At 45.3% G+C, this 72,089-nt stretch overlaps 1 protein-coding gene, 1 long non-coding RNA gene and 1 pseudogene across 2 annotated transcripts in view; 1 reads left to right on the top strand and 2 right to left on the bottom strand.

The window, feature by feature from the left end:
* The window catches only part of LOC137348060 (myosin light chain kinase, smooth muscle-like), a 128,888-nt gene extending 116,978 nt beyond the window's left edge, over nt 1-11,910 (bottom strand). The window contains 1 exon segment of the mRNA XM_068013186.1: nt 11,191-11,910. Within this exon segment, the coding sequence (XP_067869287.1) occupies nt 11,191-11,335 (145 nt within the window). The 5' untranslated portion in view covers nt 11,336-11,910.
* A 2,776-nt stretch (nt 11,911-14,686) lies between these two features.
* On the top strand, nt 14,687-14,833 carry LOC137348280 (U2 spliceosomal RNA; annotated as a pseudogene).
* Nucleotides 14,834-32,477: 17,644 nt separating this feature from the next.
* LOC137347895 (uncharacterized) lies at nt 32,478-69,550 on the bottom strand. The gene is made up of 3 exons (XR_010969041.1): nt 69,424-69,550; nt 67,970-68,048; nt 32,478-32,830 (listed from the first exon to the last, which is right to left on the bottom strand). It is a non-coding gene; the product is annotated as an uncharacterized lncRNA (long non-coding RNA).
* Nucleotides 69,551-72,089: the final 2,539 nt, after the last annotated feature.

Here is a 72,089-nt window from a genome sequence, read left to right as displayed (position 1 = left end):
CCTCAACTATTTACTATCTATATTAATGACTTGGAGGAAGGGACAGAGTGTAGTGTATCCAAATTTGCTGACGATATAAAAATAGGTGGGAAGGCATGTTGTGATGAGGACACAAAGAATCTGTGAAGGGATATAGACAGGTTAAGTGAGTGGGCAAAAACATGGCAGATGGAGTTCAATGTGGGAAAGTGTGAGGTCATCCACTTTGGTAGGAAGAATAAAAAAGGCTGATTATTTAGATGGAGAAAAACTACAAAATACTGCAGTACAGAGGGATCTGGGTGTTCTTGTACATGAAACACAAAAGGTTGGCATGCAGGTGCAGCAAGTAATTAGGAAGGCAAATGGAATTTTGGCCTTTATTGCTAGGGGGTTGGAGTTTAAAAATAGGGAAGTCCTGTTACAACTGTACAGGGTGTTGGTGAGGCCACACCTGGAGTACTGTGTACAGTTTTGATCCCCGTATTTAAAAGGAGGATATACTAGCATTGGAAGCAGTTCAGAAAAGGTTCACTAGGCTGATTCCTGGGATGAAGGGGCTGTCTCATCAAGAACAGCTAAACAAGTTATGTCTTTATTCATTGGAGTTTAGAAGAATGAGAGGTGATCTTATCAAAACATTAGATTTTAAAGGGGATCGACAGGGTAGATGTTGAGATGATGTTTCCACTAGCGAGAGAGTCTCAAACTAGGGGACATAGTTACAGAATAAAGGCGCACACATTTAAAACTGAGTTGCGAAGGAATTTCTTCTCTCAGAGGGTGGTGAATCTCTGGAATTCTCTGCCTCAGAGAGTTGTGGAGGCTAGATCACTAAACGTATTTAAGGAGGAGGTAGATAGATTTTTGAAATCTCGGGGAGTCGGCCCGAAAGAGGAGTTGAGGCCTAGGACAGATCAGCCATGATCTTATTGAATGGCGGGGTAGGCTTGAGGGGCAGAATGGCCTACTCCTATTTCTTATGTACTTTTCATCTACATGCTGCCCCTTAGTGGCATCATTCTAAAACACAATTAGTTTTCACATGTACACTGACTACACCCAGCTTTACCTTACCACCAGCTCTCTTGACTTCTTCACTGTTGCTTCACAGAGAATCGCAGCAGGTGGCGGGGTTGCGGCGGGTTGGAGGGCCCGTCGCCAGCGATCGTCCCAGGGGCGAGACAGGTCTTATGTGATTGAGGGCCAATTAAAGGCCTCTTCCTGCCACAGCTGGGATCTTAGCAGTGGGGATGGGCCTCCCCAACGTGGGGAGGATGCCTACGTGGGCAATTTGTGGCCCATGGAGGACCTCCACTGGGAACCACTTCACTTCCCGGGACCCTCTTCCCCCTAGACCCCAAGACCACCCCCACACCCCGGGGCCTTCTGGACTGGCCCCAACAACCCCGCCTCACCTACCTTATTTCCGGGGTTCCAAAACTGGGCCTGGGTCTGAGGCCTCTGCAGTACTGGCAGTGGCCACCGCTCTTTAAAGGGACAGGAATCCTGCCTCCTAAAAATCTTTCATTAAAAAAAGACTGGAGGATTGCTATGAAAGGGAGAAGACAGAGATGGAGCTACCCCACGTTTTTGGCCCAGCACCAGGAACTCCACCTCCAGCACAAAACACAACCCATTAAAAGGTGCTGTTTAAAAGAAGTCGTTGTTGCTGTTGTTTTTATGGCTGATCTGCCTCGATTAGAATTACTCACCTTTGTTCCACATCCCTTGATAATCTTGCCTAACAAAAATCTATCATATCAGTCTTGAAGTTTAAGTTCAAAGCTCACCAACATAGGGACAATAAAATAACTAAAGAATTCTCTTTCATTTTCACTTGGAGGTCAAACAGCTCTTTAAGAGAGGAAGAAATGAGACACTTGATAACACCTTTTATAGCCTTTAGACGTCCCAGAGCACTTCCCAACCAATGAAGTACATTTGAAATGTAATCATTATTTAATGTGGGGTTTTTAATGCACACAGATAGGAGTTTAAATAAATATGAAAACCTAGCCACATTATCATTATCCTTTTTGTTTTAGTTTGAAATTATTAACTGGATTCCAATTTCCACAAACCTTGGGTAAAGTTCACAGCTCACCAACTATGCCCAGTTCAGAAGTAGACAGGGCAGAAAAGAGCAGGGTGGTTTGGACACGGCTGAGATCATGGCTTTGTGTTAGGTTGTTCACTTGCTATCAAAGAAATCCTTCAGAATCTGTAGCAATATACATAAGTGTGGAGCTTATTCAAGGAGCAGCTAATGCGTGTCCTTGATAAGTATGTACCTGTCAGGCAGGGAGGAAGTTGTCGAGCGAGGGAGCCGTGGTTTACTCAAGAAGTTGAAGCGCTTGTCAAGAGGAAGAGGGCGGCTTATGTTAGGATGAGACGTGAAGGCTCAGTTAGGGCGCTTGAGAGTTACAAGCTAGCCAGGAAGGATCTAAAGGGAGGGCTAAGAAGAGCAAGGAGAGGACACGAGAAGTCATTGGCGGATAGGATCAAAGAAAACCCTAAGGCTTTCTATAGGTATATCAGGAATAAAAGAATGACTAGAGTTAGATTAGGGCCAATCAAGGATTGTAGTGGGAAGTTGTGTGTGGAATCAGAGGAGATAGGGGAAGTGTTAAATGAATATTTTGCGTCAGTATTTACAGTAGAGAAAGAAAATGTTGTCGAGGAGATTACTGAGATACAGCCTACTAGGCTAGATGGGATTGAGATTCACAAGGAGGAGGTGTTAGCAATTTTGGAAAGAGTGAAAATAGATAAGTCCCCTGGGCCAGATGGGATTTATCCTAGGATTCTCTGGGAAGCCAAGGAGGAGATTGCAGAGCCGTTGTTGTTGATCTTTATGTCGTCATTGTCGACAGGAGTAGTGCCGGAAGACTGGAGGATAGCAAATGTTGTCCCCTTGTTCAAGAAGGGGAGTAGAGACAGCCCTGGTAATTATAGACCTGTGAGCCTTACTTCGGTTGTGGGTAAAATGTTGGAAAAGGTTATAAGAGATAGGATTTATAATCATCTTGAAAAGAATAAGTTCATTTGCGATAGTCAGCACGGTTTTGTGAAAGGTAGGTCGTGCCTCACAAACCTTATTGAGTTTTTCGAGAAGGTGACCAAACAGGTGGATGAGGGTAAAGCCGTGGATGTGGTGTATATGGATTTCAGTAAGGCGTTTGATAAGGTTCCCCACGGTAGGCTATTGCAGAAAATACGGAAGTATGGGGTTGAAGGTGAGTTAGAGCTTTGGATCAGAAATTGGCTAGCTGATGGTGGTGGTTGATGGCAAATGTTCATCCTGGAGTTTAGTTACTAGTGGTGTACCGCAAGGTTCTGTTTTGGGGCCACTGCTGTTTGTCATTTTTATAAATGACCTGGATGAGGGTGCAGAAGGGTGGGTTAGTAAATTTGCGGATGACACGAAGGTCGGTGGAGTTGTGGATAGTGTCGAAGGGTGTTGTAGGGTACAGAGGGACATAGATAGGCTGCAGAGCTGGGCTGAGAGATGGCAAATGGAGTTTAATGCAGAGAAGTGTGAGGTGATTCACTTTGGAAGGAGTAACAGCAATGCAGAGTACTGGGCTAATGGGAAGATTCTTGGTAGTGTAGATGAGCAGAGAGATCTTGGTGTCCAGGTACATAAATCCCTGAAAGTTGCTACCCAGGTTAATAGGGCTGTTAAGAAGGCATATGGTGTGTTAGCTTTTATTAGTAGGGGGATCGAGTTTCGGAGCCACGAGGTCATGATGCAGCTGTACAAAACTCTGGTGAGGCCGCACCTTGAGTATTGCGTGCAGTTCTGGTCACCGCATTATAGGAAGGATGTGGAAGCTTTGGAAAGGGTGCAGAGGAGATTTACTAGGATGTTGCCTGGTATGGAGGGAAGGTCTTACGAGGAAAGGCTGAGGGACTTGAGGTTGTTTTCGTTAGAGAGGAGGAGGAGGAGAGGTGACTTAATAGAGACATACAAGATAATCAGAGGGTTAGATAGGGTGGATAGTGAGAGTCTTTTTCCTCGGATGATGATGGCAAACACGAGGGGACATAGCTTTAAGTTGAGGGGTGAAAGATATAGGACCGATGTCAGAGGTAGTTTCTTTACGCAGAGAGTAGTAGGGGCGTGGAACGCCCTGCCTGCAACAGTAGTAGACTTGCCAACTTTAAGGGCATTTAAGTGGTCATTGGATAGACATATGGATGAAAATGGAATAGTGTAGGTCAGATGGTTTCACAGGTCGGCGCAACATCGAGGGCCGAAGGGCCTGTACTGCGCTGTAATGTTCTAATTCTAATAAGTACCATATACAAGGAACTGGAGAAAATGGACTACTATTTTAAAGAATCAGACTTTTGTCTTGTGTGGTTTTCATTTCAGCAACACCTGGGTAATAATGTTTAACAAGTGTACTGTTGAACTCAAAACTGAATGAAGACCCAGTCCATCACTGACCTTCTCCAACTCTCGTCAATGTTCCCTAAATTAATTAAACTAGCATCCTCCATTTCTCAGGAGACTGAAAGTTCAAGTTCTACTCCAGGACTTGAGCAGAAGAATGAAGGCTGACACTCCAGTGCAGTACTGAGGGAGTGCTGCACTTTCGGAGGAGACATTAAACCAAGGCCCTGTCTGCCCTCTAAGGTAGACATAAAAGAACCCATGGCAGGATTTTGATGAGCAGGGGGATAATACCCAGTGTTCTGGCCAATATTTATCCCTCAATCAACATCACAAAAACAGATTATCTGATCATCACATTGATGTTTGTGGGACCTTGCAGTGCACAAAATAGCTGTCATGTTTCCTACATTACAACAGTGACTACAGTTCAGAGTACTTCATTGGCTGGACAAGCTTCGAGACATTCTGGAGGTCATAGAAGATGCTACATAAATTGGTTACATTTTTAGGTGCATCACCACACAGACTGCGATGGTTCAAAAAAGCCAACCAGCACTTTCTGAAGGGTAATAGGGATGGGCAATAAATGTCAGCCTTGCCAGCGATGCTCAGATCCCACAAATGATACTCATTCCAATGATGAAACTGGGATGGTTTGAGGCATCAGACAAAGTAAATAAGGTAAAAGCAAAATACTGCGGATGCTGGAAATCTGAAACAAAAACAAGAAATGCTGGAACCACTCAGCAGGTCTGGCAGCATCTGTGGAAAGAGAAGCAGAGTTAACGTTTCGGGTCAGTGACCCTTCTTCGGAACTGACAAATATTAGAAAAGTCACAGATTATAAACAAGTGAGGTGGGGGTTGGGCAAGAGATAACAAAGGAGAAGGTGCAGATTGGACCAGGCCACATAGCTGACCAAAAGGTCACGGAGCAAAGGCAAACAATATGTTAATGGTGTGTTGAAAGACAAAGCATTAGTACAGATTAGGTGTGAATACACTGAATATTGAACAGCAGCAAGTGCAAACCTGAAGAAAAACAACCTGAAAAAAACAGTGGGTAAGCAAACTGAACAAACTATGAAATGAAATAAATGCAAAAAAAGATTGTAAAAAGTGTAAAAAGGAATGTAAAAAAAAAACTAAAAATGACTAAAAATGAAAGTAAAGTGGGGGGCTGTCATGCTCTGAAATTATTGAACTCAATGTTCAGTCCGGCAGGCTGTAGTGTGCCTAATCGGTAGATGAGATGCTGTTCCTCGAGCTTGCGTTGATGTTCACTGGAACACTGCAGCAATCCCAGGACAGAGATGTGAGCATGAGAGCAGGGGGGAGTGTTGAAATGGCAATGTAAATAAGGTGATCTTTCACCTTTTGTTGCAGATTGTTGTTGATCTCAGCTCAGCACTCCAAAGGAGGATCCTTTAACAGAATCAACATGCTTCCGAAAGAGTAGCTCCCAGAATTGGCCACAACCTTCCAGCTGGGGTCTAACCAGTGTTTTATAAAGAATTAGCATAACCTGCTTGCTTTGTACTCAATGCATCTACATACAAAGCCAAGGATCGCACATACCTTTACAATAACAGTATACAGTAAATGGAAAAGTCCTGGGGAAAATTGATGTCCAGAGAGATTTGGGTGTTCAGGTCCATTGTTCCCTGAAGGTGGCAACGCAGGTAAATAGAGTGGTCAAGAAGGCATACGGCATGCTTTCCTTCATCGGATGGAGTATTGAGTACAAGAGTTGGCAGGTCATGTTACAGTCGTATAGGACTTTGGTTCGGCCACATTTGGAATACTGCGTGCAGTTCTGGTCACCACATTACCAGAAGGATGTGGATGCTTTGGAGAGGGTGCAGAGGAGGTTCACCAGGTTGTTGCCTGGTATGGAGGGCGCTAGCTATGAAGAGAGGTTGAGTAGATTAGGATTATTTTCATTAGAAAGGCGGAGGTTGAGGGGGGACCTGATTGAGGTGTACAAAATCATGAGAGGTATAGACAGGGTGGATAGCAAGAAGCTTTTTCCCCCCCAGAGTGGGGGATTCAAATACTAGGGGTCACAAGTTCAAAGTGAGAGGGGAAAAATTTAGGGGGGATATGCGTGGAAAGTTCTTTACGCAGAGGGTGGTGGGTGCCTGGAACGCGTTGCCAGCGGAGGTGGTAGATGCGAACACGATAGCGTCTTTTAAGATGTATCTAGACAGATACATGAAGGGGCAGGAAGTAAAGAGATACAGACCCTTAGAAAATAGGCGACATGTTTAGCTAGAGGATCTGGATCGGCGCAGGCTTGGAGGGCCGAAGGGCCTGTTCCTGTGCTGTAATTTTCTTTGTTCTTTATAACCTTTTCAACCAGTCCTGCCGACTTCCAAGACTTGTGTATATACATCCCCAGGTCACTGTTCCTACAGCCATTTAAAATTGTACCATTTACTTTATATTGCAACTCCTCATTCCTCCTACAAAAATGTATCTCTTCACTCTTCCCTGCATTAAATGGCATCTACCATGGGTCTACTCAAGTCACCAGTCTATGTCATTGAGGTTTGTTACTATCATGCTCACTATTTTATTACCTTTCTCAGTTCAACATCAACTGCAAACTTTGATACTATGCCCTGTTTACCCAAGTCCAGGTCATTGATTATATTAACAGAACATAAGAACATAAGAAACAGGATCAGGAGTAGGCCATAAGGCCGCTCAAGCCTGCTCCATCATTCAATAAGATCAAAGCTGATCTTGGTCTCAACTCCAATTTCCTGCCTGCCCTGCCTAACACCCGACTCCCTTATAGTTCAGGAACCTGTCTATCTCAGCCTTTTATATATTTAAATACTCATCGCTTTGGGGTAGAGAATTCCAAAGATTAATGACCCTCGGAAAAGAAATTCATAAGAACTAGGAGGAGTAGGCAATTCAGCCCCTTGAGCCTACGCTGCCATTCAATATGATCATGGTTGATCTCATCTCAGCCTCAACTCCACTTTCCTGCCCATTCTCCATAACCCTTCAACCCATTACTAATTAAAAATCGGTCTATCTGCTCCTTAAATTTACTCAATGTCCCAGCATCCATTGCACTCTGGGGTAGTGAATTCCACAGACTCACAACCCTTTGAGAGAAGTAATTTCTCCTCATCTCCGTTTTAAATCTGCTACCCCTTATAGTAAAACTAGACCTCTCGTTCCAGATTGCCCCACCAGAGGGAACATCCTTTCTACATCTACTTTCTCAATCCCCTTAATTATCATCTTGTATACCTCCTCTCATTCTTCTAAACTCTAGAGAGTAAAGGCCTAAACCGATCAATCTCTCTTCCTCATTTGTCATAAATGGGTGACCCCTTATTTTCAAACTACGCCCAATCTCTCTCGATGCCCCCACGAGGGGAAACATCCTCTCAGTGTCTACCCTGTCAAGGTCCACCAGAATCTTATATGTTTCAACAAGATGAGTTCTTTTTCTTCTAAACTTCAATGAGTATAGGCCCAACCTGCTCATCCATTCCTCATAAGACTTTTCCTTCAACCCAGCAATCAACCTAGTGAACCTTCTCTGAACCATCTCCAATGCAAGTATAGCCCTCCCTATATAAAAAGGAGGCCAAAACTGTATGCAGTACTCTAGGTGTGGTCTTACCAATGCCCTGTACAGTTGTAGCAAGTCTTCCCTACTTGTATATTCCATTCCCCTTGCAATAAAGGCTTCCTAATTAATTGCTGTATCCACGATACCTTTTTGTGTTTCATGTGTGAGGACACCCAGATCCCTCTGTACCGCAGCACTCTGTCGGCTCTCTCCATTTAAGTATTTCGCCGACCAAAGTGGATAACTTCATATTTTCCCACATTATAGTCCATCCACCAAATTTTTGCCCACTCACTTCGCAGACACGTTGTGCCCTCCTTACAACTTGCTTTCCCACCTATCTTTGTATTGTCAGCAAATCTGGCAATTATACGCTCGGTCCCTTCATCCAAAGCATTAATAGACACTAAGTAGTTGAGGCCTCAGCACAGATCCCTGCCGCACCCCATGAGCTAGTTTGCCAACCTGAAAATGACCCATTTATCATGATTCTCTGGGTGGAATTTTGTGCTGGCGGTGGGGGTCTCGACGTCAGAGGAAACCGATGCGGAGATCCCCGCGGCCGCTCTAACTTTTTTTATTCGTTCATGGGATGCGGGCGTTGCTGGCCAGGCCAGCATTTATTGCCCATCCCTAATTGCCCTTGAGAAGGTGGTGGTGAGCTGCCTTCTTGAACTGCTGCAGTCTACGTGGGGTAAGCACACCTACAGTGCTGTAGGAAGCGAGTTCCAAGATTTTGACTGAGTGACAGTGAAGGAACGGCGATATAGTGCTAAGTCAGGGGAGGGGAACTTGCAGGTGGTGGTGTTCCCATGCATCTGCTGCCCTGGTCCTTCTCTGTGGTAGAAGTCATGCATTTGGAAGGTGCTGTCTAAGGAGCCTTGGTGCGTTGCTGCAGTGCATCTTGTGTTTGGTACACACTGCTGCCACTGTGTGCCTTACACAGAAAGCCCGCTGAATTTAGCGTGAATCAGGCATTAAACTGGACAACAGTGGGCCTTCCATATGATTTAGAACCCAGCCACTGGAAGTCCTGGCTTTGCAGAGCTGCCGGCCAAAGGCCGACAGCTACAGCGCCACTGCGAAGGTGGTAGCTGCTGCTGTAGCTGCAGTTGCCAGACACTGAGCAGCGATATTGGAAATAAAGGCCTGCTCAGGTCAGGAAAAAGAGCCCGACCCAGCCCAAGTCCCTCCAATTTTGCCCGAACCCAACCATCCCTTTAGTTACCTTCCTGACACCGAACCTGCAGGAAGCTGCAGCGCATGCGTGATGATGTCATAGTGACGTCACTCGCTCACTGCGCAGACTTAGTTTCGTCCCAGACTCACAGCTCAGGTAAGTTTTTTAAATTTCAATACTTACCAGCAGAGCACTTACCATGTGTGTCCAGCCCAACCCGACCAGAGTCCCAAAAGCCAGACCCGGAAGTGGGGCTCGACCCGACCCGAATCAGAGACACGTCGGTCGTTGGGTCCCATTGGGTTCGGGTCGGGTAGCAGAACCAGGCTCAAAGAAGGTCAGGGCAGGAGGGATCTCGGTAGCAAGGGAGGGGGGAGGGCGGGAGGCCCTCAGTGGGCTACCCATGCGGCAAAAGGGCCACCCATCACACAGGTAATTGCAGCTGCGGCGGGAAGGGACCCTTAATTGCAGGTTAACTAACCAGTTAAGGGCCTCAATTGGCTGCGGGGTGGGAATGCCGTTCACAGGCCTTCCTGCCTGGACTAAATTTCGGTGGAGACGGGACATTAGTGGGGTCCCCTCCGCCACCATCCAACCTGATTTTATGCTCTCCCAGCCTCCAAACTCACCACAGCGGAAAGCATAAAATTCCACTTTCTCTTTCCTGTCAGCCAAACCTCTATCTATGTTAATAGATTACCAACACCATAAGCTCTTATCTTTTGCAATAGCCTTTTATGTAGCCCCTTATTGAATGCCTTTTGGAAATCTAAATATACTACATCCCCTTTATCCACCCTGCTTGTTACATCCTCAAAGAACTCTAATAAATTTAACATAATTTCCCTTTCATAAAACCATGTTGACTCTGCTTGAGCGCATTATGGTTTTCTAAATGCCCTGCTACTACTTTCTTAATAATGGATTCCAGCATTTTCCCAATGACAGCTATTATGACTTAGTCGGTCTGTTATACAGGACAGTTAGCTGAAGAGTTATTTAATGTATAGGAGGCTGCCATTCAGCCCATCGAGTCCATGCCAGCTCTCTGCAGAGCAATCCATTCAGTCCCACTCAATCCACATCGCCCTTGGGCAATACTCAGCGACTCTGAAATCAGCTTTTAACACCAGTTAAATAAACACCTTATTTCACAGAAAGTGCACAAAATCCCAAATTTTTTTTTTAGAAAACTCAAAACGATGGAAATTTGAAGTTAAAACTGAAAATGATGAAAATGCAAAGCAGGGTGATCAGTTCCCAAAAAAAGACAGATACCAACTCCGAGTGTGGCCTTATGATCAGAACAAATGTTTTTGGTTTGCCTTTTCATTTTTATTTTGGTACTTTTAAAATGAAAAATAAATTTATTGCTAGAAATAGCAGTTGCCCATTAAGAAAAAACCATGCCTAGACATCAGTTTTAAAAGTAATACTTTTTCTGATGAATGCATTTCTAGCATTTACTGTTTTCAATTCAAAGAAATATATGGGAATATAAATAAAGCATTCCGCAATATTTGTAAAAATAAAAATTTGCACAAAAACTGATAAAAATTTTAAAACAGTGAACCATTACAAAATACTGTGACCCCAAATATTCACACTGGACATGCTCCCTAGTTATAAATGTACGGATTAAATTTGCAATGCATACACAGTATACAGACAAATAATATACAGTATGAATTCACAAAGTATATGGGATATATATATATATATATATATATATAGCCTGCTCCTTTTAATTCAAAGTTCCTTAATTCTAATCATTTGAAAATGAAAATTGTTAGTATTAAATTCCGACTTTGCTGTGCGGTTTCACATTGGTTATCTCAAAATCGGGCTTTGAGTTATTTGTAGTTGAATGTAGATATTAAGATATACAAACAGATGTAAGATTAATCGAAGTTTCTTTAACAACTTTTATTGTGTAGATAACTATATATGATATACCCGCAGACGTCTCAATTAATACATGCACCGAATAAAGATCCATCTATTATAAAACATACAGAGAGCTTCTAACCTGTACGGATACATGCAGTATCCGGTCTCTGAGTTCCAGTTCCAAGCTTTGCTGGCGACACAGCTTTGTGTGCTCTCTCCTGTCTATTGTCCGGTTGCTGGCAGGATTTCTGCAGTCTGATGCGAAGGGTAGAAACGTAACTCATGTTTTTTTTTTCTTCCCACTGTCACAGGTTCACCATTGCTTTTCATTCATCAACTGTTCACTGGTTGTATTGCAAGCGTCGGCTTCTCGAAGCTTACTCCCTCAGCCGCTCACACATTTAGACATTCCTCCTCCTCCACTTTACAGGAAATGTGATGGCATTCGGTCGATCTGCTCATATATTTATAAACACTAGAACTCGCCTGTTACTAACAACGCTGGCCCCGGTCCAGCAGAGTCACTGCGATCGAGGACAGGACAAAATGCAAAGCAAACAATACAAAATACAAACGCCAAGCTGATTAAATAGTTCCAATTCACAATGCAGAGCTCTCTCGATAGCAAAAACCTACAAAAAAAAACCCTGTCTAAAAGGCCAGCGATTAAATACTACGGTCCCGTCTTTTTGTGTATTAACAAGGCAGAGGGATGGGTTAAGACAAGACTTCCCAATAGCCTGTGAACATGCCCCATTTCTCATGAATCAGGTGCAAGGAATGTAGAATGCAATGTTCGTGTAGGCTACAAAACATTCAGTACTGAGAATGACACCTGATACGTATAAAAGATACACAACTACAAGGACAGTATGAAAACACCAGTAGATTGTTCCTTTCTCGCCTCTAGACTGACCAACTTGTCAGGTGTGGATCTAACTAGTTGCTTAATTGCAACATTGCTACCGCACTTACTGCTTTTGAGGGAATGTCTCTAAATTCCCAGGTTCAGACTCACATTCATTACATGGAGGATGTTCCCTTTTGTCCAGGCCAATTGGCAGGCATCAGGCAAGTTCGGCATCATTGGTAAACTCTTCTTTAGACAAAGAGTGATCAAAGTATAAAATAAACTTCTAGGATAATAGTGGAAGCCAAAAATCCTCAAATCTTTTAAGAAACAACTGGATGTTGAAGGGGGCAATGGGGAGCTAAAATGGAACTGAATCGTCTTTCTCATCCATGGAATCTTGTGACAGTCCAAGGAAAAGTAATTTCTGCTTAAAATATTCCTTCGCCTCTGTAAAAGAATCTGTGATTTGGGGGGGAAGGGGGTTGCATGTTTGCAGCAGTGTCTCCATGCATTCTAATGCAAGAATCCAACTTGGAGAAAAACTGCCAATTGCATGGGCTTGCTCCTGCCAATCAAAGCTGAAAGGCACACGAGGGAAACGAGGTTTGGGACATCAGTGCACAAACAGTACATTCCTCAAAATGACCTTTGCTTCAAAAATGTGGAGAGGGTGGAAAAACAGCATTTTTTTAAAGTTTGATTTCTTCAGCAAGAATACACTCTCAAGCTACATGCAGGTTGGATAGCGATGAATTAAGGGCAGTGAGGCATAAAGAAAATTACAAGCATTGGAATTCAAAAATAAAAAATAATGATGCTGGAAAAGTGGATAGATCAACATCTGAAAGAGAAAGGATAGGTTCTGGTCACTGAAAATATGTTAGCGTGGCTCAGTGGGAAACTCTCTTATCTGTGGGCAGGATTTTCCCTTGGGGGGTTGGAAACACAGGTTAGATTGCTTCCGGGTGCTGAACCTGCCTCCAGGGGGAAACACTAATTGGGATTTTCAAGGCTGCACCCCCTTAATTGGCCTCGAGACAGGTTCTCAGTCCAATTAAGAATGGTAAGTGGGCTCTTGAAACTGGAGGGCCAGTCAGAGGCCTGCCTGCTCAAGAGGAACAGCAGGCTGGAATGGAAGGTAAGTAAGAAAGAGGGTGCTTCAACATGGAGGCACGCTCCCTCACTTTTTAAAATCTTTAATTGAAAAAGACAGATTCAGCAGTGAGGCCACCATTGTGGGGGTGGGGGTGGGGTTGCCCCTCTACAAGGCAACCTGCGGCTGCATCTGTACCCAGACAGGCCTACCTGGAGCACTAGACCCCAGCCTGCCACCACGTGCCCACCTCCACCCATCTAAACTGGCCCCCGCCGGTGCAGGAACCTGGAGGCGGACTGGAAAATTCCAGCTGGCCTCCTTTAATTGGCCTCCATCAGGCTCTTAATGAGTCTGATCGATTACCCCCCACATGCATATGGGTAGCCCTGCTGGCCCATAATCCCACCTTCACAAAAATGGCCTAGAGGCAGGATGGAGCTGGGCACTGGCACACTGGCCAGCGGGCTATTTTTAGCTGCCACCCACCTCCGGTCCCAGCCCTGGTGGGGGCCAGAAATCCAGCACTGTGAATCAGAAAGGAGTGGGTTCAAGTCCCACTCCAGACACTGGAGCACATAATCCAGGTTAACACTCCAATGTAGTATGGAGGGACTGACAGAGGTGCTGTCTTTTGGATGGGACATTAAACCGAGGCCCTGTCTGCCCTCTCAGGTGGCCATAAAAGATCCCATGGCACTAATTCAAGGAAGAGCAGGGGAGTTTTCGCCAGTGTCCTGGTCAATATTTAATCCATCAATCAATATCACTAAAAAAACAGATTATCTGTTCATGATCACACTGCTGTTTGTGGGAGTTTGCTGTGCTTAAATTGGCTGTCACATTTCCTACATAACAACTGTAACTACATGTGTGAAAGTATTTCATTGTATGTAAAGTGCTTTGGCATAGCCTGAGGTCATGAAAGGTGCTAGATAAATACATGTCTTTTTTGTTTAAGTGATCTCATCAGAGCTCATTTCAATAAATGTCTATTGCTCTTACGTGTTACAGAAAAAAACCAAACTCGAATCAAGATTGTTGGTCACATGATTTTACTTTCAAAGTTGCTATGCAATTTGAACCCACTATTTTCACTTCAAGACTATCCATTAAGGTCACATTCACAATTTTGCTCCTTTCATTCTTCCCAAGCACCTCCCATCACTGGACAGCCAGGATAACGATTCATCCCGAGCAGCTCATTACACAGGACTCTGTGCTTCATGAGCTGCTCCAGGGACACACACCGAGACAAACATCAACTGCTGCTGGAGGGTCATCAACTTGGTGGGAGGTGCGTCATCAACTTGGTGGGAGGTGCTCTTTGGTCTGCCTGAAAGTTGCTGGTCTTCCAGTGCAAGGAGCTGTCCCTGACCGGGTGTTGCAGACTGGCCTTTTCCAAGGTCCAGGACCAGGTAATTAGGGACACACTAAAGCTTGGGGCAGCCATCGCAAAAGCTCAATGGGGAAAGTCCGCAGTCTAAGGCCCTCTCACCATAGCACACTGAGGGCTGGAACCTGTGTAAAACCCCTCAGGCTGTATGTTTGATGTGAAATGTTAATTGCAAATGTAACCTGTAATTGTAAGTGTAGTGAGGCACCTCAGCATGCCACACACTGTACTGAAAGTAATTGTACCGTATTGCACTTTATGTAATGTACTTTTACAAATTTTATGAATAATGTATATTTCTTGAAAAAAAATCTGTTCTTATCAGTTTAATATCTGAGATGTCATTTATCTGGGGACCATATATTAAATTGATTTTTGGAAAAGGGAAATGGAATAGGAACTTCATCCACTCCACGCATTGATCCATCATTGCAAAATTAAATAAATAAATGGTTTAAAGGTCTATCCACCTGTAGTGTATTCATAGCTCTGAAATAATGGAGCAATTAGGAAGTTGTATAGCCTGTTTCACTGATCAGCAATATTGATGTCTTGAATGAGAGGGTGCTCCAAAAACCAGGAAGAACGTTCGAGTTTATAAGAGAAGGCGGTCACTGACAACCTTGCACCATACTCAGGGAGTGACAACATGCTCCTGACTGGGCCAACCTAAGGTTAGCCACTAAGAGAACCTAGAAGCAAGATTGTAGTGGCAATTTTAGAATTACAGATAGAGTAGATCATGTGTGACATTTCTACTTAGGGAAGTGTGAGGGGATTCTGCCCAGACAGTTAGATTTACAACATTTTATTTATTGCATTTTCAAGCCCCTTTTATGTATGTACGTATGTTTAGTGATGTGTTTACTACTTCATCTGAAAGAATGACCTCACTGAACCCAGACAGAAAACAATGATGTTGAATCATGTACTTTACAGCAAACTATGCAAAATAATGCGAATATTTCTTGTTAATACTTTTGCAGTCTCAACAGGAATTGGATGTCCCTTATCCATATTTTGAAACAGGCAAATTGAAAGTCCAGCTTGTTCTTTTAAACATCTCCTAGATTTTTCTCTATTTTTCATCTTCATCATTATCATTTAGACTGTGTTCATCCACTGTAGGATTTAGCCCTCCTCATGCGATTTCCATTTATCTCTAACCCTTACTGGTCTCCCCATGTGGTTCCTGATAGGATATTATGTCATCTCTCCATCATCTCCCCCTTCTTTTTCCTGTTCTTGGCTGCCACTCCATTAACCTTTTTTGTCCACATGTTATCATTTCTTCAAGCAACATGCTCAGCCCACCTCCATTTTGTATCTTTTATCTTCTGAATGATGTCCTTACCTCTGGTTTTCTGGTGTAGTTCATTACACCTGATTTTATCATGAATGGAGATGTGTCTATCCATTGCTCTCTGAGCTGTACACAGTTTTTGTTCTATATATTTTGTAGTCGTCCATGATTCTGCTCCATATGTCATGATTGGTAGTGTACACTGATCATGTGTCCTCCTCCTTAAAGCCAGTGGCATTTTCTTATCTCACAGAATATCTCTGTATCTCCTGAAACAACTCCATCCTGTCCTAATCCTACTCAGTAACTCTTCATTTGTACAATCTCCATCTTTAATGGTTGGCCCAGATATGTGTATTCAGTCACTTTTTCAATTTCTTGGTCTTCAATTTGTATGGTATCTTCTGTCTTAAAGTTTGTCCTATACTTTGTTTTTCCTTTGTGCATTTGCAGTCCAATATTTTTACTCTCTTTATTTAAGTTATTTAGTTGTACTTGCAAGTCTTTAACAGATGAAGTAATTAGTGTAACATCATCTGCAAAGCATAAGTATGTTAGTTTTTCTTCATCAGTATTTAATCCTCTCTCCTCTAAGGGTATCTTCATGACTATGTCTTCCATTGCTGTGGTGAATATTTTTGGTGAGATTGTAATCCCTTGTCTCAGTCCTCTTTCAATATTTATCAACTATGTTATGTCTTTGTTGATGTGTATTCTGGCCATTGCATCTGTGTAAATGTCCTCTATGATCTTCACATATCCCTTGTTTATTACTGTTTTCCTTAAAGCTATAAATAAATCTCTGTATTCCACTGAATCGAATGCCTTCTCATAGTCAATAAATCCAATGCACGGGTTCAACTGATATCCTTCTCAAAGAGTTGCTTCATTGTATGTAGATGGTCTGTTGTAGAGTATCCTTTCCTAAACCCTACCTGTTCTCTTGATTGGTGTTGGTCTAATGTCTTTATCCTATTATCCAGAATAATTCTAGTGAGAATTTTGTACAAATGAGATAATAGACTGATGGGTTGGTAATACTAATGTCTGCTCTGTGTCCTTTTAATGAATAAGAATAATCTTTGCTTCTTTCCAACTTGTCGGTGGCTGGGATTTTATGGTGGTGATGGGGGTCTCGACATCCAGAAAAAGCGACACTGAGAACCCCGCACCGCCTCTTCTCCGGAAGGCCCTCCGAATCTAGTGCCAGTTAGGCAAATCAGTGGACAGCGGTAGGCCTTCCACAGGGTCAAGGACCCCATCGCTGGAAGTACGACCCTTGGGGAGCTGCCAGCCAATCAGAGGCCAGCAGCTCTTCCACAGAGCAGGACTACTGCAAAGGCGGTGGCTGCTCCTGGAGGAGCACTTACTGGAGGCCCAGGAGCGGTGCTGGACCCAGGCCACAGGTAGGTCAGGGTGAGAGGGGTCTCGCAGAGTAGGGGTCATGGGGGAGGGGAGGGGAGTGCAGGGGGTTGGTATCAAGGGCTCTCAGTGCCCCCCCCACCCCCGATGCCAGGTCCCTCATTCAGGGATTAAGTGCCTTTTAACCATGGACCCTCCCTCACCCACAGAGCCGGGGACAGCCCACACAGTTTTTCATGCCATGCTTCCCATGCTGTGACAGGGACACCAGCCTCGTGGCTATTTGTGGCAGCAGTAGCAAGATGAGGCCTTAACTGGGGATTAATTGGGGCCCAGTTAAGGACCACAATTGGCGGCAGTGTGGGAAGGCTGTTCACATAGCCTTCCAGCCCTGGACTAAATTTTTGCGAAGGTGGGATGGTGGCGGGAACCTCCCCCGCCCCATGCCACCACCCCACCTGATTTTATGCTCTCCCTGCCTCCAAACCTGCCTCGGGAAGAGCATAAAATTTCTCCCTGTATCTTTTCCTTGAATATTTGGTTATATAATATAATAGTAGAAGGGCATCTTTTTTTTAAACCTTTTTAATGCACAACTTGCATTATAAAAATGCAATTGGAGAAGCACAACCCTATCATTGTCCATATACTTTTTATTCCCAAGTCAGACAGCATTACACGGTAGATGTTAGGAGCTTTGCTCTTTTGAGTCCAACACACTCAGTAAAAAAAAGCAAGAGTTTCCAAAGAAATACATGAAATAATATGTATAACATGAAAGAAAAACAGCCAAAGGGCCTTCAACATTCGTTGCAAGACACAAAATGACTCTGTGTCATTTTCTACATTCTATTTTTAGAGCCAGAGATCGCTGTACTTCTTTGGAAGCCACAAGGGAAGAGGTGGGCCGTGCACATACCATATTTGGGAGAGAAAAGAAGTGCTTTTCTCAGGCCTGGAGCAATATAGTTCACAAGGCTTAGCCAGTCAGAAGTCCTGGGTTAGAAATCGTATGTGGCCCATTTGCAGGCACAGGGGTCACAATGCACAATTACCCACGTCGAGCTCAAGGTGATGCAGGTAACATGCAAACTTCATGCTGCCTGCTCGTCTCCATAATTGCAGTGTGTAGCGCAGTGCTAAACACACTGCTTCTTCTTCTTTGGCCTCCTTGTCTTGAGAGACAATGGGTTGCGCTTGGAGGTGGTCAGTGGTTTGTGCAGCAGCGCCTGGAGTGGCTATAAAGGCCAATTCTAGAGTGACAGACTCTTCTACAGGTGCTGCAGATAAAATTGGTTGACGGGGCTGTTACACAGTTGGCTCTCTCCTTGCACTTCTGTCTTTTTTTCTGCCAACAGCTAAGTCTCTTCGACTCGCCACGCTTTAGCCCTGCCTTTATGGCTGCCCGCACTGGCACCTGACGCCCACGACTTGTGATCAATGTCACAGGACTTCATGTCGCGTTTGCAGACGTCTTTAAAGTGGAGACATGGACGGCCGGTGGGGTCTGATATCAGTGACGAGCTCGCTGTACAATGCGTCCTTGGGGATCCTGCCATCTTCCATGCAGCTCACATGGCCAAGCCATCTCAAGCGCCGCAGGCTCAGTATGGTGTATATGCTGGAGATGTTGGCCACCTCGAGGACTTCTGCATTGGCGATACGGTCCTGCCACCTGATGCCAAGGATTCTCCGGAGGCAGAGAAGATGGAATGAATTGAGACGTCGTTCTTGGCTGACATACGTTGTCCAGGCCTCGCTGCCGTAGAGCAAGGTACTGAGGACACAGGCTTGATACACTCGGACTTTTGTATTCCATGTCAGTGCGCCATTTTCCCACACTCTCTTGGCCAGTCTGGACATAGCAGTGGAAGCCTTTCCCATGCGCTTGTTGATTTCTGCATCGAGAGACAGGTTACTGGTGATAGTTGAGCCTAGGTAGGTGAACTCTTGAACCACTTCCAGAGCGTGGTCGCCGATATTGATGGATGGAGCATTTCTGACGTCCTGTCCCATGATGTTCGTTTTCTTGAGGCTGATGGTTAGGCCAAATTCGTTGCAGGCAGCCGCAATCCTGTCGATGAGTCTCTGCAGACACACTTCTGTGTGGGATGTTAATGCAGCATCGTCGGCAAAGAGGAGTTCCCTGATGAGGACCTACTGTACTTTGCTCTTCGCTCTTAGACAGGCAAGGTTGAACAACCTGCCACCTGATCTTGTGTGGAGGAAAATTCCTTCTTCTGAAGACTTGAACGCTTGTGAGAGCAGCAGGGAGAAGAAGATCCCAAACAGTGTAGGTGCGAGAACACAGCCCTGTTTCACGCCACTCAGGGTAGGAAAGGGGTCTGATGAAGCACCGCTATGCTGAATTGTGCCTTTCATATTGTCATGGAATGAGGTGATGATACTTAGTAGCTTTGGTGGACATCCGATCTTTGCTAGTAGTCTGAAGAGACTACGTCTGCTGATGAGGTCAAAGGCTTTGGTGAGATCTATGAAGAGAGGGGCATCTATTGTTCGCGGCATTTCTCCTGTAGCTGGCGAAGGGAGAACAGCATGTCAATGGTGGTTCTCTCTGCTCGAAAGCCACACTGTGCCTCAGGGTAGACACGCTCAGCCAGCTTCTGGAGCCTGTTTAAAACGACTCGAGCGAAGACTTTCCCCATTATGCTGAGCAGGGAGATTCCACGGTAGTTGTTGCAGTCACCACAGTCACCCTTGTTCTGATAGAGGGTGATGATATTGGCATCGCGCATGTCCTGTGGTACTGCTCCCTCATCCCAGCACAGGCAAAGCAGTTCATGGAATGCTGAGAGTATAGCAGGCTTGGCACTCTTGATTATTTCAGGGGTAATGCCATCCTTCCCAGGAGCTTTTCCACTGGCTAGAGAATCAATGGCATCACTGAGTTCCGATTTTGTTGGCTGTTCGTCCAGCTCATCCATGACTGGCAGAGACTGGGCTGCATTGAGGGTGGTCTCAATGACAACTGTCTCCCTGGAGTACAGTTCTCGGTAGTGCTCCACCCAGCTTTAGCCAGTCAGAAGTCCTGGGTTACAAATCATATGTGGCCCATTTGCAGGCACAGGGGTCACAATGCACAATTACCCAAGTCGAGATCAAGGTGATGCAGGTAACATGCAAACTTCAAGCTGCCTGCTCATCTCCATAATTGCAGTGTGTAGCCCAGTGCTAAATACACTGCTACTGGCTGCACAATTAGCAGGGGGCCCAGGTTTGTGAAAGGCTAGCAGGAGTTAAAGCTAGCCTGTCCTTTTAAAGCCAGCCTGCAGCTCTTAAAGGGGAGGTGCACTCTGGCTGCAGCAGGTGTTGGAACTCTGTAAGTGTTTCTCACAAGGAAGAAAGAAAACTAATGGAGCAGCAGGCCAGAGGGAGCTCCCAGGTTCTCTGATGCAGCACAAGAGGCTTTAGAGCAGGAAGTGCAAAGGAGGAGAGACATCATGTTTCCACAGGAGGCCAGGAGGTCCTCCAGGCATACACTGTGAAAGGATTGGCCGCAAATAGCCACGGAGGTCAATGCAAGGAGACTGGCACCGAGGACCTGACTGCAGTGCTGAAAAAAGTTCAATGACCTCACACGAATGGTCATGTACTTCCTCAATGAATGCATCTATAAATGCCATCTACTACCCACCATACCACCAACCGCACACAGCACTCATTACACAACATCCCTTTTACTTACCAATCAGGAGTCTCTAGGAATCAGGACTCATGTCTAACATTTGTATGCTGCACCTCACCCTCACGCTGCTGCAAGCCTCACACCCACATTTCACAGTTTCCACATACCTCCAACTATTCAGCTATGACAGATACATCACCAAACACATTGCAATACACTCACTGACACTCTTCCCTCTCTCTTGCAGGACGAGGTGACTGATGAAGGGAGGGTTGCAGAGAACCGGTGAGGGACAGGCACGGCTGCATCTCCTGAGTCCCTTGGAGGAGACAGTGCTCTGAATTAATGACACGGCCATCACTGAGGCCATTACAGCTGGTACCAAAACCATCCTGGATGATAGTATGTTCCTCCCTCATGCACCTTCTCAAATTCCATTTAATCCTCATCCCCGCACTCTGACATGAACTCCAAGCTGCAGATGGTGTGACCGTGCACCTCTTGCTTTCTACCCACCCCCGCCCTTCCCTTATCCCACCCTCCCCATCTGTATTTATGCTTTCAGATACCCAAGAACTGCCATCTGGCCGGCCAGTGTTGTTTGATGATGAAGGACAAGAAGAAGAGCAGATGTCTGTTGAAGTAGATCTGACATTGCAGCACAGGCAGAAAGCACCCAACATTTGAGTGCTGCAGTGGAACATCAGACTGAAGTCATAAAATTCATTCTGATCCGTTCTGATGAAAGGTCTCTTACCTGAAACATTAACTCTGCTTCTCTCTCCACAGATGCTGCCAGACCTGCTGAGTATTTCCAGCACTTTCTGTTTTTATTTCTTAAAATCCATGCTTGTTGCCACACAAAGCCAGCTTGGTGTCGTGCAAGCTCAGACTGCTGCAGATACCGGTGCTCAAAAGGGCTTGTAGACTCTCACAGCAGTCTGGCAATCTGAGCTCCAGCAAATGACTAGGATTGCTGAGGTGCTGCCCTGGAGAGAGTGGCAGTGGCACCGTGAAGCATGAACCTGCTCTCCTTGCTCAGGATTCTAGCATTCATGCCCCCTCCATGCCACTTCATCTGTGCCTTGCTGATGCCTGTCAGCCAGCCAGCCCGGACTGCTGCTACCCATGCTGACGTGTTGCATTCCAAAGTCGGGCCCTCAAGATCCAGAGCTGCTCAAGAGGGTCCTGCAAGGCCATCTACAGTCTCCCCCACTGAAAGCCTTCCATCAGCCATGCTGCAGTCTCTGGGGTAGCACTGCATAGGAGCGCTAGGCAAGGCAAGGGCACCCCAAGACAGGGACTGAGGGAAGCACAATTGTGAATATATGTGTATGTATATGTATTTTTAGAAGTGTTGTTGGATAAATTTGTTATGGATTTTTTTTGTGGTACCTTTTATTTCAGCATTTTGGCCGAGGATGCTGTGATGGTCTGGAGCAGAGGGAGGGAAAGGTGGGGAATTGTGGAGCAACCCTGGTATGGGGATTTTTTTCAGGGGAGCAAGAGTCTGATAAGCCATTCATGGACCGCCTGTCTAGAACGATGATATCCTGGATGCCTCCTCCTTTTCTTCATCCTCTCCTTCCATCTGAGGTGCACATCAATGGCCTGGTGGCAATGGTTGCACCTTCATGATGGCAAGGTTGTGCAGAATGCAGCAGACCATCAGGAATTTGGAGACACACTCCTACCAGTATTGGAGGGCTACCCCGCCACCACCCCACCCACCCCATGCCCCCTGCGCTCCCCACCGCCCTCCGCGTGGTCAGGTAGCGGAACCATTGTTTGAGAATGCCAATGTTCCTGGTCACAGCATGTCTCTTGTTGTATGAGCACTGTCCACATGTGGTTGGGTAGCAGAAGGTAGTCATGAGCCATGTGTAGAGTGGGTAGCCCTTGTTGCCAAGCAACCACCCGCTGCTTCAACTTGGTAGCTCGAAGATGGCAGGAACAGTTGACTGGCACAGGATAAAAGCATTGAGGCTGCTGCCAGGAAAGCGGGCAGTCACCAACATGATGCTCTGAGCATCACCAACTGCAAGTTAAGGTAGTGGAATACTTTGCTGTTCCAATACAAGCACCCATTGAGATGTGGCGCCCACAGAGTCACATTGGTGCAGTTGATGGCTCCCTGCACCATTGAGAATCTAATACCCTGGCAAAGCCACATGCCTGTTCCTCCTGCTTCTCCCTACTTAGAGAGAAGACAATGAAGTCCCTTCTCCTTATGTACATGCCTCTGTGACCTCTCTGATACCAGTGATGCATGTTGAACTGAGAAATGTTGGTAGTGTCACCGGTTCCAGCCTGGAAGGATCCTGAGACTTTGGAATTGAAGGTGACAGTGATCTTCATGGCCACTGATAATGACATCCTCACCCTACTCTGTGACTGCAGGTCTGATGGGGGGACGTGGCACAGTTCAGTGACTACCTCCTTGGTGAACTATAGCCACCTCAGACACGAATCCTAGCTGAGGTGGAGGTAGGAGACGTGCACTCTGAATACCCTACATGGGTCTGGCCTTCTATTGAGAGCCCTCCTCCTCCCTCTACACACAACTTCTCATCTCTGCTGCCTCTGCTTCACTTTCCTGTCATGCCCAGGAAGGACTGCAACTGCAGCCCCCATGACTGAGAGCAAGCTTTTTACTCAGAGATCTTCAAAATCTACTTGACACCTTGCAAAGCTTCAGCACCACTCTCTTCTGACTCAGACAGAGCTCCTCCAACCACACAGTACACAGTGCTTCCACTAACGCTGCAACAGCAAAAGGAAGTCAAAAACACCTCATCTAAAAGTCGCATGCTGATGCCTTTAAATAGCATGTTCAGCTATGCATATTTAACAGGACCAACAAGGTCCAAAATGGCAGGTTGGGCACCAACACAGCGTTATCACTGACTGATGTCACGATCTGCCCACTCTGCATGCTTCCACTGCATGCATGGCACACCCGGGCTATTGCCCTTCCAAACATGGTGATCGATGCGGGCAGCACCGGAAGCAGAGCCCCCACTATTTTTATCCCCTCTGGTCTCCCATAGTGCCGAAACCAGCGCCTCCACAAAGCCCAATTTTGTTGCCCCCTATCTTTTAAGCTGCTTTGATGGCCCTATCTCAGGACAATAAGGTAATTAAGCAGTTCTCTCATATTTAGTTTTGTTAAATTTTATGATTTGTTCTCAGGATGTGGGCAATGCTGGCAAAGCCACATTTGTTGCCCATTCCTCATTCCCCAATGGTGATGAAGGTACATTAGAACACATTAAGCATCACCCACCTGGTTTGGGACCAGAGCCACGTGCAGAGTGGGCCATGTAAACAATATCAGATTGTGCCCTGGTGTCATCGAGTCATAAAGAGATACAGCACAGAAACAGGCCCTTCAGCCCACCAAGTCTGTGCCGACCATCAACCACCCATTTTATACTAATCCTACATTAATGCCATATTCCCTACCACATTCCCACCTTCCCTCGATTCTCCTACCACCTACCTACACTAGGGGCAATTTACAATGGCCAGTTTACCTATCAACCTGCAAGTCTTTGGCTGTGGGAGGAAACTGGAACACCCAGCGAAAACCCACACGGTCACAGGGAGAACTTGCAAACTCCGCACAGGCAGTACCCAGAGCCGAACCCAGGTTGCTGGAACTGTGAGGCTGCGGTGCTAACCACTGCACCACTGTGTCAGCTGACAAATTGTTAGATTTACTGAATTCAATTTCACAACCGTCTGTAGTAGGAACTGAATGTACAAACCACTAGATCATGGTTCAGTACCATAGTCACTAGACCATCACACTCAATGTACAACTGCTCTTTCAGATTCAGATGTGCTGCACAAGATGTTTTGTAAACACATCAGGGAGGTTTCAAATCAACGGGCTCTCTGAGCGTTTGAACATTTTGGAAACTTTAATTGAGGATGAAAATACTAAATATCCAGCGGGAGAGCAAATAATTATTAGAAACCAACACAGTTTTGGGAAAGGAAGGTTGTGCTTGCAAAAACTGATTGAGTTCTTTGAGGAGGTGACATACATGGTAGATGAGGGAAATCCAGTGGATGTGGTGTGCATGGTCGACCAGAAAGTCTTTGACAGGGTACCACACAAGAGATCATTGGAGTAAATTAAGGGATATGGAATTAGGGGAAAGGCAGCAGATTGCATTAAAAAACTGCATATAAACAACAACATCAACCTATATTTATATAGCGCCTTTAATGTAATAAACCATCCCAAGGTGCTTCACAGGAGCATTATAAAACCAAATATGACACTGAGCTACAAAAGGAGATATGAGATCAGTGCGGTAGGTTTTAAGGAGTATCCTAAAGGAGGAAAGTTAGGTGGAGAGACGGAGAGGTGTAGGGAGGGAATTCCAGAGCTTGGGGCCTGGACAAATGAAGGCGTGGCCACCAATGGTAGAGTGATTAAGATCAGGAATGCACAAGAGACCAGAATTAGAGGAGCGCAGATAACTCAGAGGATTGTGGGGCTTGAGGAGATTACAGAGATAGGAGGGGCGAAGCCATGGAGGGATTTGAAAACAAGGATGAGAATTTTAAAATAACGACTTTGTTTGACCGGGAGCCAATGTAAGTCAATGAGCACAGGTGTGATAGGGAAATGGGACTTGGTACGAATTAAGACACGGGCAGCAGAGTTTTGGATGACCTCAAGTTTACGGAGAGTAGAATGTGGGAGACCAGCCAAGGGTGCATTGAAATAGTCAAGTCTAGGGTAACGAAGGCATGATGAGGGTTCCAGTGGGAGATGAGCTGAGACAGGGCCGAAGTCGGGTGAGGTTACATAGGTGGAAATAGGCAGTCTTAGTGATGGCATGAATATGAGGTCAGAAGCTCTTCTCAGGGTCAAAAATGACTCCAGGGTTGCAAACAGACTGGCTTAATCTCAGACTGTTGCCAGGGAGAGGGATGGAGTTATGAGCTAGGGAACAGAGTTTGGAGCAGGGACCGGAAACAATAGCGTCAGTCTTCTCAATATTTACCTGGAGGAAATTTCTGCTCATCCAATACGGGATGTCGGATAAGCAATCTGATAAAGGGAGGAAATAGCACATTGGGATTGAGGGAAGTTTCTCAGAGTGTTTGGAAGAGGAAAATGTTGTCTCACGGGGTTCTGTTCTATGGCCACTTCTGTTCACTGTGTACATTAATGGTTTAGATATAAGACTAGAGGCAATGGTGTATAAATTTGGAGATGATACTTAAATAGGAGACATAATAAATGTGCGAGGGGATAGTGAACAGATGGTAGAATGGCCAAAAAAGTAGCAGATTCAGGGCTGAATTTTATGTTGCTACCACTGTAATTGGTGGCGGCCATAAAAAATGGCGGCCTGCACACGTGGGCTTTACTCCATGGAGCTGCCGTGATATTAAATGCAGCAGTTCATTTAAATGGTCAGGGCAGACCGCGCCCCCCAATGGCGTGGAGGGGGTGGGTGCTGCATCCCCAGCATCAGTGTCAGGCACCATTGCGCAGGTGCTGATGCCATTTTTAAAAGGCTTCGAGCCTTTAAATTTCATTTGCATTTGTAAAGAAATAGTGAGTTTGATTTTATTAAAAACGATTAAATAAATTCTCCCACCCTGCAATAACTAAACATTTCATTCCTTGCCCTCTCCCCTCCAAAATACTCACCTTGTGCACCTGACCTTCCCCTCCCCCAAAGTTCACAAACTTTCATCTTTAACCTTTCCCACCATCCACTCCACCAAACATTTAAGTTTGACCCCGTTCCCACCCTCCCGCACTGAAATACTTACCCGCTCCCCGCTCCCCACCAGTGTTACACCTTGGATCTCCGGACGGAGATCTGAAGGCGCGGGAGTGCTGGCCACCGGCGTGAATACCGCACCGGGACCAACGGTGTGAGTGGGTAAGTATTTAAATCATTAGTTCTAATAAATTTAAATACTTAAATTTTGATGCTGCCACCAAGTGGTAGGAGGGTCGACATGAGGCCTCGCTCCCTCCCCCCCCATCACCCCACCCCGGCGATATGGGGTTGGGCCTTCCCCGCGTCAAGATCCATGGCGGGCCTCTCCCGAAGGCATTTTCCAACCCTCCCCACCACGACCCCAAACGTCGGGGAATGGGTAAAGTTCGTCCCTCAGTCTCAGTAAATATTACACTTTGGTAAAAATATAAATACAATCATTATACTTTGATGAAGAGGCAGCTGGTTGAAATGGAAAAGCAGATGGATTTGAAGGTTAAGGTTCACAAGAAATTAAAAGACATGTCTTAAGTGGATGAGGCCATGAAAAAGGTTAATGAAATATTGGGTTGTATGGCAAGAGGTAAAAGATATAAAAATCAAGATATAATGTTGAACCGATATAAAATCTTAGTAAGACCACAGTTGAAGCACCAGGGGCAGTTTTGGGCTCCTCAATACTGGAAGGGTGTTGAGGCAATGGACAGTGTTCAGTGGAAATTCACTGGGCTGCTGCTCTTGTTCAAACAGGGGATTATGAAAGGATGACACAGAGTAGATAGACACTAACTGTTTCCCTTTGGCTGAGGGGTTTAGAGTGATGGGACATAGATAGAAGAATATTTAGGATAAGAAGCAGGACCTTTTTTTTATGTAGTTCTGAGGCTGTGTAATGCTCTACTAGATTTCTGAATATGAACGATGATGGGCAGGCAAAAATGCTCCAGACAACTGCGGTGCCTGCATCACAATATGTACACTCTCCATCCCAGCTGAAAGTCATGTGATCTCCTGGACAAGGTGAAAAAACAGATAGAAACCCATCCAATTATGGAAACAAAACCTAAGAAATTCCTCACTGTCCCCAATCTGGCAATCAAAACTGATCCAGGAGGTCACTCTAGCCTTGATTAATGTCATGTTTTGTATGAGGTGATCGCTGCCTCAGACAGGAACAGATCCAGCCCTTGCTTGAAAGAAATCAGTGAATCAGCATCCACCACATGAGCTGGCATCCTGTCTCGCAGGTATTCTATGGGGAAAGAAAACACCTTCCGACATCTAACCTAGTTCTTTACATAACTTAAGATTGTGAACCCTGTGCCTCCCTAACTAATAAGTTGAAATAATCTGTCTACACAACACAATCTATTCCACTCATCATCTGATTAACCTTGTTCAAATAAGTTAGCAATTAAAGCAAAGACCGTGTCATCTTTTAAGAATAGGAAAGATAGCTGGTTGAAGGTAAGTAGGAGTTAAGAGATAAGGGAAAAGAGAGGACACATGGGATTACGGCTGCTACTTATGTGGTGGGAGCATTCTTCTTCTTCTTCTTTGGCCTCCTTGTCTCGAGAGACAATGGGTAAGCGCCTGGAGGTGGGTGGTCAGTCGTTTGTGAAGCAGCGCCTGGAGTGGCTATAAAGGTAAATTCTAGAGTGACAGACTCTTCCACAGGTGCTGCAGATAAAATTGGTTGTCGGGGCTGTTACACAGTTGGCTCTCCCCTTGCGCTTCTGTTTTTTTTCCTGCCAACAGCTAAGTCTCTTCGACTCGCTACTCTTTAGCCCTGCCTTTATTGCTGTCCGCCAGCTCTGGCGATCACTGCCACCTGACTACCACGACTTGTGATCAATGTCACAGGACTTCATGTTGCGTTTGCAGACGTCTTTAAAGCGGAGACATACACGGCCGGTGGGTTTGATACCAGTGACAAACTTGCTGTACAATGTGTCCTTGGGGATCCTGCCATCTTCCATGCAGCTCACATGGCCAAGCCATCTCAGGCGCCGCTGGCTCAGTAGGGTGTATATGCTGGGGATGTTGGCCACCTCGAGGACTTCTGCGTTGGAGATACAGTCCTGCCGCCTGATGCCAAGGATTCTCCGGAGGCAGAGAAGATGGAATGAATTAAGACGTCGCTCTTGGCTAAAATACATTGTCCAGGCCTCGCTGCCGTAGAGCAAGGTACTGAGGGCACAGGCTTGAAACACTCGGACTTTTGTGTTCCGTGTCAGTGCGCCATTTTCCCACACTCTCTTGGCCTGTCTGGACATAGCAGCTGACGCCTTTCACATGCGCTTGTTGATTTCTGCATCCAGAGACAGGTTACTGGTGACAGTTGAGCCGAGGTAGGTGAACTCTTGAACCACTTCCAGAGCATGGTCGCTAATATTGATGGATGGAGCATTTCTGACATCTTATCCCATGATGTTTGTTTTCTTGAGGCTGATGGTTAGGCCAAATTTGTTGCAGGCAGCCGCAATCCTGTTGATGAGTCTCTGCAGACACTCTTCTGTGTGGGATGTTAATGCAGCATCGTCAGCAAAGAGGAGTTCCCTGATGAGGACCTTCCGTACTTATGTGGAGGGAGCATGAACACCAACAAACAGCCCATTTCCATGTTTGAGTTTCTATATGATTTTCTGACCTGATGGAACATTTCTACAGGCAGTAATATGAACACAATGGATTTCCCTACCACCGGAGCTAATATGATTCTTCTGCCAGTACTGTGTATTGCTTTATCCTCAGTCACCGAGTTACTGGAAAAACCCTTAATTTTGCAGCTCAAAAACTTACACATGAAATACATCAGGCTGGTTAAATAGATTCATGTTAAAAAATACAGAAATATTTTCAAATATGGCTTAGGACAGAGCACAATGTCTATCGCAGAAGGTCAAAAATATACACAGTGTAATCTTACGTCTTTTTAAGTGTGGTACATCACTGCTTGTTTTGTTCCTGCCAAATGTAAAGCCAGGCCCAACCTTACCTTGACCTTTGATCCCAGCTTGAAGCCTCTGCGCAGACCCATCCTTGCCAAGCTCACAACTGGACTTTAGCCCAGAGTTGTCATCCCTCCAGGATTGTCCTGGAGTCCGCAGGAATTAAAGATTAATAATCTCTAGAACACTGATGCAAACAACCTGGGGCAAAGCTCATAGGGGCGTTAAACAAAGAAGTGTGTTTTTCTTTTTATGTTCTTTGAATTCTTTTATTTATTACTGTTACAACCAGGTGAGAAAGAGGTCTAGGGATTCCCTTTCAGCCTTCACCTGATCTCACTGTAACAGGGTTTAATCTTATACAAACCGTGTTTTTAGCTCCCTCTTGGTGAACCCTTGTTCACCGCTTTCCAATTATAAGGCAAAGAGACCAGCACAAACAGACTTTGTTCGGTTTAAAGAAGAAAAGTTGAAATTTATTAAAGTTGAACTTAAACTCTAATTTGGTTGATGGCTACGGATACACGACGCATCCATGCTAGCATGCATATGCGATACTGCTTCTTCTTTGGCCTCCTTGTCTTGAGAGACAATGGGTAAGCGCCAGGAGGTGGTCAGTGGTTTGTGAAGCAGCGCCTGGTGTGGCTATAAAGGCCAATACTAGAGTGACAGACTCTTCCACAGGTGCTGCAGATAAAATTGGTTGTCGAGGCTGTTACACAGTTGGCTCTCCCCTTGCGCTTCTGTCTTTTTTCCTGCCAACTGCTAAGTCTCTTCGACACGCCACACTTTAGCCCCGCCTTTATGGGTGCCCGCCAGCTCTGGCGATCGCTGGCAACTGACTCACACAACTTGTGAACAATGTCACAAGACTTCATGTCGCGTTTGCAGACATCTTTAAAGCAGAGACATGGACGGCCGGTGGGTCTGATACCAGTGACGAGCTCGCTGTACAATGTGTCCTTGGGGATCCTGCCATCTTCCTTGCGGTTCACATGGCCAAGCCATCTCAAGCGCCACTGACTCAGTAGTGTGTATAAGCTGGGGATGTTGGCTGCCTCGAGAACTTCTGTGTTGGAGGTACGATCCTACCACCTGATGCCAAGGATTCTCTGGAGGCAGCGAAGATGGAATGAATTGAGACGTCGCTGTTGGCTGACATACGTTGTCCAGGTCTCGCTGCCGTAGAGCAAGGTACTGAGGACACAGGCTTGATACACTTGGACTTTTGTGTTCCATGTCAGTGTGCCATTTTCCCACACTCTCTTGGCCAGTCTGGACATAGCAGTGGAAGCCTTTCCCATGCGCTTATTGATTTCTGCATCGAGAGACAGGTTACTGGTGATAGTTGAGCCTAGGTAGGTGAACTCTTGAACCACTTCCAGAGCATGGTCGCTGATATTGATGGATGGAGCATTTCTGACGTCCTATCCCATGATGTTTGTTTTCTTGAGGCTGATGATTAGACCAAATGCGTTGCAGGCAGCCGCAAAGAGGAGATCCCTGATAAGGACCTTCCGTACTTTGGTCTTCGCTCTTAGACGGGCAAGGTTGAACAATCTGCCACCTGATCTTGTGTGGAGGAAAATTCCTTCTTCTGAAGACTTGAACGCATGTGAGAGCAGCAGTGAGAAGAAGATCCCAAACAGTGCAGGTGCGAGAACACAGCCCTGTTTCACTCCACTCAGGATAGGAAAGGGGTCTGATCAGGCGGCGCTATGCTGAATTGTGCCTTTCATATTGTCATGGAATGAGGTGATGAAACTTAGTAGCTTTGGTGGACATCTGATCTTTTCTAGTAGTCTGAAGAGGCCACTTCTGCTGACGAGGTCAAAGGCTTTGGTGAGATATGCGTATATGCATATGAGATACACACATGCAAATAGAGACAGAAAAGAGCAGAAGAAAAATAAAGTGGAAAAATTTGAGGCAATATCTGAAAAGTTTTTGTTATAGTTCTTCAAGTTCACTGTAGAGTCCTTGATTGGAGGTAGATCTTGCTTTTCGTTGGGGCCCAGTATTCTTCTTAAACGTTGTTCACTGTAGGAGATTTTTCTCTCTTGGGGTTCATGTATCTTCAGTGGATTCAGAGGCTTGAGAGAAACAGATGGGAGCAGACTGGAGAGATCTTCTCAGTCGAGGAGCAAACAGACACTCTGAGTTCAGATTGTTTGTACAATTCAGAAAAATCCAGATTGCCAAGCGGGTTAGTCATGTGACTAACTGGTCTGACCACATCTTGGATTGTATCACCTTAGGACTCTCTGGAATGCTCCTCTTACACACAATACCTAGTGATCAAGGTCCATTGTGGGTTGAATGTGTCAGGGAATGGTCCTTTGTCCTTCCAATCACTATCGGTTAATATGCAAATATCTTTTCCAGCCACGGCTGATCTGTTGAACAAGTCCTTTCTTCACTCCAGTTACAGTTTAAAATCAATGTTCATGACAAAATTAATGTGCCTCATTCTTGGCAGGTGGGGGCCTAGCATGACAATTACTTATAAAAACAGACAAACAGACTGCGTTTATAACATTGAATATTGGGGAAAAGGCTGTTTGACTGACAGTCAAGTATTAACAACAAATTGCATTTATATAGTACCTTTACTGTAATAAAACATCCCAAGATGCTTTACAAAATTTTATACCAAACCGCATAAGAAGACATAAGGCCAAATGACCAAAAGCTTGGGCACAAAGTCCTGATGAAAGGTCACAGACTGGAAATGTTAACTCTGTTTCTCTCTCCACGGATGCTGCCAGACCTGCTGAGTATTTCCAGCTTTTTCCATTTTTATGTCAGATTTATAGCATCTACAGTATTTTTCTTTTACCTTATTAAAATGTCTTATCTTTAATTTTATAAAAAATTAAGAAAGTGGTACAGTAATGTCTTGGCTACACTGCATCTGATACAATGCTACTTGGTGTAAGGCAAGGTGGAAATGCTATATACATTTCACTCCCCTTTAACAAGGATTTATTTTGGGTCAGAGACGGAATATAATCAGGATAAAACTCCATTGTTGCTTTTTAACAGTGTTGCTCATCTGTTTATTCACAAATATTTTTAAATTAAGCTTTTATCAGTACATTGCTCTAAGGTCAAAAATGAAATGCAGTTGCGTCAGTCTGGCATAATAGCACAATCTGTTCACTGGTATATGCAGTCAGTCTGACAATTGTCTATTAAAGTATCAGCCTTGGCTCAGTGGGTAGCACTCTTGCCTCTGAGTCAGAAGGTTGTCAGTTCATTGTCCTACTCCATAGACTTGAGCATGGAATTCAGGCTGACACTCCAGTGCATTTCTGAGGGATTGCTGCACTGTCAGAGGTGCTGTCTTTCAGATGCAGTGTTAAACTGAGGTCCTGTCTGCTCCCTCAAGTCGGTGTAAAAGATTCCATGACACGCTATTGAAGAAAAGCAGAGGAGTTATCCCCAGTGTCCTGGGGCCAATATTTATTCCACAGTCCACATCATTAAAGCAGATCATCTGATACATTATCACATTGATGTTTGCGGGAGCTTGCTGTGCACAAATTGACTGCCTTGCTTCCTGCATTTTAAAAGTACATCACTTGGATGTAAAGCAATACATTGGCGAAGTCCATGCCATGGAGATCACGAGATCTTTGTGGGCAATTTTCTTCATGGTCAGTGGTGAATGCCACCACTTTGCTGCTGACGGCAAAACCTGGGCCATTAGAAAACTTTGCCCTGAATTTCCATAAGGGTTCCATAGCAAGAGATCAGTGTAACACAACACCAAGAACTAGGAGCCCCCAGATAAATGCTGTAAAGGGCTAAAGAATTACAGTTTGCATCATTTCTCCAGGGCTTTCACCTGTCTTCTGCCAAAGTTATGGGACGAGATCAAGAGAATCCTGTGGAAATTCTCCTCCATTCGCTTTATGCAAAAAGTGCTAAACACTTGCAATAATCCACCAGTTTACGTATTAGGGGCAAAGATATTTTGGGAGTTCCAAATACAATCAGATAATGGGCTGGATACGTTACTGAAGTCTAGAGAGAGATAAGAGGGCAAAATGATCTTTTCCTGTCTGTAATCATTCCTGCGTTCCAAAAACCACATCTAGACAGATAGTAGTGCACACCCTGCTTTCTCCCCTACCCTGCTCACCCCTCATCCTGTTTCAGTGTCCCTCCTCCTGACTCCACAAAGTGCTGCAGTTCACCGGTGGCTCGTGCTCAACCTCCCCTGCGTTCCCCCACATCCCCCAACCAGGATTAATTCCTTGCCGCCCAACGCAACTTCCCAGATGGCTGAGCGTAGGAACCAGCCAATATTAGAACCTCCCACAAGCAGTGAGCTGCAGTCGGGTGTCTGTTTAGTGGCTGCAATCAACAAGGGAGCACTCAAATAAGGTGGAACCACCAAAAATGTTTCGGGCCTCCTGATATCGACTTTGAGTGGACATCGCAATCTCCCATATAAAATAAAAACAGAAAGTGCTGGAAATAGTCAACAAGTCAGGCAGCATCTGTGGAGAGAGAAGCAGAGTTAATGTTTCAGGTTTGTGACCTTTCATCAGAACAATCAGCGCAATCTCTCCGTTGACATCACTCCTTTTTTGAGGAGAAATCCTAAATCACCCCAAATGACATCTGTGGTTATAAACACACAGCAAAAAAGGAGAACAAACGATCAAAGAAATGATATCAAAACTTTTGCCAGGTTATCTCTCCTATGGGGAAGTTAGAGGGCAAATTCAGACTTGCCATCAGTTTTCTCTGCATAAATCAAGCTTAAGGACAATAGATGCCAAATAATATGAGTATGGCACTATTTTTGCTCTGCTTTAATGACATCATCTACCTGTTTATCTTAAACTTGTCGAAACCTTTGCTAAAATATCACATAAGATAATGTCACATGAATGTAAATGCTAATTTCGTACACAGTAAGCTTTCTAGTTTCATACACGTTTACTATAAAGCTCTGAAACTGTTGCAGATTTTAGCCTGTAGGAAGGTGACAATCTTTTATCGTGAATTTTGTTGCCCCTCATTTCTGGCTGATAAACACTCAAGTTGGTGTGGCAATGTAATAGCTGTGTTCATTTCAGCCTCTCTCGAATACTCAATGTAAGAGGAGACCCTGGAGTGTGTTTTCTACAGTATGCTTATCCCCATTAGGGAGACCTAAGGTGTTCAACTGCCAGTATACAAGTACGGCACATATCGATCACAAAGGTGTCCCTCAGTCCAAGATTCAGAACAGCCCTCTTATTGTACCAAAGGAGCCAAAGCATTTTTCTGCCTCTCTGAGTGATACTGCTCAGTTATGGAGAAAAATGTTGGATAGTTTGATAGATGGGCAAAATGTGGCTGAAGGTAGAGGAAGTTCCACTGCAAGCAATAGCCCATCATTCGCCTGTTTTCAATGTATTCTTCAAAATTCCTCCTTAATGGAGATTCCATGAGTAACTTCAATAGAACTCAGAACATTCCTGTTAAAAGGGAATTAAGATTACCTCCTGACAAACTTCTGAGCTTTTAAGTTCACACATTTCTATGTTTCTACTTGTACTTGAGCCAGTGTAATGAGCTCGCAGGAAACCATAAGGCAGTAATGATGGTGCAGACCTCTAAAAGGACACCATTAGTAGTACTCTCGCCAATCAGTCAGTAGGTTGTGGGTTGAATTCCCAATCCAGGGACTTGAGCCCATAATCTAGGCAGACAATCCAATGCAGTACCGAGGGAATGCTGCATTGACAGAGATGCCATCTTTTGGATTAGACATTAAAATGAGGTCCCACCTGCTCTCTCAGGTGGACGTAAAAGATCAAATGGCAATATTTTGAAGAAGAAAAGCAAAGATCTCAACCGGTATCCTGGCCAACATTTATCCCTCAACCAACGTCATTAAAATGAATTAGCCGGTTATTATCTCATTTCTGTTTGTGGAGCTTTGCTGTATGCAAATTGGCTGCCACGTTTCCAACATTACAACATGGATTGCACTTCAAAAAAAGGACCTTATTGTCTGTGAAGTGCTTTGGGATGTCCTGAGATTGTGAAAGATGCTATATAAATGCAAGTTCCTTTTTATTGTTTAATTGGGGTAAAACTCACAGGTTGTTAAGCACAGGAGTGTCAAATTCTGGTCATTATCTTATTCTTTACCACCACATGAGTTTATAAATACAAAAGTTATTTATTCATTCTTGGGACTTAGGTGTCTCTGGCAAGACTAGCATTTATTTCCCATCACTAGTTGCCCTTGACTAGTGGGCCGCCTTCTTGAACCACTGCAGTCTATGTGATGAACGTACACCCACAGTGCTGTTAGATAGGGAGTTGCAGGATTTTGACCCAGCAATGAAGAAAGAACAGTGATAATGTCCAAGTCAGGTTGATGTGTGATTTGGAGACGAACTTGGAGGTGCTGCTGTTCTCGTGTGCCTGCTGCCCTTGCTCTTCTAGGTGGTAGAGTTCACGGGATTGGAAGGTACTGTTGAAGGAGCCTTGGTGAGTTGCTGCAATGCATCTTGTACACACTTCAGCCACATTGTACCTATGGTGGAGGGAGTGACTGTTTAAGGAGTTGGTGTGAAGGAATCCAGCCAAAATAAGGGGTTATAAGGTTAAAAAGTTATTTTCCTATGAATTAGTGATTAAAAATTTAAAAGCAGGGCTCATTGTCCTAAAAGGTTAAAAGTAGTTCATAGGCATGCTTCTGACACGTCTATGTGGTAAAGGGCTTGCCTCATCTCAGAGCATGGTTGTCCAACCTTTTCACTTGGGGGACCACATTACAATTTTTGTCTTACATAGGGAGGCAGTGAGACAAATTCAGAAAGATAAAGGCATTAAAAATTTATTTTACCATTAATCAAAACAAAAACAAATGTGCATTTTTGTGAAGAAGCTTTAAATGAGAAGATTAATTTTTTGACTTACTTTCCCATCGCTATGTTGGACACTGATTTAGTGAGGTACCTGGCATTTTTTTGCTTGCACAAGTAGTCAATGTTTGCCCGCACATTTGTTGTAGTGATGTGGAGTATTCCAGATAAATGTCCATATGTCAGGAGTGATCTTGATCACTCTCTCTCTCTCTCCCTGTGTTCCGCCTCTCTGTGTTGTTTACCCCCTGTGTCGCCCTCACTCTCTGTGCCCCCCCTCTCTGCCCCCTTTCTCTGTTTATCCCCCTCTCTATGTACTCTTCTCTCTATCCGGCCCCCGTCACTCTCTATCTCCCCTCTCTCTGTCCCCCATCTCTCTGCCCCTTCTCTCTCTCTCCCCCCCCTCTCTGTCTCCCTCTCTCTCTCTGTCTTTCCTCTCTCTCTCTGTCTTTCCTCTCTTACTGCCCCCTCTCTCTCTCTCTCTCTGTTCCCCCCTCTCTCTCTGCCCCTCTCTCTGTCCCCCACCCCCTCTCTCTGACAGTTGCAGGGAGCAGGAGCACTCAGCAGCTTTGTCATTGGTCAGTTTTTCAAAAAAAAATCATGCTGTCAGCTTCACAGCTGACAGGTGCTGACGTTGGGAACAGCGGTTTCTGAACTTCGGACAGATTTGAAGTTGTCCGGTGGGCTTTTAAAAAAAGTCAGAACCTGCCAACAGGAAATGTCTCATCTCTGAAATACATCCACAGGCCAGATGGAAACCTTTGGCGGGCCGGATTCTGGCCTGCGGACCGTATATTGGACAACCCTGTCTTACAGCATAGTAGCAGTTCTGATAAGAAGGATTCACTCCTATAAAGTCATAAACCTCATCACACAGTAAAATATTGATAACACAGTTTGCAACCAATCATGTAAGCTGCCACAGAGTAATAGTTGGTAAGATGGTCTTATGCGGACAGCCTTAAACCATAGTTAACTGAAATTTTGACAAAACTAACCAAATCCAAGAAACTGAATTATAATCTTGAAACACAGTTTGGTGATTAAGGAAACTGACCACCATGAGAGGCTTCCTGCTTGCTGCTGGTCTAGCCTTTCTGAGAAATCAAAGAATGTTAGAGATTATGCTTCCTTTACCTAGAACTAATTAATGTTGCGACTAACCTCCCGTCACGTGAATTGCATGTTCAGTCTTTAATAAACTTTTATATAATTTAGAAAATATATTGTCTCACTTAGTCTTCTGTATCACAAACTTGAGAACCTGTCTCCGTACACTCTTCAGTGGGGAGGTATATTATTGAGGAGAGATGCCCGGATCCTTATAATATGTGGGTTGTTATAATCTGGTTAAAACCTGTTACAAAGTCTATCCGAGGATGGTAGTATTCTCAGCTGGTTCCTTTCCTTTGGGGAGAGTTCTTCAGACCCATTCAAGTGTCTGTGAGAGCTATCTTTCGTAATCTTAAGTGACATTGATCATCTGGGGAGTTGCCTGATCCAGGATAGTCCCAAAAAAGGGCTAGGTTGAACAACGGTTGATCTCCTGGCTTGTGGGTGTGAGGGATGTGCCACACCATGAGGCTACAGACTGTGATCGAATACAATTTTGCTGCTACTGTTGGCCCACAGCCCCTCATGGTTGCTCAGTTTTGAGCTGCTAGATCTGTTCTGAATCTATTTCATTGAGCACAATGGTAATGCCACACAACACGATGGAGGGTGTCCTCAATGTAAAGATGGGACCTCATCTCCACAAGGACTTTGTGGTGATGATTCCTACCAATACTGTCTTGGACAGATGCATCTGCTACAGGTAGATTGGTGAGGGTGAGATCAAGTAGGTTTTTCCCTGATGTTCTCTTACCACCTGCTACAGCCACAGTCTGACAGTAATGGCCTTTCAGTACTCATTTTTTTTTATTTGTTTCATGGGTTGTGGCCATTGCTGCAAAGGGCAGCATTGTTGTCCATCCCTAATTGCACTTGAGAAGGTGGTGGTGAGCTGCCTTCTTGAACTGCTGCCATCCATCTGGTGTGGGTACTCACACAGTACTGTTAGGGAAGGAGTTCCAGGATTTTGACCCAGCAACAGCAAAGGAATGGCAAAATATTTCCAAGTCATGATGGTGTGTGGGTTGGAGGGGAATTTACAGATGGTGGTGTTCCCATCCATCTGCTGCCCTTGTCCTCCTAGGTGGAAGAGGTTGCGGGTTTGGAAGGTGCCGTGAAGGAGGTATGGTGAGTTGCTGCAGTGCATCTTGTAGATGGAACACACTGCTGCCACTGTGTCTTGGTGGTGGAGGGAGTGAATGTTTAATGTGGTGGATGGGGTGCCAATCAGGCTGGCTGCTTTGTTCTGGATGGTGTCAAGCTTCTTGAGTGTTGTTGGCGCCGCATTCATCCAGGCAAGTGGACAGTATTCCATTCTACTCCTGACTTGTGCCTTGTAGATGGTGGACAAGCTTTGGAGAGTCAGGAGGTGGGTTAATCACCGCAGAATTCCCAGCCTCTGACCTGCCCTCATAGCCACGGTATTTATGTGGCTGATCCAGTTCAGTTTCTGGTCAATGGTAACCCTCAAGGATCTTGATAGTGGGTGATCCGGTGATGGTCATGCTATTGAATGCCAAGGGGAGATGGTTAGATTCTCTCTTGTTGGAGATTGTCATTCCTTGGCTCTTCTGTGGCGCGAATGTTACTTGCCACTTATCAGCCCAAGTCTGAATGTTGTCCAGGTCTTGCTGCAAATGGATACTGTCAGGCAACACCGCCCCCCCCCCCCCTCCACCACCCCCACCTGCCAAGACTGTGGTACACATTATTTTGCCACATGAAGGATATTTGTATAGTACCAGACAATGTTGAAATGTTGAAATGAAGTTGTTTCCCCAATACACAGAAGTGGTCAGACCCGTTTCAGTCACATGACTAACTGGCTGTTGCAGAGGTTTGAACTGAGAGTTTTAAAATGGGAGAAAACTGGATTTGAACTCAGAGAAAGCCGTGTGCTCATGGACTGAGAATATCTCCTCTCCTGTCTACCTGCTTCCATCTCTTTCCCATGGAACTGAATCTTGTGAAGACACGTAAACTCAGAAAGAGAAAAATCTCCTATGTGAACAAGGTTTATGAAAAATACTGGGCCCCAATGAAACGCAAGACCATATCTTCAATCAAGGACTAGAGCGAACTCGAGAAACAGTATCAAGATATTGTCTCAAACTATTTTACTTATCTTTTCTTCTGCACTTTTCTGTCCTATTTGCATGTGTGTATCCCGTGCGCATGCTAACGTAGGCACGTCATATATCTGTAGACGTTAACCATATTAGAGTTTGAGTTTATGGTTTAATAAGTTTCATCTTGGGCGGCACAGTGGCGCAGTGGTTAGCACTGCAGCCTCACAGCTCCAGGGACCCGAGTTCGATTCTGGGCACTGCCTGTGTGGAGTTTGCAAGTTCTCCCTGTGTCTGCGTGGGTTTTCTCCGGGTGCTCCGGTTTCCTCCCACAAGCCAAAAGACTTGCAGGTTGATAGGTAAATTGGCCATTATAAATTGTCACTAGTATAGGTAGGTGGTAGGAAAATATAGGAACAGGTGGGGATGTTTGGTAGGAATATAGGATTAGTATAAATGGGTGGTTGATGGTCGGCACAGACTCGGTGGGCCGAAGGGCCTGTTTCAGTGCTGTATCTCTAATCTAATCTAATCTTTCTTCTTTAAACCATAGAAAGCCTGTTGTGCTCATTTATTTGCCTTATAATTGGAAAGTTGTGAAATAGAACTCACAAAGTCGGAGCTCAAAACAGTGTGTTTAAAATTAAACCCTGTTACAATAAGACCAGGTGAAGATAGTAACAGACCCCCAGACATCTTTCGCACGTGGTCATAACAGAAATTTGACTGCTAGCGTCTGGAATTTTACCCACAGACAAACGAGTGAAATTGGAAGTGGAAGCCAAATTGTTCCCAATCAAAAAAGAGCAAAATTTCAATACAGGTTTTCTCATGGTTGTGTGTGCTTGAATTCTAACATGTCTGCAACTGAAGCTTCCCAAGCCAGGGTGAAGTAACCTGGGATAAGTTAAAAGCATTGTCTATGGAAGAATTGAGGAAAATGGCTGAGCAATGTGGGATCACTGTATGTGGCAAGGCTAGGAAGTCTGAACTCCTAAGGCGAGTGGCCACCCATTTTTCCCATGAATCTGAAGATGCAGAAGCAGTGTTAGAAACAGAATCCGACAGGGTATTGTTATCAAAGATACAATTGGAACAAAGAAAACTTGAATTTGAGGAAAGGGAAAAAAAGAGAAAGGCAGGAGAGGGAGAAAGCCTTCCAAAAGGAACGTGAAGAAAAAAAAAGACAGGAGAAGGAACGAGAGAGAGAGGAGAGAGAGAGAAAGAATATTCTGGAAGCAATGCGAAGAAAGAGAGTTATGCGGCTTGGGTTAACTCGGGGGTGACAGAGTAACCCTAGTGAAAGCATGGCCAATATGGAGGATCAGAATTCAGGGCTGGGTACAAGATTGCTAAAAGGCAGTCAATTAATTCCAAAATTCAATGAGGAAGATGTGGAAGAATTTTTCATGTACTTTGAGAAACTGGCAAGCCAGCTAAAATAGCCAGCTGAGACCTGGTCCCTTTTAATGCAAAGCAAGCTAACTGGAAAAACCCATAAGGTTTATTCCTTGTTGCCAGGTGAGAGTTCATCAAATTATGAACTGACCAAAAATGCTATCCTTGGGGCATATGAATTAGTACCCGAAGCATATCGCTAAAAGGTTAAAACCCTCAAAAAGCAAGCCAATCAAACTATCTGGAGTTTGAAAGAAGTAAGCAGCTGGCTTTTGACCAGTGGCTGAGGGCTTTAAAAATTCGGCTCAGCTATGAGACTCTCAGAGAAGTAATCCTGTTAGAGGAATTTAAAAACTATCTCCCATTCTCAATAAAATCCCATGTAGAGGAGCAGCGGGTTCAGGAAGCCTGGCAAGCAGCCATTCTGGCCAATGAATTTTCTTTAATTTATAAGTCAGTTTCCCAGGGGAGAACCTTTCCTGATCACCCTCGCAAATCCGAAAAGGATAAAGCGTGGGAAGGTGATAGAATCCCAGGCAGAGAAAGGAAAGCAGGAAACATGGAGGCCTCCTCCAGCCAAAAAGGAAGGTGCTGTGTTCAAGAGTGAGACCTGGAGACCCGTGTGCTTCCATTGTAATAATGCAGGGCATTTGAAAGCTGACTGCTGGAAACTAAAGGGGAAACTGTAGGGTTAATCAGGGCACACCTGCTCAGTGCAGACAGGACCCTGATGAAAAACACAGAACAAGCTGTGGTTTTAACTGTAGTAAGAGTGCAACCCAGGAAGCTTACTACGGCCAGTGCAGGAAAATTTAATAGGATTCCTGAAGGTTATCAGGGTTTTGTGTTTGAAGGGAAAGTAACCCCATACCCCTCGAGTGGGACAAGCAAGCCCATAGTAATTCTCAGGGATACAGGGGCGACTAGGTCGCTTTTACTGGACAAAAGCCAGACCTTTCCACTAGAGAGTGCAGTGAACACCAGAATGGTGGTGAATGGTATTGGAGGGCAGTGTATGCCTGTACCTGTAAACTGAGTGCACTTGGAGTACAACCTAGTTTCTTTTTTTTTATTCATTCATGGGATGTAGGTGTCACTGGCTAGGCCAGCATTTATTGCCCATCCCTAATTGTCCTTGAGAAGTTGGTGGTGAGCTGCCTTCTTGAACCGCTGCAGTCCATGTGAGGTTGACATTGTAGCGGTTAGGTACAACTGAGTGGCTTGCTAGGCCATTTCAGAGGGCATGTAAGAGTTAACCACATTGCTGTGGGTCTGGAGTCACATGTCGGCCAGACCAGGTAAAGACAGCAGATTTCCTTCCCGAAAGGACATTAGTGAACCAGATGGGTTTTTACAACAATTGATAATGGTTTCATGGCCATCATTAGACTAGCTTTTAATTCCAGATTTATTAATTAAATTCAAATTCCACCTTTTGCTGTGGTGGGATTCAAACCCATGTCTCCAGAGCAATACCCTGGGTCTCTGGGTTACTAGTCCAGTGATAATACCACTGCGCCACCGCCTCCCCGGGGCCTTCGGGACCGTTGACCGTAGGGATTGTCCCTAGTTTGCCTGTGGACAGGGTTGACCTTATCCTAGGTAATGATCTGGCAGGGGTGAAGGTGGGAGCCCACCCCCCCCCCAGTGGTGAAGGAAAGATCGCAGGAAGTCAGAGAGACAGGGCAGAGGCAGGAGATAGTCTCCTGCACTTACCCTGAATGTGTAGTGGGTCAGGTCATGATCAAACCAGCTCCCCCAGAGGAGACTGCATTGACACTGCAGGCAAATGACCACGAGGTCTGCCCGTCCGAGACTTTCTTTGGGAAGGTAGGAGACCCAGGGAATTAATTAAATGGATTTTCCCTTGCGGAGTCTCAGCGAGCCGACCCAGTATTGCAAGAGTTAGCAAAGGCTGCCCAGTCTGAAAGTGAAGCAGAGGGAGTCCCTGACTGCTACTATTTAAAGAATGAGGTACTGATGAGGAAATGGAGATCTCCTCACAGACATGAGGGCAAGGAGTGGACAGTGGTACACCAGGTAGTGGTGCCACAGAGGTACTGGGGAGAAATATTAAGAAGGGCCCACAAGACTACAGTAGCTGTACATACTGGTATACAAAAGATCAAAGCCCACATAAGACAGCAGTTTGACTGACCAAAACTCCACAAAGATGTGGTGGAGTACTGCAGGAGTTGCCATATGTGCCAGGTGGAGGGTGACAGATAGAAGGGCGAATTATACAAATTCACCTCCTGCCACTGCGCTTTGTCCAGCAGAACATATGATGGGAATTCAGCTACAAAAGTCAACATGTACAAGATTTTTATTTGAAAAAAAAGAACTTACATTTATACGGCACTTTTCACGACTATCGGACTTCTCAAAGCACTTTATAGCCAATTAAGTGTTTTAAAGTGTAGTCACTGTTGTAATGTAGAAAATATGTCTGCCAATTTTCACACAGCAAGCTCCCAGAAACAGCAATGATCAGACAATCTATTTTAGTGATGTTGTTTGAGGGATAAATGTTGACCAGGACACAAGGAATAACTCCCCTGCTCTTCTTGGAAACGGTGCATGAGTGGGCAGACAGGGCCTTGCTTAACATCTCTTCTGAAAGACAGCACCTCTGACAATGCAGTGCTCCCTGAGTACTGCAATGGAGTGTCAACCTTGACTTTTGTGCTCAGCTCCTGGAGTAAGACTTGAACCCACAACCTTCTGACTCAGAGGCAAGAATGCTACCACGGAGTCACAGTTGGCATTGAAACTCAATTGATGGGAAATCCTGTGGGATGGGAGAGAATGTTTGGTGGTCAGGGGCACTGACCTCCATGCTCAATTTTCCAATAAGTTCTCCCGGCAGTAAAGCGCTATGCCAGGAGCAGAGGTTCACAAAATTATCCATGAAGAGGCCGAGGGGTACCCCAATGCATGCACCATCACAAGCACAGCTACCAGGATCTCACTCAGGGGTGGTGCCTCAGGAGCCTAAGCAGAGAAGCAGTCACTTATCTGATCTGTGATCATACAAATGTAGTTACCCAGGAACTGAACTACTTCGGGTGGTCAAAGTGGCCAGAGTGTAATTGTCCTCAATACCTGTTCTTGGTGAGTTGTAAATTACTCTTCAGTGCATCGCCTGATGGACAGAGCACGTATGCTGGCTGATTGGGTTTCCAAGGTTTCCACTGGGGATTCACTTTCTTAGAAATTTTGGAGTGAATTTAAAACTTAGGTGAAGGGACAGATTTGGTTTGCAGAACCTAACAGCACTGCACTGGGGTCAAACCACCAAACACCTCGAAATTGCCTTCTGCTCAATTTGCAATGGTGTTAAAATATAGAAGATGGCAAGTTTTTCAAAAACCAGTTAACAGACGTGGTGCGTTCAGCATCAACACATCATATCAATGTTGTAGTGCTGATTGAAGTATAAAAATAGAATGTTTTAGTTTGTCCAATTGCTATGGTTTGAAAATGATGTAAAATCTGTCAAGCGAAAATGGTTTAGTGTAGTTTATTTGGAAAACTGAAAGGGTGGAGATATAACTTTTAGAAATTTGTTTTAAAAATGATAAGCAGTCTGTCAGATACTGGGCCATTTTTAGAATTGTAATTTTGTCCACTGTGTGGTGATACAATCAATGGTCACACTACATGTTGGTTATCTGTACTAGAACAGGCAGAACCAAAGTGCCATACATTCATTGATTAGACTACACACTGGACAGTGACTCATCTTCACTTCCTGTGGTTTTAACTGGCTTTCTCACTGGTAAATGTAATGTATTTCATTACTGTTCCATTCTCTGTTTAAGATCACACTAATTCTTTATGCTCAAAGTGTAAGACTGGTATTTTATTCACTGTTACGTGGCCTATTATTAGCTAATTAGGGCTCTCTTCCTACCACCGCTGGAATTAAGCCAGTGTTGTTGGGTTGGGGGGGTTCCTTCCCCAAGCAGGAGGACATGGGGGAGTCCATAACAAAACCTCCTTGCACTCATCGCCCACAACCCCCATCACTAGGGCCTGCTGAACTGGCCCCAGAGACCCCACTTCACTAATTTCTGGTCTGGGTATCCAACACTGGGCCTGCTCCCAGGCCTCCTGTAGTACTGGCTGTGGTCACTGCTCCCGGTGGCGCTGCTGATACAACTGAACTGCTGGCCCGTCCATTGTGATGCAGGCAACACACCAACATCATGCTGCATGCTAATTTAAATGATATCTGTGTGCAGCCCAGTGCTAAATGCACTACTGAGTCACTGCACACCTCAGCAGGGGACTCAAGGTTGTGTGAGGCTAGTAGCAATTAAAGCTAGCCTGCACTATTTAAAGCCAGGCTGCAGCTCTGAAAGCGGAGGTGCATCCCAACTGCAGCAGGTGCCGACACTGTTAATGAGTCTTTTAGTAGGAAGAAGATTGTAAACGGTCCAACAGGGCAGAAAGCATGCTCCAAGATTCTCTGATGCAGCACTGGAGGCCTTGGTGCAGGAGGTGGACAGGAGGAGAGGGCCCTCCAGACAGACATTGAGAAGGCATTGGGAGCTGGTAGCCATCGCTGTCAATGCAAGCAGTCTCGGCCCGAGGACCTGGATGCAGTGTGTCATGGACTTGCATTATTTTTCTCCCTGGCTTAAAAACAGTGTGTGCCTTTAAGACTCTGTTAAAAACAGTGCACCTATAAGGGAGAGAAAGTTCTGGAATTTCCGAGACACAGTGCGACAGCTGCATATTGTTACCCTGGGCAACAGCAGGAGAGAGAGGTCACATGGGGTAATGTTTCCACTTGACTGTGTAAAACTGGCATAAAACGGTTTGAACCAGACTCACCAGTGAGGCGTACTGAAAAGAAAGGAGCTGTCCGTTCTCTCCAAACAGAAATTCTAGAAGGAACTACAGGCCAAGTTAATTCCCTAAAGACAGAAGAAAAGCCTTCTTTTATCAAGAAACTGTTTGTATTGCTGAAGGAACTGTTGATGCCTACTGCAGCCGAAGAGTCGAATGCCTGTTAAGAATCGACTACTGCATCAAATCCATGTGAGGACTTCGAGTGGCCTTTGACTATTTCCACATTAGAATATCTCATCCACCAGGAACGTAACCAACAAAGACTTACTTATTTCATTTATTCTTAAGAAGCAGCTAATTTTTAAAAACACTACTTTTAAAACCGGTTAACTACTATTATTTTTGGGTGTATGTGTGTGAATGTGGAAGTTAGATTAAGATAAGAAGTTATAAGGTCTTTAGACATAGATTTATCTCAATAGTGCTTAAGATTTAGTTTTTAATAAATAGTTAATTTGTTGTTGTCCAAAGATACCTGACTTGGTCTGTTTTATTCTGGGGATTACTAGAGTGTTTAATTTTGCTGTCTTCTGATTGGGTGTGAATAATATGCTGCGACCTGTGGAGTGACGGGACTGAATTGACAGTGTGTTGCTCCCACCTCGGTCGTAACAAGTGCCAAAAGTAGTTTAATTACTTAACACAAGTGGTCAAGGTCAGTGAATGCATCTTCAAATGCCATATCCTTACAAATAAACCACTAGCCTCACATGCTGCTCCATTCACCAATTCCCCTTCTCTGACCTACCAACAATCTCTGTCAAGCACGGCTCATAACATCCACAGGCTCCCCTCATCCTCACACTCACACTGCAAGCCTCACACGCACATCGCACAGCTTTCACACGCTGTCAGCGGTCATTCAACTATGACCAGCATGACACTCAAACACATTGCACCACGCTTACTGACACACTTCCCTCTCTCTTACAGGACAAGATGACACACAACCAAAGACCAACAGCACCTAGGTGCTGGGGGCTGGACAGACACTGGTTGCATGTCCTCACTCCGATGAAGGAGGCAGTGCTGGCAATCATTGGTGCGGCAACAACTGGGGCCATGGTCAGCGGTGGGACTAAAACCATAGAAGATGAAAATATGTTCCAATCGAATCCCATTTCCTCCTCATCCCACAATCTCTTCTGATATACAAGCTGCAGCTGATGTAAGCATGAACCTCTTGCTTTCCCCCTCTTGCATTGCTGGACTCCTACCCTTGTGCCTTTCTCCTTTCAGATACCCAAGAGCTGACACCTACTCAAGCACCGGTGTGTGAGCATGAAGTATAAAAGGACAGTGCAATGATGATGAAGAAACACCATCATATGATCTCATACTCGCAACTACCAACTCAGATACCGGCACTGCACAAACTTTAGAGAATAGCATAGAGACTGGATCTGGACGTAGTGAGTCACCGGCCAGGAGTGGCCTGCAGCCAGGCTTGGGGGGAAGGGTAGGGCAGCTGCCAGCCTGGTGAAGGGCGAGCTCATACACAAATTCTGCTGAGGGGACTCAGATGAGGATTTGGGGCATCAAGCAAAAACAAACTGATGGGTATGCACAATTAAATTCTTGGTGTATTGGCAGGCCTGCCACCACCATCAAGGTGCATGGAGAAATCTGAGACCAGCTTGGCACAGGGCTTTGCTTGAAGCCCATCCTTTCCAGCGTGGAAGTGGTGGCTTCATGACAGCACTCTACAGACCCGACCATGATGCAATGTCTGATGGCCAATGTCTCAACTTCCATTGCACCACAATCAGAAACCACCCAACATCTCAATGCTGCAGTGGAAGCTCGGATTGAGGTCATGAAATCCCAGCTTGGTGCTGTGGTATACTGCAACATCTTTTGTATACTGCCTCTCTGCTGCCCTTTCTGTTGGGAGATGTAAATAAAGTTTCCAGCAGGGCTGCTCCCAGTTAAGACCACAGGCTGCATTTTAAGTCTCCGCTGCCGAAATAGGTGGCAGGCGTAAAAAAATGTGGCCCGCGCACACGGGGACCACATCACGGAGCCACCGCGACTTCAAACATGGCGACTCATTTGGAGGGCTGTGGCACCTTCCCCCCCCCCCCCCCCCCCCGTGATGACATGGAGGGGCGGGCGAGCCATTGCTGGCAACGGCTTCCGCCGCCAATGCACAGGCGCCAGTGCCATTTTTAAATGGCTTACAGACCTCAATGTGCATTTAAAATTTTAAAGGGCCGATTACTGTAAAGTTTAAAAAATGAATAAAATTACCTTTCCATGCACTTGCCCACCACCCCCCCCCCCCCACCCCCCAATGGCATGTCACAACATTCCTGCCCTTTTCCCCCCGGAATTCCTAATGTGAAAATGTGACCTTCCACCCCCAAGACTTGAAACCTTTGGCCTTTACCCCTTCCCATCAACCCCCAGACCAATCTGAGGTATTCTAACCCTGCTTCCCCCCTCCCGCACAGAGATAAACACCTCCTACCCCCTCCCCATAGGTGTTGCACCTAGTTTCCCCAAATGGAGATTCAAAGGCCGCCAGAATAAAGATTACACCGTGCTGCCTGAATCGCCAAGCGATGGGACTGCTGCCACGAGGCCTCGCCGCCACCGCAGAGATCGGTAAGGGGCCTGCTGTCATCGGTTTCGGTAGTGGGCCTCCTGCGTACCGACCTTCATTGCCCCGCCCGCCACTGGTTTTAAAATCCAGCCCCTTGTGTTAGTTTTAGTCAGTAAATACACAACAGAAATATGACGACGAATGGATGCGGTATTTTTTGCATTTCATTTGAGCCTGAAGTACGTTCTGCCACATATTTGGAACTCACAAAGTTAATTTTGAGGAAGTTTGAGCGATTTGAAAGATTTCTTCATGTGTCTGCAATTCATGTTCAGTTACAACTCTGAGTAGGTAATTTTAAAAATATGGCACTGAAGGCACATTTTGGGACAATGGTGGAATTTGACTCTAACAAAGAGGACTGGTGTAATTATGAACAAAGTTTATACATTTGGTTACAAGCTAATAAAATCCTAGATTGAGGATAAGGTGAAGGCTTTCCTCACCATGATGGGATCAGATGTGTTTGAGTTGGTGTTTAACCAATGTTGCCCACGAGACTGTAGTATTTTGGACTATTCAGAAATAAATGAGATTCTGGACTCAAAGCTCAACTAAGAACGAAATTGCACTGCAAGCAGCATTCCATGGAAGGCAGCAGTTGCCAAGTGAGTCTATAACAGATTATATTCTGGAGTTAAAGAAACTTTCTCTTCACTGTGGTAATGGTGAGAATTTACAAGGCTGCAGGCCAAGTGCTGGAAAATGGGATTAGATTAGATAGGTGCTTGATGGCCAGCACGGACACAATGGACCGAAGGGCCTGTTTCTGTGCTGTATAACTCCTTGACTCTATGACATATACGTTGGTCTAAAGAACAGTAAAATCTAGCCATGCTTTTGTGTAAAGGCAATAAGCTGACATGGAAGGACGTCTGCGATGAGGCTACAGCCATGGACATGGCAAGAAGAGATAGCTGCAGATTTCAAGCAAGTTCTTTCTCTGAGCCAGCAGAGGAGGTCCACCAGATTTCAGTAGGAACGTAGATAAAGATAAAAGTTGTGAAGTGTATCTCAGAATAAGAAATGATCCAACCAAGATTCCTTTTATTCCATGGTCAAACGCAAGAAAACCGTGGGAACGAGTACATGTTGATTTATTTGAAGTACAAGGTTAAGAGTATTTTGTTTTGGTCGATAGTTATAGAAAGTGGATAAATGTTGACTTTATGCCAAATACCACAAGTGCCAAAACTATTGAGGTTTTGAGAAGCTGGTTTGCAATTTATGGGTTGCCAGAAGTGTTGGTGTCAGATAATGGTTTACAGTTTACATCAGAAGAGTTTGAAATATTTGAGTAAGAATGGAATCAAACACACTCATACCACCATATCACCTAGCATGGAATGGTGCTGCAGAAAGAAGTGTCCAAATTGTGAAGAGGTCTTTGCAGAAGTATATGCTCAGTGACAAGCTAAGCTGTAATTTCCATGTTTCTTTTCAACACAGGCTAGACAATTTTCTGTTTTCTTATAGAATAACCCCACAGTCTAAAACAGGTTTCTCATCTTACAAGTTAGTGTTTAAACATGCTCCTGGGACAAGGTTTAGTTTGCTTAAGCCAGACGTCAATAGCAAGGTAAGATAAAAGCAAGGCAGAGTGCAGATGAGTCATGATACTTGAGGCATGAAATTTAGAGTTCATTGCAGGGTAGAAGGGCATGGTGAAAAATCACAGAGGTGATAAGGAGAAGTATGGGTTTGGAGTTGTTGTAAAACGACTAGGTACATTCACATATCTAGTGAAGACTGGTGAGAGACTTTGTCAGTGTCATGTTGATAATTGGCTTGAAAGAGGAAATCTGACAAAGGGAGAGCATGAGAAAGTTCCTATGGTACCAAGAGAAAGTCATTGCTGGTATCACAGAATCCACCAGTATAGCAAAGTGAGCCAGGATGTTTGATTAAAACTAATCAATCAATTTCACAGTCCCAACCGTTAAGTGGAGTTGGTAGTCAAAGTCAAAGTTCCGGGTTGACACAGTCTGAGATGTTGGGAGAGCAGAGTCAAGCTAAAGGAAATGGAAGAAGATATCCAGACAGAAAGAGAAAAAAGCTAGAGAAGTTAATTGAAAGTAGGAAGAAGAAACAAGTTGTTCTTTTCATTAATTCTCATCAATGATGATATTTTTGTCAAAGGCTTACTGGTGTTAAGGAAAAAACATTTTTTTTACATGTAATTTAATCTGGAAATATTGGTTATATATGTTTTTGTTGGGATTACAGTACTAACATGCATGCAATGTACAAGTACCATTTTACATGTTAGGAGGTGTAAATAAAATTTCCAACATGGCTGCTCCCAGTTAAGACCTCATGTTCATTTTACTCGGTAAATACACAACAGTGCCATGCAGATTCAGACTGCTGACATCATAGCTGTGGATTCCAGTGCTTAAAAGGCCAAGCAGGCTCTCACAGCAGGCCAGCAATCTGTCCAAGAGATTAATAGGCTTGCTGAGGCGCGGCTCTGGGGGAGGGGTTGAGGCTCCATGGAAGACAAACCTGCTGTGCAGTTTCAGGATGGCAGCAATCATCCTCCCACCACTACCACTCTACCAGTGCCCTTGCTGTTGCCTATCAGCCAGCCAGCCCAGTGTGCTGTCACCATGTTGAGGTGCTGTGGTCCAAAACCAGGCTTTAAGCTCAGGGCTGCTCTAGGGTGTCCTGCAAGACCATCTGCAGTCTCACCCAGTTGAGCCATGTATTAAGTGGATAGCCCTGGTCACCCAGCCGCCAGCCTCTGGTTTGACGTGGTGACTCGGATACTGAAACAACAGCGGCCTGGTACAGAATAAATACATCATGGCCACTGCCAGGATAGCGGCCATTCACCAGCATGATTTGCTGAGCACAGTTGCACACCAAATGCCCATTCAGGGATTGGAAACGCTGTGGTTGTGGTACATCTCAGTAGTTAGATACGGCACCTGCAAAGCCACATGTGTGCAGTTGATGGCACCCTCCACCAGGGGAAAGCCTGCTATCCTGGCAAAGCCATGCACACGTTCCGGCTGCTTCTCTCTGGTCAGAATGAACTAACCTCTCCTGGCATAAAGAGCATCTGTCAGCTCTCTGATGCAGGAGTGGATGGAAAACGGGGAAATATTACAAGTGTCGCCTGCTCCAGTCTGGAAGGATTCCGATGTATAGAAATTCAGGGCCACAGTCACCTTCACAACCACTGGCATTACCATCCTTGTCCTGTCCTCAGGCAGCAAGTCTGTCTGCAAGAGATGGCAGATATCTGTAAAACAGAAAATAAAAGCAAAATACTGCGGATGCTGGAAATCTGAAACAAAAACAAGAAATGCTGGAATCACTCAGCAGGTCTGGCAGCATCTGTGGAAAGAGAAGCAGGGGTAACGTTTCGGGTGGAATCACTCAGCAGGTCTGGCAGCATCTGTGGAAAGAGAAGCAGGGGTAACGTTTCGGGTCAGTGACCCTTCTTCGGTTCCGAAGTAGGGTCACTGACCCGAAACGTTACCCCTGCTTCTCTTTCCACAGATGCTGCCAGACCTGCTGAGTGATTCCAGCATTTCTTGTTTTTGTTTCTGTAAAACAGAGTTGACTCACGCAATTCTCCTGACTTAGTTTGAGGTAAGAGAAATGCTCTTGGAAGACCCTGTGTGGATAAAGCCGACTGTAGAGATCCCTCCCCCTCCTCCTTCAGCGAGCAGCTTGTCCTCTTCTGTGCTGCCCTTGCTCCATCTCCCTTTCATGCTGTTGCCCAAGGGGGATTGCAGCTGTAGCACCCATGACTGGGAGCAGGTCGTCTGACCGGAAGACCTGAAGTCAAAATCAAGGCCTTCTCCACGTGCAGCATAAACAGAGTCTGAATGTGGGATCTTCTTGGTTTAAATACTCAGTTCTCTACTGAGCAAAGGCTTTGCATCTCTAACTTTAGAAAGGTTGTTTTTCTTTAACAGTGATTGCCCAGGCATTTCCACAGCTTTCTATTGCAGGCAATGTGGTTTAGTTCTCAGAAAAGTTGGACTAAATTTGATGTATTGTAATTACTGAAGCAAGAAATCCAATCTCACACAAATAGACTAGATTTCTGCCCTTGATTACAAATGATCTCCTCTCCAAATTCCCATTAGTCAGCTTTTTCTGTCCTTCACCACAAGGTAAGCCACGCAGGTCAATTGTCTCACTTCCACTTGGAGTGATTTCAATCAAGGGAGCATTTGTAGTATAGCTACACACTTACACTGCAGGTTTAATGTAAATGCAGCCTGAATCCAGCATCTGACAGCAGGAATGAAGCAGATTGAGACTCCTTAGAGGAAGGAGTCATACTCCATTATGCTTTAGAATAAGGTCAGGCCCTCACACCCAATTTGCACTCTAGGTTTAGCACTGGTGTGAATGCAGGAGTCAATTTGCACCCAACAAGCTCTTATCAAGCAGAAAATGGATGAATGACCAAATCATTGGTTTGTGTTGGATGAGGGAGAAATACTTGTTAGGACCCTAGGAGAACACATTGCTCCTCTTCAAATCGTGCATTGGGATTTCTACAACCCCTGGAGCAGCCATTCAAAAGACAGCGTCTATGACAATGCAGCACTACTCCAGTACAGCACTGAAGTAATAGCCTAAATCAGCGGTTCTCAGCCACGGGACCGCAAAAAGGTTTCAAGAGTCCACCAAAAATAGCAAATGTGTCAAAAATCAAAGGATTGATGTGATAATTGAACAATTAGAATTGGAGTCAGTACAAGCAGCAGCCGAGATGCCTTGTCAATCGAGAGATGCCATCCAACGAGGGTGAATCAAAGCCCGGGTCTCTCTGTTTTGGTTGTATTGTGGAGGAAGAGAAAGGGAAAGCAAGCCGACCTATGCACTAGGCAACGGCGATGGTTGGTGTTTGGATGCAGCATATGGATTGAGGGGGGTTGGGTAGGGCAAGGAGATAAGTCGCACAGCCTTTGCCCAGCCAGCAGCACTAAGAAACAGTGCTAGAGACAGAAAGAAAGAGAGGTCATGGCTTAAAGTTGCATCACTTATTTTCCCCATGGTATGATTATGTTCATCAAAACAGTTGGCCAAGTTCTCTGAGTCCTTGAGGATCATGTCGAAGCAGAGTGGCAATCCTATTACAACATACAGAAAAACAAAGAAAGCTGTGAAAGCTTTATTCGAGCAGCTAGATCACAGGGTGGAAAACATGTTCGCTCCTCAAGTAAAAATGTGTTGGAGTTGAGAATATCTAATTGTTTGGAGCCTTGGTAATGTAGCGTGCAGCCTAAACAGGAAACCACTTCTGATTAGAAATTCTTGTGATTACTTTTCCAGGGAACCTTATTGTAAATCAAAATGAAAGTCACAACAATTCCCAGAAAACCCTGGAAAAGCCTCTATTAAACCCTCATTACATAGAGTTACTGAACGTCAACACTTATAGTTCTCAGGCTAACTCTGGAAGGGGTATGTTCTATCACTTCCCAACATCTCTGTGACTACAAGTTTACTTATTAACAAACAATAGTCCTATTATTTCCATGTGCACTTGATACTGAAGGGGAGAGAGGTGGACTCCACGAATAAACATGGTTACTATTCCAATATACTAGGTGAGAAATTACTGCTTGTGATATTATCCAATAGATTTCCAATCCAGAAGGGTGAGGGGTTCTGGCTCCCCCTATACACGCACCCCGCACCCCCCACCCCACCACCACCCCCGCTGACCGCTAATGTGTGTGTACTTTTTTCTAACAGCTCCTTGCCTGGAGGCCAGCCTGATTAGCAGGCTTGGCTCCCTTCCAGGTAGGGAATGCTGCAGCAGAGGTCACAGACCAGGAGCAGGTAGGTTTCCTGCTGCTTGGAATAGAGATTGCGAGGGGGAAGGGTGGAACAAGCGTGGTTTGGAGGATCTGGGGGTGATTGGGGGAGGAGTTCTATTGTGGGGGGTGGCTTTCGATCACGGGGCAGTTCAAGGCCTGGGAAACCTGGCCCGGCCAGCATTAAAGTTGGAACAGAGAACAATTTGAGGCTCGCAACTTCATTAATATATTTAAATGAGCGATGTGCCTCCTAGGCCTGGTTTGGTTGTCTGTCCCCAATCCAGCCTCCATTAAACCAGAAGTGGGTGGGTTCGAGACAAGTTGGGTTTTGATTTGTAATTTTTTACAATTCCACCAAGTCAACTCTACAAACTGCAGGAATCAGCCTTCAGTCTAGCACTGTTACACAGGCACATTGAGGGAATTTGCAACATGTTGGAAAATGCCAATTCCATTTCATGACTAAGTGCTGCAGGGAATATAACGGATAGGAAGAGTGTTTGGGATATGTAAATTGTTCCTTAGTTACTGAATTTTGACAATCATCTTAACAGTTACATTTGAAATTGGGTATTGGGAGTATTGTGAGTGTGGGGGAGCTCCCCTCAGTTTGAAAGATATTTCATTATGTTTAGCAGCTATTAGTATTTTGACTTGTCGTGATCTGTCGTGGGCGCCACATATGTGTGTTTCATTGCCCAACTTCAATGAGTTGTCTGTACTTTGACTTTGTGGTGGCACCATGTAGATGCTTCACAATTTGTGAGTGGATTATTCAACCCTGTCAAACCAGCTCTTTGTTTCCTTCTGTTCCCTACCCTTCCTCTCCCACTCTGGCTCCAACCTATTTCCATTCTCCCAACTCACCACTCCAGCCTGAGCCCGCATCACTTTGCAATTTGTCCCTCAGCTACTCATTTGCTCTTCCTAAATTTGTCTAATTTGCCACTCCTTTGATCTCCTTCCCACTCCACTCGTGATCACTCAGCTGCCTCTCTGGTCCAAATGACATTTGTCCACAGTTCTCTTTCTTCTGACACCATCAAAACTTCCCTTCAAAACTACCAAAATCATAAAACCCCACCATTCAGCTATCTGTCCTCTCTAACCATCTCCCTCTCCTTAACTTGCTGTTCCTTCCAGAGGTCCTGGAGTATGTCATTGCCTCTCAGCTTTGTCTCCATCACTCCCAAAGCTCCCTTTTTGGATATGGACCTAGGCAAAGTCATAATTGCAACTATATGTGACTGTTGGTCTGTTGGACTATGGTGCATTATTCATCGTTGCCCCCCTCAACCTCTCTACATTGTTTGGCACAGTTGGTCATACAATCCTCCTCCATTACCTCTCCTCCATTGTCCAGTTCTGTGGGAATGCCTTTGTGACTCTTGGCAAAGTCATAATACCTCCAATAGCTTCTGTTCCCTCTCCACCTTGTCAACTTCAGAATCCAAAGATCTACCCTTGGGACCCTCCTCTTCTATTTATTTACGCTAACCTTGGGCAACATCATTAGGGTCAACTTCAATTTGTTCACTGATGGAACCCAACCATATTTGTCAGACTGTCTGTCCTGCAGCAAGTCTTCAGATAACCATCAAAGACAGAAGCCATCATTTTCAGCATCTGATATAATTTCTATTGCTTTGGCACTTACACTATCCCCTTCCTCTGTTCATTCGTTTAGATTGAACAAAACCTTGCACAATCTCTGCATTTTATTCAACCCTGAGATGAGTTTCATACTCAACATCTTCTTCATCACCACAACCGCCTACTTCCATCTTTGCAACATTGCCCATTTCCAGCCTACCTCAGCCCCTCCATCACCAAAACCTTTATCCATGTTTTGTCACCTCCAGACTTGATTCCTCCTGCACTCCTCTTATCCACCCTCCATAAACAATTTGTCCAAAAATCAGCTGTCTATATTATGTCCTGGATGAAGTCTCACTCTCCTCTCACACTCATCCTCACTGATCTAGACTGGCTTCTGGTTCCCCAGAGAATCCAATTTAAAATCATATCCTGTCTTCATATTCCTCCATGACCTCACTCTTCCCCATCTCTGCAAACTTCGCTGATCTGCCATTTCCTACTTCAGCCTTTTCACACAAGTTCCTATACATTCCCATCCACTTATCCCCACTGCACACACACACACACACGCGTGCACATGCACATATGCACGCACAACCACCTCATCCTGCCATCACCGGCACAGCCTTCATCAACTTTAACACTAGTTCTCTGAAATTCCCTCACTAAATCCTTCTGCCTCTCTACTTCTCTGTCTTAGAATCAAAGAATGAGACAGCACATTAAAAGGCCATTCAGCCCATCACTCCAGTGGTGGCTCTTTGAAAGAGCAAGCCAACTAATCCTTGCCCTTCCCCCTTAAACCTGTACATTTTTTCCATTCAGGTATTTACCAATTCTCTTGTGAAAGTTGTTATTGATCCTGCTTCCACCACCCTTTCCAAAAATGCATTCCAGATCACAATAACTCACTATGTTTTAAAAACAAACTTCTGATGCTGCCTCTAGTTCTATTGCCTGTCACTTTAAATCTGTGTCCTCTGGTTATCAGCCCTTCTGCCACTGGACAAGTAACTCACTTCCTGTCTCCCCAAAGCCTGTCCACCATCTACAAGGCACAAGTCAGGAATGTGATGGAATAATCTCCACTTGCCTGGATGGGTGCAGCTCCAACAACACTCAAGAAACTCGACACCATCGAGGACAAAGCAGCCCGCTTGATTGGCATCCCATCTACCACCTTCAACATTCACTCCCTTCACCACCGACGCACAGTGGCAGCAGTGTGTACCACCTACACGATGCACTGCAGCAACTCAACAAGGCTCCTTAGACAGCACCTTCCAAACCCGCAACCTCTACCACCTAGAAGGACAAGGGCAGCAGATGCATGGGAACACGACCACTTGCAAGTTCCCCTCCAAGTCACACACCATCCTGACATGGAACTATATCGCTGTTCCTTCACTGTCGCTTGGTCAAAATCCTGCAACTCCCTTCCTAACAGCACTGTGGGTGTACCTACACCCCAAGGACTGCAGCAGTTCAAGAAGGCAGCTCAGAACCACCTTCTCAAGGGCAATTAGGGATGGGCAATAAATGCTGGCTTAACAGGCAATGCCCACATCCCATGAATGAATAAAAAAAGTTTTTCATATTTACTCTATCAAGATTGATCATAATTTTGAACAGCTCTACTTTGCTCTAATGACTACAACCCTAGCTTCTCCAGTTTCACATCACTGAAGTCCTTCAAGCTGGTCCCGTTCTAGTAAGTTTTTACTGCACCATCTCCAAGGTCTTGACACTTAAAGTGTGGTGCCCAGGATTAAATACAATAATCCAGCTGAGGCCTAACTAGCATTTTGTACAATTTATCATAACCTCTGTGCTTTTGTACACATGGCCATATTAATAAAACAAAGAAATGTGAAAAATGTCAAAAAAATGAATGAAAATCAAAGTTGTTCAACTTATCAGCTAGATGGCAGAGACACTGACCATGGGTTTAGTGTCCCTGTGAGGTAAATAAGACACATGCTATGTGACAATTTGATGGTAGTGACCTTCACAGGACTGCATTTCATGATAAAGCAACATTATTTGCATGTTTAAATGCTGAGTTCTGACATTTGCAAATTATTGGTATATTTTTGATTTACCGTAACCAAACATAAAGTCCAGTGGAGGATTTTCCCCATGTATCTGCCCATATTCTGCAATGGGACACTGCAAATAAATAAAATAGATACCTGGGAAATTATTAACTGGAAATCATTACACCATGACTAAACTCAAATATTATTTGGGACACATCCTTGTCAGAGAAAAAGATAGATAAGAGTTGAGATTGACTTTGATACTATTTGTTTGTGTCACAACTGGGCTCTCTCGCAAAACTTGTGCTCACAGCAGATCTTAGTCTCCTATGAATAGAACTTTGTAAACTTATGCATGATGTGAATGTCATAACATGGTACAAGACTTTGTCTTTCCCGTCAGTAATTTCAATGAGTTGTCCACCATGTTCTACAATCAACTTTGAAAGATGATAGACAGTACATTGCAAGACTGCTTCATTTAGGCTAAAACTATTACTGCAACTTATTGTGGAAAATAATTAGATAGATGCAGAAATGCACAGCCAGAAAATAGCAGTACCATATTTAACCTACACACTGAATAATTGTTTCAAAACAATAAAGCGTCTTGAGCTTCAGAAGCTCTTTTCAATAACTTTAGAATTCAATCGTTATTTGGCAAATCATTATGTGCCAAAGTTCTACCAAACTCCTTTTGACTGCCTCCAATGAAAAGAAACAATGCAAAGATAGCAAGCATATACCAGTTCTTTAAACCTCAGGGCAAATGATGGTGTGGTGGTAATATCACTGGGCTAGTAATCTAGTGGCTCAGGCTAATCCCCTGGGGACACAGGTTCAAATCCCAGCATGGGAGCTGATGGAATTTAAATTTAATTAATTATGTCACGAAAACGTGCTAGGTGGAAGGATGATTTTTTTTTAATCCTCTGGCTGGAAACCTGAATATTAAACTGGTAGAGACGAACCACTCAAACCTTGCAAGCTTTGAACTCCCTCTGCTGATTGTGCTTACTTACCTAAGCCTGACAGACAAGCTATTGTAGGTCGAGAACTTTGACAGAAACCTTTTTCAGCTACACAATTGTAGAGAACCTTCCGGAAAGAATAGACAGAGATCTGCCTTGAAGGAATTCAGTCACATTGCTGTCTCCTGGAGAACCACTGAATCAGCATCCACCTCTTCAAACCAAAAGAGAGAGAATCACTGAATCAGCATCCACATCTTCAAATCAGAAGCCTCAGGACCACGGAATTCAGCCTGAAGCCAGCTGAGTTACCAACCTCCAAGACTGTATACCCTTTTTATTTCTCTGGACTCTAATTCGACCAACCTATCTTCCCCACTCTGTAAACTATTAGTGTGTGTCTCTGTGTGTGTGTGTGTTTGGTGTATGTGTGTGTGAAAGTTGAAGCATATTTTATTATTTTTACTTAGATCAGTTTAAGTACAATAAAGCTAGCCTCCTTCTTTGTTGAACTCAAGAAAACCTGTCCGATTGGTTCATTTTATGATTACGGTGCATAAACAGTTAAACACTCACTGAACTGGCAACTATATCCCCTTAAAAAAGAAATAAATCTGTTGTGGTCAAACGAGGAGAGGGAAAAGAGGGGAGTCCTTCAATCTCTCCTCACCTGATCGTAACAAATAATTTAAAAATTCAATTAGTCAATAGAAAACTGGAATTGAATGCCAGTCTCAGTAATGGTGCCATGAAACTAGCATTGATTGTTGTAAAAACCCCATCTGGTATACCAATGTCCTTTAGGGGAGGAAATTTGTTGTCCTTACCTGATCAAGCGTATATGTGACTCCAGGCCTACAGCAATGTGGTTGATTATTAACTGTCCTCTGAAATGGCCTAGCAAGCCATTCAGTTTAAGGGCAATTAGGGATAGTCAACAAATGCTGGCCTTCCCATCAATGCCCATATTCAACGAAAGAATAAAAAAAGATCAATGAGGTTAGAATCAAAGAAACAGCACAGAAGGAAGACATTTGATCCATCGTAGCTGTGCTGGTTCTTTGAAAGAGATATCTAATAAGTCCCATTTGCCTGCTTTTTCCCGACAGCCTTGCGTACGAGATCATTACAAATTGCGATGTCATTTTTTTCTTCATATTGCCGCTGGTTCTTTTGCCTTAAATCTGTGACCTCTAGTTACCGACCCTTCTACCAGTGGAAAAAGCTTCTCCTTATCTACTCTATCAAAATCCTTCACGATTTGAACACCTCTGTCAAATCACCCTTTTGTCTTCTTTGCTCTGGGAGAACAGTCCCAGCTTCTCTAGCCTCTCCACATAATTGAAGTCCACATCCCTAGGATCATTTTAGTAAATCTACTCTGCCGCCTCTCCAAGGATCTGTCTCAAAAGTCAGGCGATTATAACAGGAATTGGTTCTACCATTCAAGTTTATAAGGTGTTTGCTGTGTCACTTGCTACAGCCGCCTGGATGCAGTTACATATACCTGAATCTGTATGCTTCATAACTTCATTAAAATGCCAGAATGGCAAAATGGAAAATTGGATCCTGCTCCTGTCTGCTGAAACTGCTCACTATACCAGGATCATCCAGGAATGTAACGATGATCCGGCTTATCTTCTCTAGTGTAAACTGTCTTCTTAACCCCCAATCCCCTGACCCCTCCAACAATAAGTGTGAGGCGCTCATGGGCTTCTTTGTCACTAAGATTGAGACCATCTGATCAGCTGCCTCTGCCTCGTCCCTCCCTTCCTCTCGCCCACTGGGCCAAACTTCCGATAATGCTCCCCTCTGCCCCAGCCCTGAACTCCTATCTTTCTCTAGTTTCTCTCCTATCTCCCCATATGCCCTATCGGAGCTCATCTTGTCCATGAGACCAACCTCCTGTTCCCTCGATCCTATTCCCACTTAATTGTTGAACACCTAACATCCCCTCCTGATCCCCATGTAAGCCGATATCATGAATGGTTCTCCCTCTTTAGGTCTTGTCCGTCTCTCCTTTCAATCTGCCGTCATCACCCCCTCCTCAAAAAAACCCTTGATCCCACTGCCCTTGCAAACTACCCTCCCATCTCCAACTTCCCGTTTCTCTCCAAAGTCCTTGAATGTGTTATCCCCTCCCAAATCCATTCCCATCTTTCCCGGTACTCCATATTTGAATCCCTTCAATCAGGTATCTGCCCCTGCCATATTACTGAAACGATTCTTATCAAAATCATAAATGACCTTCTATGTGGTAGTGACAAAGGTAAACTTTCCCTCCTTGTCCTTCTTGACTTGTTTGCAGCCTTTGACACGGTTAACCACACCATCTTCCTCCAACTCCTCTCTACTGTCATCCAGCTGGGTGGGACTGCTCTCACCTGGTTCCATTCTTACCTATCTAATCGTAGCCAGAGAATCACTTGCAATGCCTTCTGTTCCCACTCCAGCACTGTTGCTTCTGGTGTCCCCCAAGGATCTATCCTTGGCCCCTCCTATTTCTCATCTACTTGCTGCTCTTCAGCGACATCATCTGAAAGCACAGCGTGAGTGTTCACATGTATGCTGATGACACTCAGTTCAATCTAGGGAGCAGCAACGTGTCCATACATGGACACCACTGTCCATGGTAAAATATTTTGAGGTCCGGACTGATAATTTCAGGGTGAGAAATTTCTGCCAAATGGTTGATTTCCAACATTGGGATTTAGAAATCTGCCATTGGCTTCTTCTTTCCGACAAGACCAGCTTTAAACAAAATCACAACTATCAGTTTCACGGCTGCCAGGCGCTGAGCGCAGGAACAGCAGTTTCCAAATTTCAGACAGCTTTGTGGTTTTCTGGCAGGTTCGTTTTTTTCAAAGGCTGTCTGAAGTTCAGAAACTACTGTTCCTGCTTTCAGCACCTGTCAGCTGTAAAACTGACAGTTGCAATATTTTTTGAACATTGGCCAACCACGAAGCTGCTTTGCTGTCAGTTCCCATTCTCAACAACTGTCAGAGAGAGAAGGGGGACAGAGAGAGAGAGGGAGGACAGAGAGAGAGAGACAGAGAAAGGGGGGCGGGGGGACAGAGGGAGAGGGAGGGAGAGAGAGAGAGAGGGGTTGGGGGGCAGAGAGAGGGGGGTCAGAGAGAGGAGGGGACAGAGAGAGAGAGGAGGGGATAGAGAGAGAGAGAGAGGGAGAACATAGAGAGAGACAGAGAGAGGGGGCGGGGGGGGGGGACAGAGAGAGAAGGGGACAAAGAGAGAGAGAGAGAGGGGAAGGGGGGGGGACAGAGAGAGGGGGGTCAGAGAGAGAGGAGGGGACAGAGAGAGAGAGAGAGAGGGGATGGGGGGACAGAGAGAGGGGGTTCACAGAGAGAGATGAGGGGACAGAGAGAGAGACAGAGGAGGGGACAAAGAGAGAGAGAGGAGGGGACAGAGAGAGAGTGAGAGAGGAGGGGACAGAGAGAGAGAGAGATAGAGGAGGGGATAGAGAGAGAGAGAGAGAGAGGAGGGGATAGAGAGAGAGAGAGAGAGAGAGAGGAGGGGACAGAGGGACAGAGAGAGAGAGAGAGAGAGAGAGAGAGGAGGGGATAGTGAGAGAGAAAGAGAGAGGAGGGGATAGAAAGAGAGAGAGAGAGAGGGGACACAGAGAGAGCAGCACAACACAGAAAGGGGGACAACACAGAAAGTGGGTGACGACACTGAGAGGTGGGGATGACATGGGGGGGAGCGACACGGGAGGATGACAGGGGCTGGGGACAAAAGGGAGAGGGGAAATGACATGGAGAGAGTGACACAGTGACGGGAGGGAATAATACAGAGAGGGGGGACAACACAAAGAGGGGGACAACAAAAAGAGGGAAACAACACAGGGGGGCAAACAGAGAGGGGACACAGAGAGGGAGGGGGGGAGAGAGAGAGAGAGATACACACACACACACACACACACAGACGAACAAACAAAGAGGGACAGACAGGCACACAGACACAGAGAGAGAGGAAAGAGAGAGAGCGATCAAGATCACTCCTGATGGACATCTATCCGGAATGCTCGGTATCACTACAAGTGTGCAAGCAAATACAATGCCAGGTATCTCACTAAATCAGTGTCCAACCTAGTGATGAGAAGTAAGTCAATAAATGAGTCTTCTCATTTGAAGCTTCTTCATAAAAATACGCATTTGTTGTTATTTTAATTAATAGCAAGATCAATTTTTAATGCCTTTATTTTTCTGAAATTGTCTCACCGGCCCCCTACGTAAGACAGAAGTTGTAATGTGCCCCCCCACCATGTGAAACAGTCGGACACCCCTGCTCCAAGCCTTTAACCTTGTGTTTTAAAATAACCTAGCAGCTGTAACTGAATAATACATGAAGTAGCAACCGCTGAACTTTTTGCAGAAAAGCTTTTTGTTAATAATTATCTCATCAGAGCTGAATTGGAATCGACAGTGATCAGATGAGATATAAACATAAGTGAATTTAAGAGAATCGCATTATTGGAGGGCACTCTTTATTGGTAATTGTGTTTATCTAATTTTGTCACTAGCTTTGGTGAGCAAATGACATTTGGTCCTTGAGAGATTCTGTTGTTTCTGTATTTTAGAATCAAGGACCTAGTTTAACAGCCTGTCAAGATGAATAAACTAGTCTTGGCTACCTACTGTTAATCTCTTGTCCCTTCCTGTCCCACTCTGTTTTACTGTTTTACATGACTCTTCTGAAGTATTATCTGCTCCATCCTATAAAATTCTCATGATTTGGAGATCACTGCCCTTTTGTTTCAGACATTACAAGATATTACAAGCTGGTGGAGAAGCTGCACAAACATTGACCATGACGGGTTAAATTGTCTTGTGACAATAGCAGTGTGAGAAATGGTCAGTCTTCCTATTGCTGATTTTTCTACTGCCTCGCCTCAATAATCACAATAACAATCCTCTCCTTGAGTTTCATGGTTTATTGGATGAATTTGCACTCCTGACACAGTGTGAAGCCACAGAGGTCATCCGATAAGGTCGGTCTACCACCCTGTGACATGGTGGTAGTCTATTCTGTTAACAAAAGTAATTTGCATTGGCATCGCATGCTGTTTTGCTTGCTAGCTAGCTAATATTGTTGTGCAGCTCTCCATTGATGTTTGTATGCTTAGCTACTTTATTTATAGGAGAAATGTGTTTTAAATCAGACTGTGTTTTGATGACATTAGATTGGTTATACGCTTTATATCCAGATTAATTGCCTCCATGTCTGTGGCTGAATCAATAATTTTGTCAAATGTCCGTGCTGCAACATGTCAGTGCCTATCCCTGGCTGTATCTCACCACCACTTCTCTCGACTCCTCCTTCTTTGGCCTCCTTGTCTCGAGAGACAATGGGTAAGCGCCTGGAGGTGATCAGTGGTGTGTGGAGCAGCGCCTGGAGTGGCTATAAAGGCCAATTCTAGAGTGACAGGCTCTTCCATAGGTGCTGCAGAAAAATTTGTTTGTCGGGGCTGTTACACAGTTGGCTCTCCCCTTGCGCCTCTGTCTTTTTTCCTGCCAACTGCTAAGTCTCTTCGACTCACCACACTTTAGCCCCGCCTTTATGGCTGCCCGCCAGTTCTGGCGAACGCTGGCAACTGACTCCCACGACTTGTGATCAATGTCACAGGACTTCATGTCGTGTTTGCAGACATCTTTAAAGCGGAGACATGGACGGCCGGTGGGTCTGATACCAGTGGCGAGCTCGCTGTACAATGTGTCTTTGGGGATCCTGCCATCTTCCATGCGGCTCACATGGCCAAGCCATCTCATGCGCCGCTGACTCAGTAGTGTGTGTAAGCTGGGGATGTTGGCCGCCTCAAGGACTTCTGTGTTGGAGATACGGTCCTGCCACCTGATGCCAAGTATTCTCCGGAGGCAGCGAAGATGGAATGAATTGAGACGTCGCTCTTGGCTGACATACGTTGTCCAGGCCTCGCTGTCATAGAGCAAGGTACTGAGGACACAGGCTTGATACACTTGGACTTTTGTGTTCCATGTCAGTGCGCCATTTTCCCACACTCTCTTGGCCAGTCTGGACATAGCACTGTTGCTAAATTATCAGACTGATTATCCGACATCAAGTACTAGATGAGCAGAAATTTCCTCCAATTAAATATTGGGAAGACTGAGCCATTGTTTTCGGTCCCCTCTCCAAACTCTGTTCCCTAGCTATTGACTCCATTCCTCTCCCTGGAAACAATCCGAGATTAAGCCAGTCTATTCACAACTTTGGTGTCACATTTGATCCCCAAGATGACTTCATATTCGTACCATCACCATAACCGCCTATTTCCACCTCCATAACATTGCCCTACTTCACCCCTATCTCAGCTCATCTGCTGCTGAAACCCTCATTCATGCCTCCGTTACCTCTAGTCTTGACTGTTCCAACACACTCCTGGCTGGTCTCCCACATTTTACTCTCCGTAAACCTGAGGTTATCTGAAACTCTGCTGCCTTTGTCTTAACACACACCAAGTCCCATTCCCCTTTCACCCCCGTGCTTGCTGACCTACACTAGCTCACGGTCAAGCAACATCTTATTTTCCTTGTTTTCATATCCCTCCATGGCCTCCCCCTCCCTATTTCTGTAATCTCCTCCAGCCCCACAACTCTCCAAGATATCTGCACTCCTCTAATTCTGGCCTCTTGTGCATCCCTGATCTTAATCGCTCCACCAATAGTGGTCGTGCCTTCAGTTGCCTAGGTCCCAAGCTCTGGAATACCCTCCTACACCTCTCTGTCTCTTCGCCTCGCTTTCCTCCTTTAAGACACTTCTCAAAATCTACCTCTTTGACCAAGCTTTTAATATCTCCTTTTGTAGATTGGTGTCATACTTTGTTTCATAATGCTCCTGTGAAGCATCTCGGGATGCTTTATTATGTTAAAGGTGCTATATAAATATAAGTTGTTTTTGTATTTTCACACAAGAGATAAACACATGAAGGAAACATGAATAGAAGGATATGCTGATACGATTAGATGAAGAGGGATGGGTGGACGCTCATGTGAAGTGCAAACACCAGCATAGACCAGTTGGGCCGAATGACCAGTTTCTATGCTGTACACTTGAGGTATATTATCCTGGCCGGAATTTTACGTTGGGCGGAAGGCTCCACCCATCGGCCGAAACTTCAGAGGTGAGCCCGCCTCCGCCGGACCTCGGGAGCCATGTAAGGATTTTTCACTCCCCAGGCCCTTAATTGGTCTTGGGCGGGACTTCCACCTCCTTGAAGCACGAAGTCCCGCCTAATGGAGCTGTTGGCCAATCAGCGGGCCGGCAGGTCTTAGTGCCAGCAGTGCCACAGGGAGCGGTGGCCACTGTTGGGACTGCACCCAGCCATCGGAAGCAAGAGGAAGGACAGCCCCGGAACTGAGGTAAGTTTATGGCGCCTCACTGGGGAAATTGGCCAGGCCCCGGCACAGCAAGGGAGGTCGGTTAGGCTGGTGGCGGTTGGGGCTTTGGGGGCGGCCTTCCATGGGGCACAGGGTGCCAGATCAGGTGCCCCCGCGTCCCAGCCTGCAAGAAGGCGCCTGGTTTAATCAAGCGGGGTTCTTGGGGCCTTTTTCATCTGGCCACCGAGGGTAAAATACCCGCAGGAGGAGGCCCTTAAGTGCCAGTTAGTTGGCCACTTAAGGGCCTTGATTAGCATGGGGCGGGCGGGCCGTTTCTCGCTGCCTCCACCCCGCGTAAAATTGCAGCGGTGACGGGAGGGGGTCGGGAAAGGACCCCCCCCCCACCTCCCACTCAATTTTACACCTCCCCCGCCCCTCCCCGCCACCAGCCCGTTCGTTGGGGGGGGGGCTGTAAAATTCCAGCCCCTATTTTGAGGGAAGAATGGAGATAAATTGAGACATATGAGACAAAATTGAGAAGTTAGGAGCACAATGATCAAACCTGGCACATTCCTACTGCAGAATCAGTCCATTGGCTATTCATAGCAACTGGTTGCCAGCAATCTGATTTGGTGTCAGCTGTGTCTCAGTGGGTAGCACTCTTGCCTCTGAGTCAGATGGTTGTGGGTTTAAGCCCCACTCAGAGAGCTGAGCACAAAATCTAAACTGATATTCCACTGCAGTACTGAGTAAGACTCTGGGCTGAATGTAATGATCCTTCTTCAAGAAGAGCTGAGTGGGGGGCAGAGGGCCTGTCGCCTTCCCGTTACACTGCAATTAAGGTGGGGGTGGGAAAGACTGAAGATGGCCTTCTCACCCAGCGCCAATTGAGGCCGTTTAGTAGCCAATTATTAGCTACTTAAGGGCCTCTTTTCGCCCGCGCTGGAATTAAGCCACTGGTGAGGGGGGAAGGGAGCGTTCCCCATGTGGAGAGGTCACCCAGTGAAATGAGGAGACCTCCTTGCTTGCGGGAGGGCCTCATCTGTGGGCAATCTGTGGCCCACAGAGTGCCCCCAAAGGACGCCCCTCCATTAACACCCTCCTCCTCCCCCGCACTATTGCCGTAGCCTGCCTGCCTGGCTCCAGAGACCCCACTCCACCACCCTCTTGTTCAGTCTCCAGCGATGGGCCTGCTGTAGTACTGGCAGTGGCAACCACTCTCGGTGACCCTCCCAGTAGTACTGAGCTGCTGGCCCTCTGATTAAGTGCTTGAGCAACGTTGAATCGTGCCGGGTGGGGGCTCCACAAGAGCAAGGTGCCGGGAGTCCCACAGACGCAACTAAATCCAGCTGTCAGTATGCCCTCACTGGTGGATGTAAAAGATTCCATGGTGCTATTTCAAAGAAGACCAGGGGAGTTTTCCCTGATGTCCTTGCCAACATATGTCCATCAATCACTAAAACAGACCTGGCCAATTTTTACTCTGTGTAAGTGAATAAGTTTTGGGTTGTTAAAATCGGGCCCTATAGAATCTCTGGTAATCACCTCTTTATTATTTTAGGAACCTTGCTGTGCACTAATCGTGAACTGCTTCTCCTGCATCACAATAGTGACTGTATTGCAATAAGTACTTCATTGATTGTAAAGCACTTTGGTAAGTCCTGAGTTTTTGTATAAAAGGTAAGCGTTATCTTGGTGCAGTGTAAGGTATTTATTATTGGAGAAATAGTGCCACCCGATGGCCGACTGCAACTGCAGCACATCTTCCAATTTATTCAATATTTAAGAATCCTATTTCTGCGATTGCAATGGGATTTTGGATGGTAACTGGCCATTAACCTTGTTCAGTTATCACCAGCTAATAAAGTAATCTTTCTGCTCTTACCTGTCTTAACTTTGTACAATTGAGCCATGCAGCTACTGGTATTTATGTCGTGCCTTAACATAGAAACTGTACCGAGGTCCTGTATGGAGAAATAAAAATGGACACCGAGCATTAATAATTAGGGGAGGTATTTGTAAAGGTCAGGTTTGAGGAGTCTTCTGAAGTCAAGAAAAGAGGTGGCAAGTGGGAGGGGTTTAGGGAGGGAGATTTTCTCAAGTTCCATTGTGTCTAGGGAGAAACCTTGTAAAGTCTTTCCTTATCAGATAAAATAAGCCTCATGCTGCACATCAGTTCCCCAGTCCACATCCATGGCTACAGCCTGACTGTACTATCACAGGAGTTTCGCAAGCTCTTAGGGACCTATCACTACCTTGTCTCCTTCATTACCCATGTCTCCCTGCCTGACCCAACTCACTACCCTAGGGGAGACGGTGGCGAAGTGATTATATCACTGAGCTAGTAATCCTGAGGCCCAGGCTAATTCCCTGGGGACCTGGGTTCAAATCCTATCATAGCAGCTGGTGGAATTTAAATGTAATTAATTTAAAGAGTCTGGAATTGAAAGTTAGTCTCAGTATGGGTGCAATGAAACTATCAATTGTAGTAAAAACTGTCTCATTCCCTTCAGGGAATGAATTCTGCTGTCCTTACCTGGTCTGGCCTATATGTGTCTCCAGACCTACAGCAACTGCTCTCTAAAATGGCCTTGCAAGCCACTCAGTTGTCAAGGGCAATTAGGGATGGGCAACAAATGCTGGCCTTCCCAGCGATGCCCACATCCCATGAAAGAATAAAAGAAAAATTCTCCAAACCGCAAAAAAATGCCCCACCTTAACTCCCAAGGTTAGAAAACACACATTAGATGCGTGCTTGGAGAGATTCCTCTCTGTGTCAGGGAATATGAGTCCTAGAGATAGAGTCTTTGGATATATTACAAGAAATTATACTCAAAGACAACACACACGTTGATGCAAAGGCTCTGGGAGAGCTCACAATACAATTGCTTAGCTCAAGCTGCAGGATGGCCAAACCCTCGATCTATCTACCCCTGTTACAATTGTTTGCAATTATTCTCTCAGCTAAAGATCATGCCCTCTTCCATGACCCTTACTCTTAGTTTACATTATGTATCATCAGCTCAACATTCCAAAGACTCACTGGCTCCTGGTACCAGGTGTGAAAATGTCCACAGAAGATCTTCACAACATAAGATAAACTGTCTTATCTACTGACATTTACAGAAACCATGAACATCTAGTTGTAAAACAGATAGATGTATCAATTAGGTCAGAACTACTCAAGGAATCAGAACCTACCTTCTATGTCAACAGTCAATACCAGTTGCACAGATTTTAGGTGTCTTATTGGCACTTTCCAGATGTTTATTGTTTCAGCAATTCCCTGTAGGATGTGCATTTTAACACGTTAGCTGTGATTCAGTTGGTAGCACTTACCTCTGAGTGAGAAGGTTGTGGGTTTACGCTCTACTCCAGATTATGCATAAAAATCAAGGCTGACAGTGCAGTACTGATGGAATGTTATCTTTTGGATGAGATGTTAAGCAGAGACCCTGTCGGCTCTCTCAGGTGGATGTAAAAAAATCCTGTGGCATCATTTTGATGAAGAGCAGGGGAGTTCTCCCTGGTGTCCTGGCCAATATTTCAATAAAGATCACAGAAACAGATTAGCTGGTCATTATCACATTTCTGTGAGCAAGTTTCACTGCCATGTTTCTCACATTACAACACTACTTCCAAAGTATTTCAATGACTGTTAAGTGCTTTGGGACGTCCTATGGTCATGAAAGGCACTTCTTTCTTTTACGCACAAGAGCAGAGCCCTCCTTGGAAGAGACAGGAACATAGGAAGACGAGCAGGCCATTCAGCCCCTAGAGCCTGTTCCGCCATTCAATTTGATCATTGCTGATTTAGACTGTCATCCCCTCAGCTACTCTGCCCCTACCCCCAATTCCCTACCTCAACACCCCAACCCTTTAGCACTCCTCAATCTTCCTGCTCTCCTCCTGCCATCCAAGGCTTGACTCCCTCTTAGATAAGTCTACAGATTTCCTCTGTGCCTCTCTTGGCATCCACCAAAGGGCCCAATGAGGCCCTCAGTGCTGCCTCCTTATGAGCATCAAGCCCAAGTGCCTCATCCTACTCCCTAGCCAACCTTTCCTCTCAGTGCGCCTGCTGGGGGTTTATCTTTCCTATCTCCTTCCCATCCCACTCCCTCCCAATGATGACCCTGTGAACTCTGCCTGCAGATCAGCGAGCACCGACCCTCTCCGCATCTCCTTGCAGAATGTCCATCCACTCAGACAAGGCCCTTGCTATCCATGAGCTTATTGTGGATGACTGTAACAACATCATGGCCTTGACAAAGCCTTGGCTGAGGGGTGATGAAACCTCCCCACCTGACTATACCTTCCACCACTTGCCCCACCCAAAGTGCTAAGCTGGCATTGTGAGCCTTATCATCAAATCACACCTTGGTCTGTCTCCCAAATCTGGCACGTTCTACTTCTTTGAGCATCATAATTTGTTCCACTCCTCACACCTCCTCTTTAAAGTCTTTGTTCTGTACCAGCCACTGAAGTACCATGCCTTTGGCCCTCCGTTCACCATGATAATTCTGCAGCTACTAATGTTTTTTTCATTTTTTTAAAAATTCATTCACAGGATGTGGGCATCACTGGCAAGGCCAGCAATTATTGCTCATTCCCAAGTTTCCACTGAGAGGTGAGCCAGTTTTTTGAACTGCTGCAGTCTGTGGGGTTCGATTAGGGAGGGAGTTCAAGGATTTTGACTCAGCGACGATGAAGAAACGGTGATATTTTCTAAGTCAGGGTGGTGTGTGACTTGGCGGGGAAATTTCAGGTAATGGTATTCCCGTGTGTCTTCAACCTTTGTCCTTCTAGGTGTTGGAGGTCGCAGGTTTGGAAGGTGCCATTGAAGAAACCTTGGTGAGTTGCGGCAGTGCATCTTGTAGATGGTACACACTGCTGCCGCTGTGCACTGTTAGTGGAGGGAGTGACTGTTTAATGTGGATTAGGTACCAATCAAGTAGACTGCTTTGTTCTGAATGGCAGCCAGCTGCTTGAGTATTGTTGCAGCTACACTCATCCAGGCAAGTTAAGAGTATTCCATCACCTGAGCTGGAGCTCTTCAGTGTAGCTGATTAAAGTCTTCCCAGCTTGTCAGTTTCAGAAGAAGCTCTTCCCACTGTCCACTCACCTCAGTGAGTCAGGCGAATTGCTGGTAGGTAGGGAAACAGGTGACCTGGCTGGGAAATCCAGAATTGAGGATTAAAATAGTTCTTAATTGGCTTTTTAAGTACCTTAATTACTTACCTGACAGATCAGAGGGGCTTCCCCACTCACTTTCAATCCTGCCCTGCAGAAACCCGGAAGACGGCGGGATGATGTCAGGATCCTGACCGGACATCAATTTCAGAGGATTTAACTCCCCGCATGCATGCAAACCCCCCTCCCCTTGCCAGGCCCCAGGAACAATTCCTCCCAATATCTCCTTATGTGGCTTAGTGACAAATTTTGTTCGATAAAGCTCCTGTGAAGCGCCTTGTGATGTTTTATTATGTTAATAGTGCTATATAAATGCAAGTTGTTCTAACTGGCCTCGGGTTTTCTATTTTTTTCACCTCTCCCAGGAGATCATGTGGCTTTTAGGTGGGTGTGGCCTGTATACATTGTGATATGGAAGGCATTGAAGTTGTGTGCGACAGGGCTGGATGGACCAGAGGGACTTTTTCTGCCTGACACTGTTCGTATGATTTCTATTCGTTTGCTGCGTAGCTGCACAAGTCAGTCACACAGAAACTCAGCTACAAAGACTCATGGACTGTCTCTCCCGTGACTGTAACTTCTTCTCCTTGACCATACGTGTCAAGAAAACCGTGGTCATGGGACAAGGTGTTGCATCTCCACCCCGATCACACTAAATACACCCCAAATTCTGCTACCTTGGGTCCAGGGTGACAGATAATCTGTCCCTTGATGCAGAGCTTGATACACGCACAGGGAAAGCAGCTACCACCTTTGGCCGACTCACAAAACGAGCATAGGATAACATCAAGCTGACCCTTAGGACAAAGCTGACG

The sequence above is a fragment of the Heterodontus francisci genome, chromosome 33, assembly GCF_036365525.1.
Source record: "Heterodontus francisci isolate sHetFra1 chromosome 33, sHetFra1.hap1, whole genome shotgun sequence".
Classification (NCBI taxonomy): Eukaryota; Metazoa; Chordata; class Chondrichthyes; order Heterodontiformes; family Heterodontidae; genus Heterodontus; species Heterodontus francisci.
Note: the sequence above shows the minus strand (reverse complement) of the source record. Positions and strands in the feature narration are given on the sequence as shown.